Below are 60,948 nucleotides of genomic sequence, written 5' to 3'. Positions count from 1 at the left end.
GCCCCAGTGGCTGAGAGGCCCGGGGCTCAGGCAGCCGTGGGTCCTGGCAGCTGCAAGGCCCAGGGCTCAGGCAGCCGTGGGCCCCAGTGGTTAAGAGGCCCGGGCCCGGGGCTCAGGCTGCCGTGGGCCCCAGTGGCTGAGAGGCCCGCACCCGGGGCTCAGGCAGCCGTGGGCCCCAGTGGCTGAGAGGCCCGGGGCTCAGGCAGCCGTGGGCCCCAGTGGCTGAGAGGCGCAGGCCCGGGGCTCAGGCAGCCGTGGGCCCCAGTGGCTGAGAGGCCCGGGGCTCAGGCAGCCGTGGGCCCCAGTGGCGGAGAGGCCCCGGGTTCACACAGTCGTGGGCCTCAGTGGCTGCGAGGCCCGGGGCTCAGGCAGCCATGGGCCCCAGTGGCTGAGAGGCTTAGGCCCGGGGCTCAGGCAGTCGTGGGCCCCAGTGGCTACGAGGCCCGGGGCTCAGGCAGCCGTGGGCCCCAGTGGCTGAGAAGCCCGGGGCTCAGGCAGCCGTGGGCCCCAGTGGCTGAGAGGCCCGGGCCCGGGGCTCAGGCAGCCTTCGGCCCCAGTGGCTGAGAGGCCCCGGGTTCAGACAGTCGTGGGCCCCAGTGGCTGCGAGGCCCGGGGCTCAGACAGCCATGGGCCCCAGTGGCTGAGAGGCTTAGGCCCGGGGCTCAGGCAGTCGTGGGCCCCAGTGGCTGCGAGGCCCGGGGCATAGGCAGCCGTGGGCCCCAGTGGCTGAGAGGCCCGGCGCTCAGGCAGCCGTGGGCCCCAGTGGCTGAGAGGCCCGGGGCTCAGGCAGCCGTGGGCCCCAGTGGCTGAGAGGCCCGGGGCTCAGGCAGCCGTGGGCCCCAGTGGCTGAGAGGCCCGGGCCCGGGGCTCAGGCAGCCTTCGGCCCCAGTGGCTGAGAGGCCCCGGGTTCAGACAGTCGTGGGCCCCAGTGGCTGCGAGGCCCGGGGCTCAGGCAGCCATGGGCCCCAGTGGCTGAGAGGCTTAGGCCCGGGGCTCAGGCAGTCGTGGGCCCCAGTGGCTGCGAGGCCCGGGGCATAGGCAGCCGTGGGCCCCAGTGGCTGAGAGGCCCGGCGCTCAGGCAGCCGTGGGCCCCAGTGGCTGAGAGGCCCGGGGCTCAGGCAGCCGTGGGCCCCAGTGGCTGAGAGGCGCAGGCCCGGGGCTCAGGCAGCCGTGGGCCCCAGTGGCTGAGAGGCGCAGGCCCGGGGCTCAGGCAGCCGTGGGCCTCAGTGGCTGAGAGGCCCGGGGCTCAGGCAGCCGTGGGCCCCAGTGGCTGAGAGGCCCGGGTCCGGGGCTCAGGCGGCCGTGGGCCCCAGTGGCTGAGAGGCCCGGGGCTCAGGCAGCCGTGGGCCCCAGTGGCTGAGAGGCCCGGGGCTCAGGCAGCCGTGGGCCCCAGTGGCTGAGAGGCCCTTGCCCGGGGCTCAGGCAGCCTTCGGCCCCAGTGGCTGAGAGGCCCGGGGTTCAGGCAGCGGTGGGCCCCAGTGGCTGAGAGGCCCGGGGCTCAGGCAGCCGTGGGCCCCAGTGGCTGAGAGGCCCGGGGCTCAGGCAGCCGTGGGTCCTGGCAGCTGCAAGGCCCGGGGCTCAGGCAGCCGTGGGCCCCAGTGGTTAAGAGGCCCGGGCCCGGGGCTCAGGCAGCCGTGGGCCCCAGTGGCTGAGAGGCCCGCACCCGGGGCTCAGGCAGCCGTGGGCCCCAGTGGCAGAGAGGCCCGGGGTTCAGGCAGCCGTGGGCCCCAGTGGCTGAGAGTCCCGGGGCTCAGGCAGCCGTGGGCCCCAGTGGCTGGGAGGCCTGGGGCTCAGGCAGCCGTGGGCCCCAGTGGCTGAGAGGCCCAGGCACGAGGCTCAGGCAGCCGTGGGCCCCAGTGGCTGAGGGCCCGGGGCTCAGGCAGTCGTGGGCCCCAGTGGCTGAGAGGCCCGGGACTCAGGCAGCCGTGGGCCCCAGTGGCGGAGAGGCCCCGGGTTCACACAGTCGTGGGCCTCAGTGGCTGCGAGGCCCGGGGCTCAGGCAGCCATGGGCCCCAGTGGCTGAGAGGCTTAGGCCCGGGGCTCAGGCAGTCGTGGGCCCCAGTGGCTGCGAGGCCCGGGGCTCAGGCAGCCGTGGGCCCCAGTGGCTGAGAGGCCCGGGGCTCAGGCAGCCGTGGGCCCCAGTGGCTGAGAGGCCCGGGGCTCAGGCAGCCGTGGGCCCCAGTGGCTGAGAGGCCCGGGGCTCAGGCAGCCGTGGGCCCCAGTGGCTGAGAGGCCCGGGGCTCAGGCAGCCGTGGGCCCCAGTGGCTGAGAGGCCCGGGGCTCAGGCAGCCGTGGGCCCCAGTGGCTGAGAGGCCCGGGGCTCAGGCAGCCGTGGGCCCCAGTGGCTGAGAGGCCCAGGCCCGGGGCTCAGGCAGCCGTGGGCCCCAGTGGCTGAGAGGCCCAGGCCTGGGGCTCAGGCTGCCGCGGGCCCCAGTGGCTGAGAGGCCCGGTGCCCAGGCAGCCGTGGGCCCCAGTGCCTGAGAGGCCCGGGGCTCAGGCAGCCGTGGGCCCCAGTGGCTGAGAGGCCCGGGGCTCAGGCAGCCGTGGGCCCCAGTGGCTGAGAGGCCCGGGGCTCAGGCAGCCGTGGGCCCCAGTGGCTGAGAGGCCCGGGGCTCAGGCAGCCGTGGGCCCCAGTGGCTGAGAGGCCCAGGCCCGGGGCTCAGGCAGCCGTGGGCCCCAGTGGCTGAGAGGCCCAGGCCTGGGGCTCAGGCAGCCGCGGGCCCCAGTGGCTGAGAGGCCCGGTGCCCAGGCAGCCGTGGGCCCCAGTGGCTGAGAGGCCCGGGGCTCAGGCAGCCGTGGGACCCAGTGGCTGAGAGGCCCGGGGCTCAGGCAGCCGTGGGCCCCAGTGGCTGAGAGGCCCGGGGCTCAGGCAGCCGTGGGCCCCAGTGGCTGAGAGGCACGGGGCTCAGGCAGCCGTGGGCCCCAGTGGCTGAGAGGCACGGGGCTCAGGCAGCCGTGGGCCCCAGTGGCTGAGAGGCACGGGGCTCAGGCAGCCGTGGGCCCCAGTGGCTGGGAGGCCTCGGGCTCAGGCAGCCGTGGGCCCCAGTGGCTGAGAGGCCCAGGCCCGAGGCTCAGGCAGCCGTGGGCCCCAGTGGCTGAGAGGCTTAGGCCCGGGGCTCAGGCAGCCGTGGGCCCCAGTGGCTGAGAGGCCCCGGGTTCAGGCAGCCGTGGGCCCCAGTGGCGGAGAGGCCCCGGGTTCACACAGTCGTGGGCCTCAGTGGCTGCGAGGCCCGGGGCTCAGGCAGCCATGGGCCCCAGTGGCTGAGAGGCTTAGGCCCGGGGCTCAGGCAGTCGTGGGCCCCAGTGGCTGCGAGGCCCGGGGCTCAGGCAGCCGTGGGCCCCAGTGGCTGAGAGGCCCTTGCCCGGGGCTCAGGCAGCCTTCGGCCCCAGTGGCTGAGAGGCCCGGGGTTCAGGCAGCGGTGGGCCCCAGTGGCTGAGAGGCCCGGGGCTCAGGCAGCTGTGGGCCCCAGTGGCTGAGAGGCCCGGGGCTCAGGCAGCCGTGGGTCCTGGCAGCTGCAAGGCCCGGGGCTCAGGCAGCCGTGGGCCCCAGTGGTTAAGAGGCCCGGGCCCGGGGCTCAGGCAGCCGTGGGCCCCAGTGGCTGAGAGGCCCGCACCCGGGGCTCAGGCAGCCGTGGGCCCCAGTGGCTGAGAGGCCCGGGGCTCAGGCAGCCGTGGGCCCCAGTGGCTGAGAGGCGCAGGCCCGGGGCTCAGGCAGCCGTGGGCCCCAGTGGCTGAGAGGCCCGGGGCTCAGGCAGCCGTGGGCCCCAGTGGCGGAGAGGCCCCGGGTTCACACAGTCGTGGGCCTCAGTGGCTGCGAGGCCCGGGGCTCAGGCAGCCATGGGCCCCAGTGGCTGAGAGGCTTAGGCCCGGGGCTCAGGCAGTCGTGGGCCCCAGTGGCTACGAGGCCCGGGGCTCAGGCAGCCGTGGGCCCCAGTGGCTGAGAGGCCCAGGGCTCAGGCAGCCGTGGGCCCCAGTGGCTGAGAGGCCCGGGGCTCAGGCAGCCGTGGGCCCCAGTGGCTGAGAGGCCCGGGCCCGGGGCTCAGGCAGCCTTCGGCCCCAGTGGCTGAGAGGCCCCGGGTTCAGACAGTCGTGGGCCCCAGTGGCTGCGAGGCCCGGGGCTCAGACAGCCATGGGCCCCAGTGGCTGAGAGGCTTAGGCCCGGGGCTCAGGCAGTCGTGGGCCCCAGTGGCTGCGAGGCCCGGGGAATAGGCAGCCGTGGGCCCCAGTGGCTGAGAGGCCCGGCGCTCAGGCAGCCGTGGGCCCCAGTGGCTGAGAGGCCCGGGGCTCAGGCAGCCGTGGGCCCCAGTGGCTGAGAGGCCCGGGGCTCAGGCAGCCGTGGGCCCCAGTGGCTGAGAAGCCCGGGCCCGGGGCTCAGGCAGCCTTCGGCCCCAGTGGCTGAGAGGCCCCGGGTTCAGACAGTCGTGGGCCCCAGTGGCTGCGAGGCCCGGGGCTCAGGCAGCCATGGGCCCCAGTGGCTGAGAGGCTTAGGCCCGGGGCTCAGGCAGTCGTGGGCCCCAGTGGCTGCGAGGCCCGGGGCATAGGCAGCCGTGGGCCCCAGTGGCTGAGAGGCCCGGCGCTCAGGCAGCCGTGGGCCCCAGTGGCTGAGAGGCCCGGGGCTCAGGCAGCCGTGGGCCCCAGTGGCTGAGAGGCGCAGGCCCGGGGCTCAGGCAGCCGTGGGCCCCAGTGGCTGAGAGGCGGAGGCCCGGGGCTCAGGCAGCCGTGGGCCTCAGTGGCTGTGAGGCCCGGGGCTCAGGCAGCCGTGGGCCCCAGTGGCTGAGAGGCCCGGGTCCGGGGCTCAGGCGGCCGTGGGCCCCAGTGGCTGAGAGGCCCGGGGCTCAGGCAGCCGTGGGCCCCAGTGGCTGAGAGGCCCGGGGCTCAGGCAGCCGTGGGCCCCAGTGGCTGAGAGGCCCTTGCCCGGGGCTCAGGCAGCCTTCGGCCCCAGTGGCTGAGAGGCCCGGGGTTCAGGCAGCGGTGGGCCCCAGTGGCTGAGAGGCCCGGGGCTCAGGCAGCCGTGGGCCCCAGTGGCTGAGAGGCCCGGGGCTCAGGCAGCCGTGGGTCCTGGCAGCTGCAAGGCCCGGGGCTCAGGCAGCCGTGGGCCCCAGTGGTTAAGAGGCCCGGGCCCGGGGCTCAGGCAGCCGTGGGCCCCAGTGGCTGAGAGGCCCGCACCCGGGGCTCAGGCAGCCGTGGGCCCCAGTGGCAGAGAGGCCCGGGGTTCAGGCAGCCGTGGGCCCCAGTGGCTGAGAGTCCCGGGGCTCAGGCAGCCGTGGGCCCCAGTGGCTGGGAGGCCTGGGGCTCAGGCAGCCGTGGGCCCCAGTGGCTGAGAGGCCCAGGCACGAGGCTCAGGCAGCCGTGGGCCCCAGTGGCTGAGGGCCCGGGGCTCAGGCAGTCGTGGGCCCCAGTGGCTGAGAGGCCCGGGACTCAGGCAGCCGTGGGCCCCAGTGGCGGAGAGGCCCCGGGTTCACACAGTCGTGGGCCTCAGTGGCTGCGAGGCCCGGGGCTCAGGCAGCCATGGGCCCCAGTGGCTGAGAGGCTTAGGCCCGGGGCTCAGGCAGTCGTGGGCCCCAGTGGCTGCGAGGCCCGGGGCTCAGGCAGCCGTGGGCCCCAGTGGCTGAGAGGCCCGGGGCTCAGGCAAACGTGGGCCCCAGTGGCTGAGAGGCCCGGGGCTCAGGCAGCCGTGGGCCCCAGTGGCTGAGAGGCCCGGGGCTCAGGCAGCCGTGGGCCCCAGTGGCTGAGAGGCCCGGGGCTCAGGCAGCCGTGGGCCCCAGTGGCTGAGAGGCCCGGGGCTCAGGCAGCCGTGGGCCCCAGTGGCTGAGAGGCCCGGGGCTCAGGCAGCCGTGGGCCCCAGTGGCTGAGAGGCCCAGGCCCGGGGCTCAGGCAGCCGTGGGCCCCAGTGGCTGAGAGGCCCAGGCCTGGGGCTCAGGCTGCCGCGGGCCCCAGTGGCTGAGAGGCCCGGTGCCCAGGCAGCCGTGGGCCCCAGTGCCTGAGAGGCCCGGGGCTCAGGCAGCCGTGGGCCCCAGTGGCTGAGAGGCCCGGGGCTCAGGCAGCCGTGGGCCCCAGTGGCTGAGAGGCCCGGGGCTCAGGCAGCCGTGGGCCCCAGTGGCTGAGAGGCCCGGGGCTCAGGCAGCCGTGGGCCCCAGTGGCTGAGAGGCCCAGGCCCGGGGCTCAGGCAGCCGTGGGCCCCAGTGGCTGAGAGGCCCAGGCCTGGGGCTCAGGCAGCCGCGGGCCCCAGTGGCTGAGAGGCCCGGTGCCCAGGCAGCCGTGGGCCCCAGTGGCTGAGAGGCCCGGGGCTCAGGCAGCCGTGGGCCCCAGTGGCTGAGAGGCCCGGGGCTCAGGCAGCCGTGGGCCCCAGTGGCTGAGAGGCCCGGGGCTCAGGCAGCCGTGGGCCCCAGTGGCTGAGAGGCACGGGGCTCAGGCAGCCGTGGGCCCCAGTGGCTGAGAGGCACGGGGCTCAGGCAGCCGTGGGCCCCAGTGGCTGAGAGGCACGGGGCTCAGGCAGCCGTGGGCCCCAGTGGCTGGGAGGCCTGGGGCTCAGGCAGCCGTGGGCCCCAGTGGCTGAGAGGCCCAGGCCCGAGGCTCAGGCAGCCGTGGGCCCCAGTGGCTGAGAGGCTTAGGCCCGGGGCTCAGGCAGCCGTGGGCCCCAGTGGCTGAGAGGCCCCGGGTTCAGGCAGCCGTGGGCCCCAGTGGCGGAGAGGCCCCGGGTTCACACAGTCGTGGGCCTCAGTGGCTGCGAGGCCCGGGGCTCAGGCAGCCATGGGCCCCAGTGGCTGAGAGGCTTAGGCCCGGGGCTCAGGCAGTCGTGGGCCCCAGTGGCTGCGAGGCCCGGGGCATAGGCAGCCGTGGGCCCCAGTGGCTGAGAGGCCCGGCGCTCAGGCAGCCGTGGGCCCCAGTGGCTGAGAGGCCCGGGGCTCAGGCAGCCGTGGGCCCCAGTGGCTGAGAGGCCCGGGGCTCAGGCAGCCGTGGGCCCCAGTGGCTGAGAGGCCCGGGCCCGGGGCTCAGGCAGCCTTCGGCCCCAGTGGCTGAGAGGCCCCGGGTTCAGACAGTCGTGGGCCCCAGTGGCTGCGAGGCCCGGGGCTCAGGCAGCCATGGGCCCCAGTGGCTGAGAGGCTTAGGCCCGGGGCTCAGGCAGTCGTGGGCCCCAGTGGCTGCGAGGCCCGGGGCATAGGCAGCCGTGGGCCCCAGTGGCTGAGAGGCCCGGCGCTCAGGCAGCCGTGGGCCCCAGTGGCTGAGAGGCCCGGGGCTCAGGCAGCCGTGGGCCCCCGTGGCTGAGAGGCCCGGGGCTCAGGCAGCCGTGGGCCCCAGTGGCTGAGAGGCCCGGGCCCGGGGCTCAGGCAGCCTTCGGCCCCAGTGGCTGAGAGGCCCCGGGTTCAGACAGTCGTGGGCCCCAGTGGCTGCGAGGCCCGGGGCTCAGGCAGCCATGGGCCCCAGTGGCTGAGAGGCTTAGGCCCGGGGCTCAGGCAGTCGTGGGCCCCAGTGGCTGCGAGGCCCGGGGCATAGGCAGCCGTGGGCCCCAGTGGCTGAGAGGCCCGGCGCTCAGGCAGCCGTGGGCCCCAGTGGCTGAGAGGCCCGGGGCTCAGGCAGCCGTGGGCCCCAGTGGCTGAGAGGCGCAGGCCCGGGGCTCAGGCAGCCGTGGGCCCCAGTGGCTGAGAGGCGCAGGCCCGGGGCTCAGGCAGCCGTGGGCCTCAGTGGCTGAGAGGCCCGGGGCTCAGGCAGCCGTGGGCCCCAGTGGCTGAGAGGCCCGGGTCCGGGGCTCAGGCGGCCGTGGGCCCCAGTGGCTGAGAGGCCCGGGGCTCAGGCAGCCGTGGGCCCCAGTGGCTGAGAGGCCCGGGGCTCAGGCAGCCGTGGGCCCCAGTGGCTGAGAGGCCCTTGCCCGGGGCTCAGGCAGCCTTCGGCCCCAGTGGCTGAGAGGCCCGGGGTTCAGGCAGCGGTGGGCCCCAGTGGCTGAGAGGCCCGGGGCTCAGGCAGCCGTGGGCCCCAGTGGCTGAGAGGCCCGGGGCTCAGGCAGCCGTGGGTCCTGGCAGCTGCAAGGCCCGGGGCTCAGGCAGCCGTGGGCCCCAGTGGTTAAGAGGCCCGGGCCCGGGGCTCAGGCAGCCGTGGGCCCCAGTGGCTGAGAGGCCCGCACCCGGGGCTCAGGCAGCCGTGGGCCCCAGTGGCAGAGAGGCCCGGGGTTCAGGCAGCCGTGGGCCCCAGTGGCTGAGAGTCCCGGGGCTCAGGCAGCCGTGGGCCCCAGTGGCTGGGAGGCCTGGGGCTCAGGCAGCCGTGGGCCCCAGTGGCTGAGAGGCCCAGGCACGAGGCTCAGGCAGCCGTGGGCCCCAGTGGCTGAGGGCCCGGGGCTCAGGCAGTCGTGGGCCCCAGTGGCTGAGAGGCCCGGGACTCAGGCAGCCGTGGGCCCCAGTGGCGGAGAGGCCCCGGGTTCACACAGTCGTGGGCCTCAGTGGCTGCGAGGCCCGGGGCTCAGGCAGCCATGGGCCCCAGTGGCTGAGAGGCTTAGGCCCGGGGCTCAGGCAGTCGTGGGCCCCAGTGGCTGCGAGGCCCGGGGCTCAGGCAGCCGTGGGCCCCAGTGGCTGAGAGGCCCGGGGCTCAGGCAGCCGTGGGCCCCAGTGGCTGAGAGGCCCGGGGCTCAGGCAGCCGTGGGCCCCAGTGGCTGAGAGGCCCGGCGCTCAGGCAGCCGTGGGCCCCAGTGGCTGAGAGGCGAAGGCCCGGTTCTCAGGCAGCCGTGGGCCCCAGTGGCTGAGAGGCGCAGGCCCGGGGCTCAGGCAGCCGTGGGCCTCAGTGGCTGAGAGGCCCGGGGCTCAGGCAGCCGTGGGCCCCAGTGGCTGAGAGGCCCGGGTCCGGGGCTCAGGCGGCCGTGGGCCCCATGGCTGAGAGGCCCGGGGCTCAGGCAGCCGTGGGCCCCAGTGGCTGAGAGGCCCGGGGCTCAGGCAGCCGTGGGCCCCAGTGGCTGAGAGGCCCTTGCCCGGGGCTCAGGCAGCCTTCGGCCCCAGTGGCTGAGAGGCCCCGGGTTCAGGCAGCCGTGGGCCCCAGTGGCTGAGAGGCCCGGGACTCAGGTAGCCGTGGGCCCTGGCAGCTGCAAGGCTCGGGGCTCAGGTAGCCGTGGGCCCCAGTGGCTGAGAGGCCCGGGGCTCAGGCAGCCGTGGGCCCCAGTGGCTGAGAGGCCCGGGTCCGGGGCTCAGGCGGCCGTGGGCCCCAGTAGCTGAGAGTCCCGGGACTCAGGCAGCCGTGGGCCCCAGTGGCTGAGAGGCCCGGGGCTCAGGCAGCCGTGGGCCCCAGTGGCTGAGAGGCCCGGGGCTCAGGCAGCCGTGGGCCCCAGTGGCTGAGAGGCCCAGGGCTCAGGCAGCCGTGGGCCCCAGTGGCTGAGAGGCCCGGGGCTCAGGCAGCCTTCGGCCCCAGTGGCTGAGAGGCACGGGGCTCAGACAGTCGTGGGCCCCAGTGGCTGCGAGGCCCGGGCTCAGGCAGCCATGGGCCCCAGTGGCTGAGAGGCTTAGGCCCGGGGCTCAGGCAGCCTTCGGCCCCAGTGGCTGCGAGGCCCCGGGTTCAGGCAGCCGTGGGCCCCAGTGGCGGAGAGGCCCGGTGCTCAGGCAGCCGTGGGCCCCAGTGGCTGAGAGGCCCCGGGTTCAGACAGTCGTGGGCCCCAGTGGCTGCGAGGCCCGGGGCATAGGCAGCCGTGGGCCCCAATGGCTGAGAGGCTCGGCGCTCAGGCAGCCGTGGGCCCCAGTGGGTGAGAGGCCCGGGGCTCAGGCAGCCGTGGGCCCCAGTGGCTGAGAGGCGCAGCCCCGGGGCTCAGGCAGCCGTGGGCCCCAGTGGCTGAGAGGCGCAGGCCCGGGGCTCAGGCAGCCGTGGGCCTCAGTGGCTGAGAGGCCCGGGGCTCAGGCAGCCGTGGGCCCCAGTGGCTGAGAGGCCCGGGGCTCACGCAGCCGTGGGCCCCAGTGGCTGAGAGGCCCGGGGCTCAGGCAGCCGTGGGCCCCAGTGGCTGAGAGGCCCGGGGCTCAGGCAGCCGTGGGCCCCAGTGGCTGAGAGGCCCGGGGCTCAGGCAGCCGTGGGCCCCAGTGGCTGAGAGGCCCGGGGCTCAGGCAGCCGTGGGCCCCAGTGGCTGAGAGGCCCGGGGCTCAGGCAGCCGTGGGCCCCTGTGGCTGAGAGGCCCGAGGCTCAGGCAGCCGTGGGCCCCAGTGGCTGAGGGCCCGGGGCTCAGGCAGCCGTGGGCCCCAGTGGCTGAGAGGCCCGGGGCTCAGGCAGCCGTGGGCCCCAGTGGCTGAGAGGCCCGGGGCTCAGGCAGACGTGGGCCCCAGTGGCTGAGAGGCCCAGGCCCGGGGCTCAGGCAGCCGTGGGCCCCAGTGGCTGAGAGGCCCAGGCCTGGGGCTCAGGCAGCCGCGGGCCCCAGTGGCTGAGAGGCCCGGTGCCCAGGCAGCCGTGGGCCCCAGTGGCTGAGAGGCTCGGGGCTCAGGCAGCCGTGGGCCCCAGTGGCTGAGAGCCCCGGGGCTCAGGCAGCCGTGGGCCCCAGTGGCTGAGATGCCCGGGGCTCAGGCAGCCGTGGGCCCCAGTGGCTGAGAGGCACGGGGCTCAGGCAGCCGTGGGCCCCAGTGGCTGAGAGGCACGGGGCTCAGGCAGCCGTGGGCCCCAGTGGCTGAGAGGCACGGGGCTCAGGCAGCCGTGGGCCCCAGTGGCTGGGAGGCCTGGGGCTCAGGCAGCCGTGGGCCCCAGTGGCTGAGAGGCCCAGGCCCGAGGCTCAGGCAGCCGTGGGCCCCAGTGGCTGAGAGGCTTAGGCCCGGGGCTCAGGCAGCCGTGGGCCCCAGTGGCTGAGAGGCCCAGGGCTCAGGCAGCCGTGGGCCCCAGTGGCGGAGAGGCCCCGGGTTCACACAGTCGTGGGCCTCAGTGGCTGCGAGGCCCGGGGCTCAGGCAGCCATGGGCCCCAGTGGCTGAGAGGCTTAGGCCCGGGGCTCAGGCAGTCGTGGGCCCCAGTGGCTACGAGGCCCGGGGCTCAGGCAGCCGTGGGCCCCAGTGGCTGAGAGGCCCAGGGCTCAGGCAGCCGTGGGCCCCAGTGGCTGAGAGGCCCGGGGCTCAGGCAGCCGTGGGCCCCAGTGGCTGAGAGGCCCGGGCCCGGGGCTCAGGCAGCCTTCGGCCCCAGTGGCTGCGAGGCCCGGGGCTCAGGCAGCCATGGGCCCCAGTGGCTGAGAGGCTTAGGCCCGGGGCTCAGGCAGTCGTGGGCCCCAGTGGCTGCGAGGCCCGGGGCATAGGCAGCCGTGGGCCCCAGTGGCTGAGAGGCCCGGCGCTCAGGCAGCCGTGGGCCCCAGTGGCTGAGAGGCCCGGGGCTCAGGCAGCCGTGGGCCCCAGTGGCTGAGAGGCCCGGGGCTCAGGCAGCCGTGGGCCCCAGTGGCTGAGAGGCCCGGGCCCGGGGCTCAGGCAGCCTTCGGCCCCAGTGGCTGAGAGGCCCCGGGTTCAGACAGTCGTGGGCCCCAGTGGCTGCGAGGCCCGGGGCTCAGGCAGCCATGGGCCGCAGTGGCTGAGAGGCTTAGGCCCGGGGCTCAGGCAGTCGTGGGCCCCAGTGGCTGCGAGGCCCGGGGCATAGGCAGCCGTGGGCCCCAGTGGCTGAGAGGCCCGGCGCTCAGGCAGCCGTGGGCCCCAGTGGCTGAGAGGCGAAGGCCCGGGGCTCAGGCAGCCGTGGGCCCCAGTGGCTGAGAGGCGCAGGCCCGGGGCTCAGGCAGCCGTGGGCCTCAGTGGCTGAGAGGCCCGGGGCTCAGGCAGCCGTGGGCCCCAGTGGCTGAGAGGCCCGGGGCTCAGGCAGCCTTCGGCCCCAGTGGCTGAGAGGCCCCGGGTTCAGACAGTCGTGGGCCCCAGTGGCTGCGAGGCCCGGGGCTCAGGCAGCCATGGGCCCCAGTGGCTGAGAGGCTTAGGCCCGGGGCTCAGGCAGCCTTCGGCCCCAGTGGCTGCGAGGCCCCGGGTTCAGGCAGCCGTGGGCCCCAGTGGCGGAGAGGCCCGGTGCTCAGGCAGCCGTGGGCCTCAGTGGCTGAGAGGCCCCGGGTTCAGACAGTCGTGGGCCCCAGTGGCTGCGAGGCCCGGGGCATAGGCAGCCGTGGGCCCCAGTGGCTGAGAGGCTCGGCGCTCAGGCAGCCGTGGGCCCCAGTGGGTGAGAGGCCCGGGGCTCAGGCAGCCTTCGGCCCCAGTGGCTGAGAGGCCCCGGGTTCAGGCAGCCGTGGGCCCCAGTGGCTGAGAGGCCCGGGACTCAGGTAGCCGTGGGCCCTGGCAGCTGCAAGGCTCGGGGCTCAGGTAGCCGTGGGCCCCAGTGGCTGAGAGGCCCGGGGTTCAGGCAGCGGTGGGCCCCAGTGGCTGAGAGGCCCGGGGCTCAGGCAGCCGTGGGCCCCAGTGGCTGAGAGGCCCGGGGCTCAGGCAGCCGTGGGTCCTGGCAGCTGCAAGGCCCGGGGCTCAGGCAGCCGTGGGCCCCAGTGGTTAAGAGGCCCGGGCCCGGGGCTCAGGCAGCCGTGGGCCCCAGTGGCTGAGAGGCCCGCACCCGGGGCTCAGGCAGCCGTGGGCCCCAGTGGCTGGGAGGCCCGGTACTCAGGCAGCCGTGGGCCCCAGTGGCTGAGAGGCCCGGTACTCAGGCAGCCGTGGGCCCCATTGGCTGAGAGGCCCGGGGCTCAGGCAGCCGTGGGCCCCAGTGGCTGAGAGGCCCGGGGCTCAGGCAGCCGTGGGCCCCAGTGGCTTAGAGGCCCAGGGCTCAGGCAGCCGTGGGCCCCAGTGGCTGAGAGGCCCAGGGCTCAGGCAGCCGTGGGCCCCAGTGGCTGAGAGGCCCGGGGCTCAGGCAGCCGTGGGCCCCTGAGGCTGAGAGGCCCGGGGCTCAGGCAGCCGTGGGCCCCAGTGGCTGAGGGCCCGGGGCTCAGGCAGCCGTGGGCCCCAGTGGCTGAGAGGCCCGGGGCTCAGGCAGCCGTGGGCCCCAGTGGCTGAGAGGCCCGGGCCCGGGGCTCAGGTAACCGTGGGCCGCAGTGGCTGAGAGGCCCGGGGCTCAGGCAGCCGTGGGCCCCAGTGGCTGAGAGGCCCGGGGCTCAGGCAGCCGTGGGCCCCAGTGGCTGAGGGCCCGGGGCTCAGGCAGCCGTGGGCCCCAGTGGCTGAGAGGCCCGGGGCTCAGGCAGCCGTGGGCCCCAGTGGCTGAGAGGCCCGGGCCCGGGGCTCAGGTAACCGTGGGCCGCAGTGGCTGAGAGGCCCGGGGCTCAGGCAGCCGTGGACCTCAGTGGCTGAGAGGCCCGGGGCTCAGGCAGCCGTGGGCCCCAGTGGCTGAGAGGCCCGGGGCTCAGGCAGCCGTGGGCCCCAGTGGCTGAGAGGCCCGGGGCTCAGGCAGCCGTGGGCCCCAGGGGCTGAGAGGCCCGGGGCTCAGGCAGCCGTGGGCCCCAGTGGCTGAGAGGCCCGGGGCTCAGGCAGCCGTGGGCCCCAGTGGCTGAGAGGCCCGGGTCTCAGGCAGCCGTGGGCCCCAGTGGCTGAGAGGCCCGGGCCCGGGGCTCAGGTAACCGTGGGCCCCAGTGGCTGAGAGGCCCGGGACTCAGGCATCCGTGGGCCTCAGTGGCTGAGAGGCCCGGGACTCAGGCAGCCGTGGGCCCTGGCAGCTGCAAGGCCCGGGGCTCAGGCAGCCTTGAGCTCCAGTGGCTGCGAGGCCCGGGGCTCAAGCATTGCAGCTGCTAGTGCTGGCAGTGGCCAGCAGTAGTGTGATGGGGGAGGCACCTTCTCCTGATCAGCCCCGTCGCCTCCCACAGAGGGAGGCCAGACTGCGGTTTAGGTCTGCTCCCCAGGGACATCCCCTGAGGGCTCCAGGACTGAGAGGGGGCAGGCTGGGCTGAGGGACCCCCCCCCCACCCCAGTGCATGAATTTTTATGCACCATGCCTCTAGTTGTTTTATGTTTGTCTTGAAATAATAAATGATTTTTATGATTTTGTTCTTCAATTTGATACTTTTAATTCATTTTCATATTCTATGGTGATAAGAAGTCAGAATAGTGGTTACCTCTATGGGGGAAATTGATTGGAAAGGGGCCCAAGAGTACTTTCTGGAATGATGAAAATATTTTGTGCCTTAATCTCGGTTCTGGTTATATGGGCATATACATATGTAAAAATTTATTAATCCATAAATTTAATATTTGTACACTTCACTGCATGCAAATTATACCTCAACAAACCAGTTAGCATTAAGGGGAAAAGGGCTCTAAGGGAATTAAAGTTAATGTAAGAAAACACAACCATAAATCATATTTAGAGCCCTGGCTGGGTGGCTCAGTTGGTTGGAGTATTATCTCCATACACCAAACACTTCCAGGTCAGGGCACATACCTAGGTTTTGGGTTTGATCCCCCATCAGGGCGCACAGGGGAGGTAACTAGCTGATCAATGTTTCTCTCTCCCTTCCTCTCTAAAAAAAAAAAAAAAAAAAAAAAAAAAAAAAAAAAAAAAAAATCAGAAAAAAACTGCAGGAAAACTTTTCATTGTCTTGGGTGTGAAAGACCTTTAGTGGCAAGGGACAAAGAACAAAACAAGCAATAAAGGAAATACTTCTTTCCTTTGATAATTCCATTTAATTCAACAAATACTCAGGGACCACCTGCTATGTCACTTGTACTCTTATAGGCGCTGTGGACCCGAGTGAGTGAAAAAGATCCCTTTCCCTAAGAAGCTTGTGTTCTGGCAGCATGTGAGGGCACTGTTGGTGCTCTGTCCAAATCCTCTAGGACCTATCACCTTTTTAAATATATATTTTTATTGATTTCAGAGAGGAAGGGAGAGGGAGAGAGAGAGAGAAACATCAATGATGAGAATCATTGATCGGCTGCCTCCTGCACGCCCCCTAGTGGGGATCGAGCCCACAACCCAGGCATGTGCCCTAACCTAGTATTGAACTGTGACCTGGTTCACAAGTTGTTGCTCAACCACTGAGCCACACCAGCTGGGCTAGGACCTCTCATTTTTTGATGTGCCCCTTTCTGGCTTCAAGGTGCTTTTGCTTCCAACAGCCCACGCCTGGGACTCTACCTCTCAGACGAAAGCCCCTTGGGCAGCTACTGGAGCTGCTTTCCCTGCAAAAGCAGAGGGCTGGCAGTGCCTCGGCATGGCCTATCCCTGCCCTTCCCTCTGAGGGGGACAATATTCCACGAGCCCAGCTCCTTTGCCTCAGGTTGTGACAAAGTCTAAGTAGGAATGACCCTCCGGAGCTCCCGGGTGGGATCTGGCAGGGTCTCTCCTCCCTCGGAGATTGCCCCCTCCCTTGGACTTTTCCCCCTTCCCGGTCCCGCTTCCCCCACTCTCCTGGTGTCAAGCAGCAAAGGCTCACACCCCGACACGCATAGAAGCCAATATGGCACGAGCTTCTGAGAAAGGGAAAAGGGTTTTGCTGTGAGGTCAACCAGTGAGGAGGCAAAAAGCAAGGCTCAAGTCTTGTCTCCCCGATCCAGGGCCCTTCACTTCTGGAAGGTTCTGGTTCTGGTCACATCCAAGTCCTTTGGTTCTGTGTGGGGGAGCAGTTAAGGATTCACAAATGTTGCTCTTTTTAAAAAATATGTTTTTATTGATTTCAGAGAAGGAGGGAGAGGGAGAGAGAGAGATAGAGAGAGAAATAGAGAGGGGGGCATCAATGATGAGAGAGAATCATTGATCGGCTGCCTCCTGCGCGCCCCACACTGGGGATCGAGCCCACAACCCGGGCCAATGCCCTGATCAGGAATGGAACCGTGACCTCCTGGTTCATGGAACGATGTTCAACCACTGAGCCATGCCGGCCAGGTGAAAGTGTTACTCTTCAGTGGTGTATCCAAAGTTTAAACTTCGGTTCTTGTTAGACACAGGACAGGACCAATTTGAGCTGGTTCTGTGGTTACACTGGTCTCAGCCTATAGTGAACCCAACTGGAGTACATTGCATGCTGGAACAATGGTCACAAAGATACCTGCTGCCCCACTTGCTCTTCCAAAATCGGGTCATTCCCCACTAGGAGGTGGAGTCTATGTCAACTCCCCTAGAAGCTGGGGAGGACTGCACAGTGACTGCCTTGCAATCGTACACCATGATGTCTGAGCCTGGGCCAGACGGGAGATACAGCTTCTCCCGGCTCTCTCTCTGGGGATATGCACCCTGGGAACCCAGCCATCACGCTGTGAGGAAGCATCTATCCAAACCTGGACACGGGCCAGGGCAGAACAGGTGTGAGGGGCCCTGTTGGGCTGGCCCCCTGGTCTCCCTCCCACTGCCTCCACCTCACCTGAGGGGACCCCAGCTTCGACCAGTCAGGCTTGAGATAGTAGATGATGCCATCCAAGGCGCCAGGCAGCAGCACTCCACGTACCAGCAGCACCACAAGGACCACGTAGGGGAACGTAGCGGTGAAGTACACGATCTGGGGGGCCATGCTGCTCAGAGGGGCCCAGCAGCACCCACCTCCCCCTCAGAGGCCCCTGGCCTGAGCAGCCTGAGCTGGGCAGGCCACGGTCCCCCACCACTGGACAGTGTGTTCAGAGGTGAGGAATGAGGCCAGCCAGCAGCCCCCCCTTAAACTCCCCAGAGCCCTGGCTCCTTCCAAAGGAAGCCAGGTGCTTGGCTGGGCATTAGCAGCCCCATGGCAAGCGCAGGTCGGCCGCAGAGGGAGGGGAGAGGCAGGGCCCTCCCCGGGCAGAGAGTGGGACAGCAGCCTGGAGGCAGGTCCAGGTCATCCTCTGCAGAGAGGCAGGGTCCTCGGTAGCTGGGATTAGAAGTGGGCCAGCCAGAGGCGGGCAAGAGTGAGACAGACGGCAAAGGCCTCTGCCTTCCATCCAAGTGGGACTGCCAGCTTGGGAAGCGGCTGCTCTTCAGACCCTGCTGGGGAACGAGCCAGCCCTCCAGGGACCTGGCCATGTCCCACAGCCCTCGGCACACTGTCTTATTATGCGCCTGTTCACACATTCGTCTCCCGAACTGACAGCGAGCTTCTGGGGAAGGCATGTGTCTAGACTCGACCCTGGGCCAGACAGGCAGGCAAGAGAGCCATACAGCAGGTCCACCCAGACTGTCCAAAGAGACTCAGGTGGTGAGTGAGGAACAGAGAGGAACGAGGAAGGAGGGAGGGGGCGGGGATGCCCAACACAGGGGAAGGACAGCTGCTGCCTGAGCTTCTCCCCCTCAAGGGGGAAGGCTGCTAGACCTGGATTTGGAGGGTGGGGTGGGGATCACGTGGCCTGGACTGACGTACCTGCCCCCTCCTCAGGCCTAGGCCCTGGCCCAGTCACCTCCTGTTGCAACAGTGGTTCCTGGCGGAGGACCCCCCCCCAAGGCAGTGCTGCCCCCCAGCCCTGCCATCACCCCCAGCCCTGCCCGCCTCCAGCTGTACCTTTCCTGTTGACTTGACCCCCTTCCAGACACAGAAGTAGACCAGCACCCAGCAGGCCATCAGACACAGGGTCACCTCCCAGTTGAGGGCACCTGGCACCTCCAGTCCCCTGGAGAGCCGCAAGACTTTGTTCCTGGGGAGGCAGAGCCCACGAGGGCTGCGTGAGCAGAGGGCAGAGCCGCCGGGAGCTGTCCCAGGGCTGGTGCTCCCGCTCCTGCGGCCCTCGTGTCCAGCTGGTCCCTCCCGAGCACCTGGGTGGGGCCCGGGCCCAAGCCCGTCACGTGGAGACAACGCAGCGTGTGTGTGCCTGGAGCCCGGGAGCCCCTGGACAGAGGTGGTGGGGCTAGTGGCTACCCTAGCACACACGGCGGCGCTCCCCCCTCCCCTTGCCAGGCACCACGGAGTGACAGCGCCCCAAGTGAGAAATGGTGCTGAAGAAACAAGGTCCATCCAGCCCGGCTCCCGCAGGGACTGGCCTGGGGGCCCCCCAAGGGCAGGCGGGGTCCAGGAGTGAGTCCTGCTGGGAATCCCCCCAGGGCGTGGCCCCACCCAACCCACGCAGATTCGGCGTGTGGAGCCCAGAGAGAGGCGCAGGCTGGGCCTGGTCCAGAGGCGCCTGACTTACTCCCAGAACTCGATGACGGGGGACCGGCGGTCAGCAAGCTGGTCACATGTGAGGTTGGCCAGGCTGCACGGGCTCAGGCTTTGAGGCTCACCCCCAAGCTTTGGGGGGCAGGGCAGGCTTGGCGGGAAACAGGCACAGCCACGTGGCCAGAGGCCTCCCAAGTCTCGGGGGAAATGGCGCAGGACGGGTTTGCGCATGCGCAGGCGCTCAGGGCCCCCCCCCCCGCTAGGGGGCGGGGCTTCTGAGGGAACCGCGTCGCCTCAGGGGGTCACCTCAGCGGGCGGAGCGGGCTCTCAGCCTTCACCGGGAGGGGCCATGGAGGCTGAGCGGGGAGGCCAGGCCATTTCGGGAGACCCTGGCAGCCATGATGGCCCTGGAAGCCACGAGGGCCCCGGGAGAGGCGACAGCGGGGAGCCCAGCGCTTCAGACAGTCTAGCCACAGAGATTGCGCTGGCACTTGTCACTGCCGAGCTGGGCGCCGATGCCTGGCCGGGGCAGGATGGCCACGACGAGTCCACCGCCAGCAGGCCAGCAGGACGTCGGCTCCAGTTGTATCCTATCTGAGGAGTGGCCGGGCGAGGCCATGGGACGGGGAGGAGGGGGTCAGCCCCGGGGGGGGACTGTGTGAGGACGGGGAGCGGGGACGCGGAGGTGGCTGAGGGGATGGGCCGGATTCGATGGCGGAGGGGGCCACCTCAGAGACCCGGAAGGGGTTAAGACGGGCCCGACGAGAAACCGCAAAGTGGGTATTGGATGGGACCTTAACCGAGTCTCCACTAGCTACCTCATGGTGCCTTTCCCGTCGCCCATGGAGGCAGAGATGGCCAGCCGGCTGCTGATGCCACACGTCCAGTCTCAGGAAGGGGCGGGTGTGAAGGAGCTCACGGTGTCTGACAACCATCTAACTGTGTTAGTTCTAAAGAGGGCCATGTTGGGTGCTGGTGGTGGTGGTGGGGGGGGTTGGCAGGTGGCCAGGGTTGGTCCCCAGAGGTACCCCTGCTGTCCTGGGCCTGTCACCCCCGGAGGGCGCCGAGAGAGCTCGGTGCGGAGCTACCACATGTAACCCGGCTTTTCTCTTTTTCCGCATTCAGCCGACTGACTGGCGAAGACCCTTTTGAAATCCGAAGTCATATCACCGCCTGTCTTGACCAGCTGTCGCTGATGGCCTTGCCCGCAAGTTTTTTCATTGAGCCCACCCTGGAAAAGGGGGCCTAAGGCTAACCTGGGGGGGCCCTCCCCAGGCAGTGCTTCCTTCCCTGGGGCGTGGCTTCCTACAGAAGCTGCCACTTCATTCTAGGGCCTAATTGTTTGTATTGCCCCTTCCTATCGCTCAACACGACTGTTTCCCCCATGGCGGGAGAATGGGGTTCTTGTTTGTTACAGCAGAAAATAAAATTGAACTGCCACTCTTGTCTGAGAGGATGGTCAGTTATTTGGCCTCCACATTTTCTTACATGTGTCCCTGGTTTGGAGGGGAGGTGTGGGATTCAGGTCTTCCAGTCCAAGCATGTCAAACCCTTGGCCCACAGGCCACACGCAGCCTATAATGAATATTTTTGCGGCCCAGCCAATATAACGGTATGTAAGAAACGTTTTAATAAAATTTTTGTAACTTAATTTTTACCATATCCTGTTATACATAATTATTTATAATGAACTACAACGTTCGCTAATGACTGATGACTATAATCGTGTTGCATTCATTTCCCTTATGCGCCTTACGCGCAGGCGCACCATTTCTCTCCACTAATACTAGCAGCGAATATTTTAGCAGCCCATGGCCACGTCATTAGTCTTCTACTGACTTGTTTGGCGTGCGCAACAGGAAATATTTCGCTTTCAGAGAACAAGAAAAATAGGTTTATTTGCGTGACGCTTATTAATTTGTGCAGTTATTCGGTGTCTGGTAAGTTAATGTTCAAAAAATGATTTTTATTAAAATGTTCTATTATTTTATGTGAACAATGACTCATTTATTTCAGCCCTTTGTATTCAGCGTGTCTCTATCGAAATAAACCTACGTTTCTATGAAAATGGAAGCTTTTATATTTTTTGTGGCCCACATAAACTTCAACCTTGTTTATTTGGCCCGTGTTAGCCTTTGAGTTTGACATGCTTGCTCTAGTCAATTGACGACAATTTAGGAAATGGAAGAAAATGAAAGTAAATTGTGTCATGTCATTCAGCATTAATAGCTGATGGTATTTTGAAATATTGTCTTAGTTTTATAGTTGCATTTATATATTAAATTGACAAAAATGACATATAGTGTATACTTTTTTCAAGTTCAGGATTAAATATTTTCTGAACTATTTTCATTTAGCATATGAGCTTTTTCTTTTTCTAAGGAAAACTTCATTTATTTATAATATATTTTATTGATTTCAGAAAAGAAGAGAGGAGAGATTGATAGAAATATCAATGATGAGAGAGAATCATTGATCAGCTGCCTCTTGCACGCCCCACACTGGGGATCGAGCCTGCAACCCAGACATGGGCCTTGACCGAGAATCAAACCCTGATCTCTGGTTTATAGGTCGATGCTCAACCACTGAGCCATGCCGGCTGGGCAGCAATAAAGTATTTTTTTTCTTTATTGATTAAGGTATTACATATGTGTCCTTATCCCCCCAGTGCCCTCCTCCCACTCATGCCCTCACCCCCTGGTGTCTGTGTCCATTGGTTATGCTTATATGCATGCATACAAGTCCTTTGGTTGATTTCTCCCCCTTACCCCTACCCTCCCCTACCTTCCCTCTGAGGTTTGACAGTCTGATCGATGTTTCTCTGTCTCTGGGTCTGTTTTTGTTGATCAGTTTATATTGTTCATTATATTCCACAAATGAGTGAGATCATGTGACATTTATCTTTCTCTGACTGGCTTATTTTGCTTAGCATAATGCTCTCCAGTTCCATCCATGCGAATTGGCAATGAAGTATTTTTAAATTAAGGTATGGACATTGTTTTTTTTTTTAGGCATAATGTTTTTGTACACTTAACAAACTACAGCATAGTTTTATATGCACGGGGGTTCGGGGGGGGGGAATTGTGTGATTCATTTTATTGCAATATTGGCTTTATTTGTGGCAGTCTGGAACCAAACCTGCAATCTCTCTGAGGTGTGCTCAGGCAATATAACAAAATGCCAGACACTAGGTGGCTTAAACAACAGAAATTTATTTTCTCACAGTCTGGAAACTCCAAGTCCCAGATCAAGGTACCAGCAGGGTTGGTTTGTGGTGAGGCCTCCTCCTTGAGCCACCTTCTTACTGTGTCCTTACATGGACTTTCCTCTATGTGTATTGAGGGGAACAGGGGGGCCACCCTGGTAGAGGCTAACGATTATGACTTGATTTAACCTTAATTACCTCCTTAAGTCCCTATCTCCAAATATGGTCACATTAGGATTTCAAAATATAACTGGGGGAGGAGGGCAATTTAGTCCATAATACACCCCAAAGAAAACATTTTCGACCTTTCAAATCTTTGCCCATATAGTAACCTAAATCACATCTCAATATTGTTTCATTTTTTTTATTTCTAATGTGGCTTACCAATTCATATGACATTTGACTAGTGGTGTCTCTTCTTCTGAGAACTGTCCATTCATATCCTTTGTTTACTTTTAATTGGAATAATCATAGTTTACTTATTGATTGCTGAGCGCTCTTTATATATTAAAGAAACAAAGTCTTTGTCATAATTTGAACATACTTTCCTTCATCATTGCTTCCTTTTATTTATGCTCTTAAATCCTTTCTATATAGATATTATTAAACATTTTAAATGTTACTTAAGTGATCAATTTTTTATGATGATTTCTGCAGTTTCTGTCTAATGGAAAGACTCAGCCACTATAACGTTATCAAACTTGACACTCATAACTTTAATATTTTAATCCACTAAGAATTTATTTTGGTGTGAAAAAATGACATTGATCTATTTTAGTTCCTCCATCAGAGTTTAGTCAGGTGTCTCAACATCATTTACCAAATAATTCAGATTCCTCCAGTGAGTTGAAATGCTGTCTTCACTAAATTCTAAACTCCCATCTTCATTTATTCCTTGCAGCTTGGGTTGCATTCCCAAGGGTGCAGGGAGAAACATGAGGATAAGAAGCAAATGACACAGAGAAGGTTAGGGCATGAACGGACTAGAGGACTGTTGCTTTGGGGATACTTGAGCATTTGGGTTTTTAAATATTTTTTACTATTATAATTGACTAGAAGCCTGGTGCACAAAATTCATGCACGGGGGGGGGGTGTCCCCTCAGACCAGCCTGCACCCTCTCCAATCTGGGACCCCTTGGGGGATGTCCGACTGCTGGTTTAGGCCTGATCCAGTTGGACATCCCTCTCATAATCCTGGACCGCTGGCTCCTAATCACTCACCTGCCTGCCTGCCTGATCACCCTTAACTGCCCCCCTGCTGGCCTGGTCGCCCCTAACTGCCACCTCCCCACTGCCAGCCAGGTCACCCCCACCTGCCCCTTCCCTGCTGGCCTAGTCACTCCTAACTGCCCCCGTGCCAGCCTGGTCACCCTTTACTGCCCCCCCTGCCACCTTGGTTGACCCCAACTCCCCCCTCCTGCCAGCCTGGTTGCCCCACGCAGCTTGCTCTTCAGTCATTTGGTCATCCCTCACTAACCCCCCTGCCGGCCTGATCGCCCCACGCAGCCTGCTTGTTCAGTTGTTTGGTCATCCCTCACTAACCCCCCCTGCTGGCCTGGTTGTAGCCAGCCATCTTGTGATGGTCAATTTGCATATAACCTCTTTATTATATAGGATGCTCTACCAAATATGTTTAGATATGCATATTTATGTAAATATACACAGTCCAAGTTTTAGTGGTGAGAAAGTTTTCAGATTATTGAGTTCATAATTTTGCAGGAAGTATAAATTCCCTCACGGCACATTTCACCAGATCTCTGTACACTCAGTACATTACCTGGTTAGAGAACGAGGGAACATTACTCTAGCATGTAGTAGAGTGAAGGATGGATGGGGAGAAAGGCCAAGATATGTGGATGCAAAGTTGATGTCCAAAATCAAACACAAGTGTCACTTCCTCATGGGAAGATAGGGTTTCTCAGCCACAACACCAGCAGATGGAAAATAACATTTTAGAATAAAAATTATGCCACAGAGCTATTTTGAGCTTTGCTGGGATGGGGGAAAACCTGCCACACAAAACGGGATTCTCCAAATGTATCATCTACGTTAAATTCCAAGCTCCTCGGTTGTTGGACTCACCCCCAAAGCATCAGGCATGTGCCAGCCTCACCGTGGAGAAGGAGTGTGGCCTTGATTTGATGTGCTTAGCGCCTAGGAGGCACTGTCCTTCCCAAGGACCTTAAACAAAGCCCTCTTCACCTCCTTGTTTCGCATGCTGTAGATGATGGGGTTGAGCATGGGAGTGAGGACCACATACAGCACCGAGAGCACCCGGTCTCGCAGGCCAGAGTACGCAGAGCTGGGAAGGATGTAGCAGAGGACCGAAGTGATGTAGAAAATACACACCACAGTGATGTGAGCGCCACAGGTGGAAAAGGCTTTCCTTCGGCCCTCGGCAGAGTTCATCCTGAGAACAGCAGCTACAACGTGTATATAGGAGATCACGACCAGGGCACAGGGTGCAAGAGCCACCAGGAAACTAAAGAAGAACAGGGCGAGTTCATTCGCCTGCGTGCTGGAGCAAGAGAGTTTGAGCAGCGGAGGCAGGTCACAGAAGAAGTGGGTGATGAGGCGAGGCCCGCAGAACTTGAGTAGAGCTGCAAGGATGGTGTGGGTGAGTGCATTGGTCAAGGCAAGAAGGCAGGAGATTGAAGCCAGTCCTATCCGGGTTCTTTGGCCCATGAGGACCAGGTAGTGCAGTGGCTGGCAGATGGCTGCATAGCGGTCATAGGACATGGCTGTGAGCAGGAAGCACTCCCAGGGTGCCAGGAAGTGGAGAAAGAATATCTGGGTAAGGCAGGCACGATAGGGCATGGCCCGCACCGGTGCCAGCAGATGCACCAGCACCTGAGGCACCGTGTTGGTGATATAGGCAGTGTCTAGCAGTGACAGGTTGGCCAAGAAGAAGTACATGGGAGTGTGGAGCCGGGAGTCCATTACGATAAGGCTGACAATACCCAGGTTCCCAACTATAGCCACTATGTAGACCAGCAGAAAGATGGCAAATAGCAAGGGCCTCAGCTCCGCTGTGTCAGTCAATCCTTCCAGAAGAAACTGGGACACTAGGGTCCCATTTTCCAGCGGCATGGAACCACGTACAGAAACCTACAACTGTAGAGTCCAAACTCAGAGTCAGATGAGGGTCCAAGTTTGGTGTCCCAGTCTACAAAAGGGAATAGGGGAGGGAAGGTCCAGAGACAAAGAAACAGGTTTCAAGCTTATAGGAATAAGACTCAGAATTATGGGGAGTGTTGGGGAGGGAGTGAAATAGATCAACCAAAGGACTTGTATGCATGCATATAAGCACACCAATGGACACAAGACACTGGGGGGTGGGATGAGAGCATGCGACAGGGGGTAGGGGAAGCTGGGGGAAGGTCAATGGGGAAAAAAAAGGAGATATATGTACTAATATATGTAATATTTAAACAATAAAAATATTTAAAAAAAGACTCAGAATTAGAGGAATGAGGTTAGGCTCAAGAGGCCAGTGGTAAGGTGGGTGATGGACAGGAGGGTGGAAATGGTAACCCCATTAGCCTCACAGCAAGAGGAGGGGCACAGACCTTGAAGTTGCAGTGCATGCAGCTCCTGTAAGGTTATCAACGTCAATCCCTCAGCAACTTCTCCCTGAATAAATGACCCTGGACCTTGTAATGATCTGAAATGGCCCCCTTATTTCACCAGCACCAACCCAGCGGAACCCCAGTCCAGGATCAGTGATAAGACATCAGTCAGGTCCATCCTTCTCCTTTTCTGAACCTTTCAGTGCCTCTCATATCACTGAAAGTCCAAGTCAAAGCCAAAGCCCCCCCGCAGCCTGCCAGGCCCTCTGTGATACACCTTTTCCTCTCTCCTCTGATCCTCAAGAGGACTGTCAGCTCCTTGCCTCATAATGCATCTTCAGACTTATTCACAGCAGCCAACATCCTTGCCTATTCCTGCCCTGGTGGAAGAGGGCTCTGCCCTCCTATCCAAGGCTCATTTCTCTAGCTGCTCTCTTGGTCTCAATCCTTAGAAATTCTTTTACATGGGAAAGTACTAAATGCCACTGAATTTTTGCTTTAAAATGGTTACTTTCATGTTAGTCAATTTTACCTCAATAAAAGAAGCAAAGTAAAAGTCTTTTTTCCCCAGACATATAAAAGCAGAGATAATTTGTTATCAGCAGGAAACCTGTACTATAGGAAATGTTAAAGACAGTTTTCTAGGAGAAAGGATGATACCAATGGAAACTTGGATCTACAAGAAGGAATGAAGAGTCCTGGTAATAGAATATATGTAGGTAAATATAAAGTAATTTTTCTCATTTTTATATTTCTTTAAGTCATAGAAAATTGTTTAAAGCAAAAATATTAATAACATAGTGTGGGATTTATAACCTCTGTGGAAATAAGATGTATGACAACAATAGTACAAAGGACATGAGTGGGTAATGGGAACTATATTGTTGCAATGTTCTTGCAACATATGCGAAATGATTTTCAATTATTTGAAGGTAGTCTACTATAAAATACATAGTAGAAACACTAGATCTAAATATGTATTAGAGATAAAGTAGAATTCTAAAAATTATACAATCTAAAAGAATTCATGAAAAGATGGAAAGAGGAACACAGAACACATGGGAGAAATATAAAAAACACACACAGGGTGATATGTTTAAACTCAACCATATAACTAATTACATTAATTGTAAATGGTCCAAATGCTGCAATTAAAAAGCAGAGATTGTCAGACTGTATACAAAAGCAAAACAAAACAATATGCTTAGCATATAAAGACAGATATGATAAAAATAAGATGGATAAAGATATGCCATGCAAACTATAACATAAGAAAGTTTGAATGGCTCTATTAATAACAGGCCAAGTAGCCTTCAGGACAAGGAATATGATGGAATGGAGGACATTTGCCAATGATGAAGGGGTCAGTTTTTGAAGAAGACATAACAACTCTAAATATATACGCACTACATATATATTTTGCAGCGCTTTTATTACTTAATGGTAAAAGACAGAATTCTGTTCAACATTGGTCTTGGAAATCCTAGGCAGTGAACTATGAATGAAAGAGAAATAAAAGTCACACAAATTGGAAAAAAATGAAAGAGAAGTATCTTTATTCAGAAATGACATGTTTGTGTATGTAGAAAATCCTATCTACAAAAAAAAATCACTCTCCTTCATAATAGTATTACAAAACATGAAATTAGTGATGTACTTAAAAAATGTTCAAAATAGCCCAGCTGGTGTAACTTAGCAGTTGAGCATCAGCCCAGGAACCAAGAGGCCACCAATTCGATTCCCGGTCAGGGCACATGCCTGGTTGTGGGCTCGATCCCCAGTAGGGGCGTGTAGGTGGCAGCAGACCGATGATGTTTCCCCTCTCAGCAATGTTTCTATCTCTCTATCCCTCTCCCTTCCTCTGTCTTTAAAAAAATCAATAAAACGTATTTTTTTTTAAAATGTGCAAAATATTTACAATGAAAACTGAAAACAGTGGATAAGAGAAATTAAAGAAAACCTACATAAGTGGAGAAATAGATAATGTTCATGGATTGGTAGACCCAGCATTCTTAAATTGTATGTTCACACCACACCATTCTATAAATTTGATGCAAACCTAATAAAAATCCTGACTTTGCAGAAATTGACAAACTGATTCCACAATGTATGTGGAAATGCAAAGAATCCAGGATAGAAACTTCCACCTTGAAAAAGAAGAATAAAGTTGGAAGATATAAGTGTGACTAAAAGAGAATACAGACAAAACAAAAAGCTCCTAGTTTGCTGGTGGGAATGTAAGCTGGCATCATCATATTGAAAAACAACAACAGTTCTTCAGTTTCTTATAAAGTTAAATTTCCACTTAACCGTATGACCCAGCAAGGCCACGTCTGCTATTTACCTGACAATTAAAACCATATGTTTTCACAAAGACTGGTGCACAAATTTTTGTATCAACTCTATTAATAATAAGCCCGATTTGGAAACAACCCGACTGTCCATCAACAGGTGAATGGTTACACACATCTGTGCATGGAATAGCACTCAGCAATAAAGAAGGATAGATTATTGAAACACCCAACAACTTAGATGAATCTAAAATAATTGTTCTAAGTTAAAGGTGGTAGACTCAAAAGAGTACATACTGTAAAATACTGTTCAAATGAAATCCCAGAAAAGGCGAATCTAATCTATATTTGTCTGGGGGCAGAATGTAAAGGAGGGGATCTACTGTGAAGAAGCTCAAGGGGAATTGTGAGAGTAATGGCAATGTTTTCTATCTTGACTTTTGTTGTATATGCCACTGTCATAACTCATAACATTGTATACTTAAGATGTATGCACTTGCCCAGGCCAGTTTGACTCATTGGATAGATGTCAGCCTGCAGAATGAAGGGTCTCGGGTTAGATTCTGGTCAAGGGCACATACCTCGGTTGCAGGCTTGGCCCAGGTTGGGGTGTGTTTGGGAGGTAACCAATTGATATGTCCCTCTCACATCGATGTTTCTCTCTCTATGTCTCTATGTCTCTCCCCCTCCCTTCCACTCGCTAAAAATCAATAGGAAAATACCCACCGGTGAGTATTAACAAATATGTGTGCGCTTTTCCATATGTATATTTTGCCGCAACTAAGTTGAGCAAAAAGAAAGGAAGAACAAAAAAATGAATAGAAAAATGGTAGATTTAAATCCAACCATATCAGTAATACAGAGTGGCCAGATTATTATGATCTCTGAGCGCATAATAATCTGGCCACTCTGTGTGTGTGTGTGTGTGTGTGTGTGTGTGTGTGTGTGTGTGTATTTGAGGCCCGGTGCATGAATTCGTGCATGGGTGGGGTCCGGCCAGCCTGGCCAGGGGGAGGGGACATGGGCGGTTGGCCGGCCTGCCTGCTGGTCGAACTCCTGGTCAAGGGGTCAATCTGCATATTAGCCTTTTATTACATAGGATATACACTGAGTGGCCAGATTATTATGCGTTCAGAGATCATAATAATCTGGCCACTCAGTGTATATGAAATGTAAATTTGCCCAATAATCCAATTTAAAAGCAGACATTATTAGAAAGGTTTTTAAAAGGCTGCACTACAGGCTGCCTATATGAGTCAGTTAAAATATACAGACACTAATTGGAAGTAAGAGGATGGAAAATGACATACAAAAGTAAATAGTAATCAAAGAAGGCTGATGTTGTTATATCAATATTAAATAAATCAGTCTTCAAGGAAAACTGTACTACCAAAGATAAAGGAATACATTCCAAAATAGTTAAAGTAGCAAGTAATCCATCTGGAAGATAAAACAATCATAAATATATATATGCCCAATAACATAACTTCAACATACATGAAGCAAGAATTGATAGGATTGCCTGGCCAATGTGGCTCAGTGTTGAGCGCCGACCTATGAAACAGGTCACGGTTCGATTCCCGCTCAGGGCACAAGTCCAGGTTGCGGGCTCAGTCCCCAGTGTGGGGTGTGCAGGAGGCAGCTGATCATGGTTCCATCTCTCTCTCCCTCTCCCTTCCTCTCTGAAATCAGTAAAAAAAAAAAAAAAGTATTTTAAAAAAAGAATTGATAGGATTCATAGGTGAAAGGGACAGGTTGAAAATCACAGTAAGTGAGAGAAGGAGACAACACAATCTGTTAAGACAGAGAACAGGGATTGGCAAACGATAGCCCCCTGGCCAAATGCAGCTCAGGGCCTGTTTTTGAATAGCCCAGGAGCTAAGAATGTTTTTTCACTTTTAATGGATAGTGAAGAAAAAGATGGGGGAGGAGTGGAAGGATGGGAGAGGGGAAGGAACAGGAGGGGGGAGGCAGAAAATGGGGGAGGAAGGAGCAAGAAAGAGCAATATTAGTAGCAACAGCGACCTTATGTGGCTTAAAAACCTAAGAATTTTACTCTGGCCTTTTACTTGAAAAGTTTGTTGGCCCCTGACACAGACGATCTGAACAATACTATCAACTACCTCCATTGACTTGCTGTGTTTAGAACGATAAACCTGACATCTGAATTTTAGATCTGTGTAAATCACACACTCTTTTTCAAGCACAGAGGATATGTTCACCAGGATAAAGCATTTGCTGGGCCAAAACCCAATTCTCAATGAATTTAATATTTTAGGGATTGAATATGCATTCTGACCAGCCTCGTCTTGTTCCTGAGTTTAGAGGAAAAGCTTTCAACCTCTCTCTGTTGAGTATGATGTTAGCTGTGTGGTTTGTCTTTATTATATTGAGGCATGTTCTCTCTATCCCCACTTTGTTGAGGGTTTTTTTTTTTTTAATCATGAAAGGATGTATTTTGTCAAATGCTCTGACTGCATCTCTGGAGATGATCGTATGATTTGTTTAAATCCTTCGTTCTATTAATGTGGTGTAGCACAGAGATTTGCATGTCAAAACATCCCCATTCTCTGGCTGCAGGTCCCTCCCGAACAAATGGAAGAGATTACAGCTGCCTGCGCAGTAGGAAGTGTCAGAAAACAGGACGGGCAGTCAGTCAGTTTGAGCCCCAGTGACTTTGCTCCAGGAAATGCTTCCTCGAGCCACCAGCTATTCTAGACACTGGTCACCCTGTGGCTGCCATACCTTTCTCACAGACATGACAGGTTTGCCTTTATTTTTCCATCTCTTCAGGGCGACCTATTTACAGACAGCTACACAGGTACAAAGTCAAAAACATACAGTCCCGGACTTTCACATAGTTCAGTCTCTCTCTGCCAACAGCGCAGGCTCTCCCACAGGGCAATGCTTTGTTCCTCCTCTCCCTCCATCTCAGGGACTCACCTCTCCAGGTGCTGGGGTTGGGGCCTCACGTGTTTCCTCCTTTTGGCCACTCTGGTGTTTTGTAAGCAGCCCATTTCGGGTGTTAAATAGGGGCTTTCAAGGGAAGGCAGAAGAATGAGAATCTGCCTCATCTCCCCCACCCCCTACCCAGGGAGACAACCTTCCCTTTGTCTTTTCCTCAAGGACCCTTGTCATGACTTCAGGGAAAAAGCAGCAGCATCATACTAGTAAATTGGAGAAACACTTTGGGGAAGGATGATGCAAGAGGGAGCCAAACAAAGGAGGAAGCTCTGGGACCCTCAGGGAATGAGGCCTTAGAGTACAGCAGGTGAAGTGGGGCTCACATCCTAGGTGAATTCAATATTTCAGACAAGCAGTGATTTATTTTGATTGATTTTTATTTCAGAGAGGAAAGGAGAGGGAGATAGAAACATCAATGATGAGAGAGAATTATTGATTGGCTGCTTCCTGCATGCCCCCTACTGGGGATCAAGCCCATAACCTAGGCATGTGCCTTGACCGGGAATCGAACCCTGACCTCCTGGGTCCATAGGTAAATGTTCAAGCACGGAGCCATGCCCGGCCGGGCATCAGACGAGTGGTGATTTAGATTCTAGGTTAGGAGGTGAACAGAAAGGTCAAAGAAGGGCCACCCTCTGGAAACAGGCCACTGAGTCATTCCAAAAGCCCCCCCAAAGCCCTTGTAACATTTCTACCACAGTCGGTTGACCAGCAGGTCTTTCTGACAGTTACTGTTGTCCTGGCTGTTAAGATTTGCTATCACTGCCCACGAACTTGTTGCTTGAGTCAGTTGCTCAGTCTGATGAAAGTTGTTTGGGCTGTTACAGCTGTGATGCAGCTGGACTTCTGAACTGGCCCAGCTGAGAACCAGACCCCAGGCATAATGCCCACACTGGGTCTCTTGGTGGACACATGTTAGACTTTTGCTCAGCCCTCCCCATTTCACCACTAGCCAAATTCCTTTAACCGTGGATGACAATCATTCTACTTATTTGAGAAGACAGAAGTTAAATTGACTCTTAAGAACTAGACTTAGAATTATAGACCACTAGGGCTAGAAGGAGCTATTAAGAATACCTCATTTGAGCCCTAGCTGGTTTGGCTCGGTGGATAGAGTGTCAGTCTGCAGATTGAAGGGTCCCGGGTTTGATTCCAGTCAAGGGCACATGCCTGGGTTGTGGGCTCAATCCCCAGTGGGGGGCATGCCGGAGGCGGCCAATCAATGATTCTCTCTCATCATTGATGTTTCTATCTCTCTCTCCCTCTCCCTTCCTCTCTGAAATCAATAAAAATATATTTAAGAAAAAAAGAATACCTCATCTAAGGCTTGAGTTTCTTCTACCACAAGTCTGCGATATGTTCCCACCATCTGTGACTGAAGGTCTTCATGACATTGATCTTACTCTTGGTTTTCCTTTCTGCACCTTGGGCTGAAACAGTAAGTTCATTTAGTCTCATCCCTTTCCATAATCAACAAGCTCCTCCATATCTCAGCATCTTTGCTCAGCCCTCATCCATCTCTGGCTTTGACGGAAACCTAGCTGTCTCCTGAAGGACACTGGGGAAAGAAGCTGCTCATGTCCTTCAGGGTGAGGAGGTGAGGTTGGCATTTTGCCTTTCTTCCCATTGGTACTTCCGGGCACGACTTCCACCTCTTCTGCTGCGTTGAGATAGGACTGCCTTTTTATTTTATTTTATTTATTTATTTTTAAATATATTTTATTGATTTTTTACAGAGAGGAAGGGAGAGGGATAGAGAGTTAGAAACATCGATGAGAGAGAAACATCGATCAGCTGCCTTCTGCACACCCCCTACTGGGGATGTGCCCGCAACCAAGGTACATGCCCTTGACCGGAATCGAACCTGGGACCCTTCAGTCCACAGGCCGACGCTCTATCCACTGAGCCAAACCCGTTTCGGCAGGACTGCCTTTTTAAAATAATATGTTTTTATTGATTTTGGAGAGGAAGGGAGAAAGAGAGAGAGAGAGAGAGAGAGAGAGAGAGAGAGAGAGAGAGAGAGAGAAACATCAATGATATCAATGATGAGAGAGAATCATTGATAGGCTGTCTCCTGTATTTCCCAGACTGGAGATTGAGCCTGCAACCCAGGATGTGCCCTGATGGGGAATTGAACCGTGACCTCCATGACTCTCAACCACTGAGCCATGCCAGCTGGGAAAGATAGGACTATCTTGAGAGTCACCTAGCGATGCTTCTCTCTCTCTCTCTCTGTCTCTCTCGCTCTCTCCTTCTCCTCAAGTTCTTTCAAGTATAAAAATAGAAACCTATATAAACAGCTCTGCTAAAAGGCTATTTATAATAATGCAAAAGCACAGGACAGCCAGATTTCACGGTATCTGGGCCAGAAAGCTGAAAATCAAGAACTAAATTCACTGTAGCAGACCCCAGAGCCTAATACAGCATCTATCTCCCTTTCTCTTGCCCACCTCCACATGTAAAAGTTAATATTCACATTCCTAGCCTCCCCTGCAGCTGGCATTGATCATGTGACACGGATCTGCCCAATTTCTGATCTTTCTCACAGCTATGACACTATTTCTTTCCCTCCCTTTATAGCAGGAAAGAGTTTATGTGTGTGATGTTTCTGCTTCCTCTTGGAACAATCTCCCTCGAACCTGCTCCATTCATTAACATTTGAGCTGCTTTCTTCCCACCTGTGTTTGGACATTGCCTCTTCCTGCTTTATTTCCCTTCTGTCTGAAGAACTCCCTTCAGCATCTCCTATAGGGCTGGATGCAAAGGGTTTGGTGTCTTTCTCCCTCCAAGTCTACCAGCACCACTGGAAAGCAACAACCTGGGTATGTACGTGTTGCATAACAAAGCATTTGATTGGCCTTTATCCCTGGTCCTAGTAGGTAGTCTCTCAATTCTTTTTTTTAAAAAATATATTTTATTGATATTTTACAGAGAGGAATGGAGAGGGATAGAGAGCTAGAAATATCGATGGGAGAGAAACATCGACCAGCTGCCTCCTGCACACCCCCTACCGGGGATGTGCCCGCAACCAAGGTACATGCCCTTGACCGGAATCGAACCTGGGACCTTTCAGTCCGCAGACAGACGCTCTATCCACTGAGCCAAACCAATTTCGGCAAGTCTCTCAATTCTTGGGTGTCCCCAAATAATAGCAGCGCCTTGTTGTTCATGGTTGGCCTCTTGGATCACATCTAAGTGTATGCTAAATGAGGTGACTCATGGTGGGCCCCCAAGATAGATTTAGGATGGCAGCTGACCATGCCAGAAAGACCAATTATGTGGTTAGAGCGGCGGTCGGCAAACTGCGGCTCGCGAGCCACATGCGGCTCTTTGGCCCCCTGAGTGTGGCTCTTCCACAAAATACCACGGCCTGGGTGAGTCTATTTTGAAGAAGTGGCGTTAGAAGAAGTTTAAGTTTAAAAAATTTGGCTCTCAAAAGAAATTTCAATCGTTGTACTGTTGATATTTGGCTCTGTTGACTAATGAGTTTGCCGACCACTGGTATATTCTATTGCTCGTAGGACACAAACCTGTACAGCATTTACTGTGCTGAATACTGTAGGCAATTGTAACACCATGGTAAGTATTTGTGTATGTGAACACAGAAAAGGTGCAATAAAAATATAATATCTATAATAATCTATAATAATAAAAGCATAATATGCTAATTAGACCTGATGACCTTCCAGATGAAGCCGGGGCTGTGAGGGAAGCCTGGGTCCCAGATGCCAGAGGGAAGCTGGTGCCGCCAGCTGGAGGAAGGAAGGCTTACTCTTGCACGAATTTTGTGCATTGGGCCTCTAGTAAAGGATAAAAGTGGTTTTCCGGGCCGGGTGTGTCTCAACAGTTGAATGGTGACCTAGAAACCAGGAGGTCACAGTTTGATTCCTGATCAGGGCCCCATTGCTGGCTCATCCCCAGTCGGGGGCATGCAGGAGGCAGCTGATCCATGATTCTCTCTCATCATTGATGTTTCTATCTCTCTCTCTCTCCCTCTCCCTTCCTCTCTGAAATCAGTTTTTTACAAAAGATAAAAAGTGGTACACCTGTATAGGGCATTTACATGAATAGAGCTTGCAGGACAGGAAGTTGCTCTTTGAGTGAGTGGTGAGTGAATGGGAAAGCCTCAGACGTTACTGTATACAACTGTAGACTTTATAAACACTGCACATTTAGGCTACAATAAATTTATAAGACAACATGAGATTAAATCAAGCACAAGAGAAATGATACGGTCCTGAAACAATAAACATGAGATGTATGAGGCTGCTGCTGGTATACCAGGGCATGCTGTTTTACAGCAATTTTTTAATAAGTAGAAAGATTGCCCAGCCGGCATGGCTCAGTGGTTGAGCATTGACCTATGAACCAAGAGGTCACAGTTCGATTGCCGATCAGGGCACATGCCTGGGTTGGGGGCTTGATCCCCAGTGGGGGGCGTGCAGGAGGCAGCTGATCAATCAATGATTCTCTCTCATCATTGATGTTCCTATCTCTCTCTCTTCCTCTCTGAAATCAATAAAATATTTTAAAAAAAGTATAAAGACTACACTGTAAAAGAATGATGAAAAATTTAGTAACTACATAAACCAGTAACATTGCTGTTTATTATCAAGTACTTTTATACAACTGGCAGCACAGTACATTTGTTTACACCAGCATCACCACAAACGCATGAGTAATTCATTGAGCTATGATGTCAGGACAGCTATGATGTCACTGGGAGATAGTTATTTTTCTTTTTAAAAAAAATATATTTTATTGATTTTTTAAGAGAGGAAGGGAGAGGGATAGAGAGTTAGAAACATCAGTGAGAGAGAAGCATCCATCAGCTGCCTCCTGCACACCTCCCACTGGAGATGTGCCCGCAACCAAGGTACATGCCCTTGACTGGAATCAAACCTGGGACCCTTACAGTCCACAGGCCGACACCCTATCCACTGAGCCAAACCGGTTAGGGCAAGATAGTAATTTTTCAGCTCCATTATAATCATACTAGTGGCCCAGTACATGAAATCATGCACGGGGCGGGTTGTCCCTCAGCCCAGCCTGCACCCTCTCCAATCTGGGACCCCTTGGGGGATGTCCAACTGCCGGTTTAGGCCCGAGTCAGACATCCCTCTCATAATCCGGGACCGCTGGCTCCTAACCTCTCACCTGCCTGCCTGATCGCCCCTATCCACTCTGCCTGCCGGCGTGCTTACCCCCAACTGCCCCTCCCCACCGGCCTGATCGCCCCCAACTTCCCCCCACTGCCGGCCTACTCACCCCCAACTGCCTCCCCTGCCCCCGCCCCCCCCCAACTGCCTCTGCCTCGGCCCCGCCACCATGGCTTTGTCTGGAAGGATATCCTGAAGGTCTCCTGGTCTAATTGGCATATTACCCTTTTATTAGTATAGATGGGATCACTGTCATACATGTGTCATTACTGAAACATCGTTATTCAGTGCATGATGGTACTTTGTTATGGCACTCTAGGAAACTCACACAATTATGAACCGAGTAGTGATATAAGCTGATTGCATGCTTATTGCTACGGATTTCACATATGAAATATTTACCTACCAAAAGGTCACAAAGACTTTTCTCCTATGATTCCTTAAATTTTTATGGTTTTAGCTTTTACATGGAGAGCTCTGGCCATTTTAACTTAATCTTTGTGCATGACAGGAGGTCAGTCCTCAAGGAGTTTGAGTTCTGTTTTTCCCATATGGATATTCCAGAGCCATTTGTTCAAAAGGTCACCCTTCTCCCACTGAATTATCTTTGAGATCTTTGTGGAAAATCAATTGGCCATGTATGTGTGGGTCTGCTTCTGGACATGCAACTCTGTCATCTGGATCTACGTGTCCACCCTGGCACCAGTTCCACACCATCTTGCTTACATTTAGAGTCAGTCTTGAAATTAGGCTATGTTACTTCAGCTTGCATTCCTATGATAAACCACACTTGATCGTGGTACATTAGTCTTTTAATATACTGTTGGATTTGATTTATAACTTTTTGTTAATTTTCTTGCATTAATGCTCATAGGGGATATTGGTCTGTAGTTGTCTTCTTTTTTTAAAAGATATTTTTATTGATTTCAGAGAGGAAGGGAGAGGGAGAAAGAGATAGAAACATCAATGATGAGAGAGAATTACTCACTGGCTGCCTCCTGCACACACCACACTGGGGATCGAGCCCGCAACCCAGGCAAGTGGCCTTTGCTGGAATCGAACCTGGGACCCTTCAGTCCACAGACCAATGCTCTAACCACTGAGCCAAACCAGCTGGGGCTGTAGTTGTCTTCTTGCTTATGTTTTTGTCTGGTTTTGTTTCACGGTAATATTGTTCCCATTCTTCTATTTTTTGAAAAATATGTGTGAGAATAAATGTAGCTCAGCAGTTGAGCATTGATCCAGGTACCAGGAGGTTTCTGGTTTGCTTCCTGGTGGTCAGGACAAATGCCTGAGTTGCAGGGATGGGTTAGGGTGGGCTGGGGAGCATGCAGCAGGTAGCCAATCAATGAGGTTCCTCTCTCTCATCTATGTTTCTGCCTCTCCATCTCTCTCCCTTCCTCTCTTTAAAAATCAATAAAAAAATCAATAAAAACATATTTTTTTAAAAAAAATTCTGAGTCCATTATCCTTATTTGTTATACAGTTGCTCAGATAGTCTTCTTTCTTCTGGTTTTAGTTTTAGAAGCTTGTGTCTTTTTAAAAATATATATTTTTATTGATTTCAGAGAGGAAGGGAGAGTGAGAGAGAGAGAAACATCAATGATGAGAGAGAATCACCAATCGGCTGCCTCCTGCATGCCCCACACTGGGGATCGAGCCCACAGCCCACTGAGCCAAACCGGCTAGGACTAGTTTGTGTCTATCAAAGAATTTGTCTGCTTTCACCTAAGCTGTGCCAGAAGCTGGAGCAGATCATCAGCTTCATGTCCAACAACAGCTAAGGGTGGCGGAATAGGTGAGGAGGGGGCTTTCTGGTCCTTGGCCATCTTTCATTGAGGGGGGCGGGCCTCAAGCCTGGGGCTCAGGGTTGAGCCCAAGATTGGGTTGCACGGGTGAGGTCACCCAGGCAATGTGTTCCCGGCACACCTGGGCCCCCTTCATTAGTGCCTTGTTTTGAACCCTGCAGGTGGGCAAGGGGGTGACAGGACCAAGATCCACACCCCAGCAGCAATGATACCCCCAAACTCTTGACCTTGTGCCTAGGTGTTCTGACAGCACATGGCCTCATGGCTATGTATAACCCCGACCACCTACACTGAGTGGCCGGATTATTATGATCTCTGAATGCATAATAATCTGGCCACTCAGTGTATATAGTGTATATGTATATTAGAGGCCCGGTGCATGAATTCGTGCATGGGTGGGGTCCGGCCAGCCTGGCCAGGGGGAGGGGACATGGGCAGCTGGCCGGCCTGCCTGCTGGTTGAACTCCTGATTGAGGGGACAATTTGCATATTAGCCTTTTATTATATAGGATATACACTGAGTGGCCAGATTATTATTTGTTCAGAGATCATAATAACCTGGCCACTCAGTGTAAGTGTCCACCTCTCTGTCTCTATCTGCAAGTGCCTTCCCGGATGTGGTCAGCCTATCAGTGGCCTCTGCCCTGGCCTCCCTCAGGTTACGTTCCAACAGAGGAGAAACCTGGTCAGACAGAGGCAGATGAGGTCATCACGGTGCTCACCCCCTCACCCCCAGGGGCTTCAATGCCCCCAAACTCCTTAAAATCTGGCAACTTCTTCCTGTCCCTGTTGTATGTCCATCATGGGGAACTCGCCAACCTCTCCTCCCCTCCCCCACTCATTAACACAAAAGAGGGGCCCAGCCAGTTTGGCTCAGTGGCTAGAGTGTTAGGCTGCCCACTGGACGGTCCCGGGTTCGATTCCAGCCAAGGGCATATGCCTCAGGTGCAGGCTCCTGGCCCTGGTCGGGGTATACGCGGGAGGCAACCAATGGGTGTCTCTCACACATCACTGTTTCTCTTTCTTTCCTGTCTCTCCCTCTCCCTTCCACTCTATAAAAATCAATGGAAAAATATCCTCAGGTGAGAATTAAAAAAAATAAATAAATAAAAAGAGGGCAGCAGGGGAGGCCGGGAATGTTCTAGGCCAAGAAAATCGCTTTTGATGAGACTTGGCTGAGAGAGACCGAGGTCTGATTAAAGAGCCAGTGTGTCTTGGGCTGCTCTCTGCCAGGCATTGTTATTGGAGCTGGGGACACTGCAGGGGTAGTAAGTAACACAGAGGGTGGGAGAAGCGGAATGCACCTTTAAGGAGGGGCCAGAAAAGCCTCTCTGAGTGGGTGACATCCGAGAATTACCTGAAGGAGGTCAAGCAGTAAGCCAGGTGGATCCCTGGGGGAAGAGAGTTCCAGAAGGGAAAGGGCCAGTGCAAAGGCCCTGAGGCAGCAGCGGGCCTCGTGTGTCTCAGAAGGGGGAAGAGGCCAATGTGGCTGGGTCAGAGGGAGCAAGGTGGAGAGGGGAGGGGAGAGGCCAGAGAGGGCACAAGCAGGATCACATAGGGCTTTATAGGTCACTGGGAAGCAAGTATGTCAAACTCGCGGCCCCACAGGCTGCATGCAGCCCACAAGGAATATTTGTGCGGCCCCGCCAATATAAAGGTATGTAAGAAACGTTTTAATAAAAATTTGGTAACTTAACTTTTACAATATCCTGTTATACATAATCCTGTGTAATAAAAGGCTAATATGTAAACTGTCCCCTCGACAGGTAGTGAGACCCAGAGTTTGACCAGGGGGTGGGGCTGGCCTGCCAACTGCCCTCGGCCCCTCCCCCCGGCAGGCCCAGTGTGATGGGCCCCGATGGGGGCAGGCCAGCCAGACCCCACCCATGCACGAATTCGGGCACCGGGCCTCTATTTATTAATAACAAACTACAACGTTCGCTAATGACTGATGACTATAATCATGTTGCATTCATTTCCCTTATGGGCCTTACTCGCAGGCGCACCATTTCTCTCCACTCATACTAGCAGCAAATATTTTAGCAGCCGATAGCCACATCATTATTCTTGGACTGACTTGTTTGGTGTGAGCAACAGGAAATATTTCACTTTCAGAGAAGAAGAAAAATAGGTTTATTTGCATTATGCTCATTAATTTGTGTGGTTATTCAGTGTCTGGTAAGTTAATGTTCAAGAAAAAAAATATATTTAAAATACATTTTATTGATATTTTACAAAGAGGAAGGGAGAGGGATAGAAAGTCAGAAACATGGATTAGAGAGAAACATTGATCGGCTGCCTCTTGCACACCCCGTACTGGGGATATACCCACAACCAAGGTACATGCCCTTGACCGGAATCGAACCTGGGACCCTTGAGTCTGAAGGCCGATGCTCTATCCACTGAGCCAAACCGGTTAGGGCAAGAAAAATATTTTTATTAAAAAGTTCTATTATTTTATGTGAACGAAGACTCATTTCAGCCCTTTGTATTCAGCACGTCTCTATTGAAATGAACCTACGTTTCTATGAAAATTGGAGCTTTTGTTTTTTTGTGGCCACGTACACTTCCACCTTGTTTGTTGGGCACAGTGAGCCAAAGGAAGGACTGAGGGGAGAAGAAGCACCCGGGGAGGGCTTGGGCAGTGCAGTGCTCTGGCTGCCTAGAAGCGTTACAGTAAAGACGTGAGAAAGGTTGTGTGGCTGCTTTGAACTCACCGGGAGTCAGAGAAAAGGGGGCTTTGGAGACAGGATCAGGGGTGAGCCCTGGTCCAGCTGCCCCTGCCCCCTGCTCCCCTGGTTACAAGTCTCCTGGGGACCCTTAGAGTTTAGGAGAGAGGAAAAGGTTCATGCCGGCCCTAGCTGGTTAGGCTTAGTGCTGTGGTTGGCAAACTGCGGCTCTTTGGTCCCTTGAGTGTGGCTCTTCCACAAAATACCACGGCCTGGGCGAGTCTATTTTGAAGAAGTGGCGTTAGAAGAAGTTTAAAAATTTGGCTCTTAAAAGTAATTTCAATCGTTGTACTGTTGATATTTGGATCTGTTGACTAATGAGTTTGCCGGCTTGCCTTTTGGTCGAACTCCTGGTGGAGGGGACAATTTGCATATTAGCCTTTTATTATATAGGATATTCACTGAGTGGCCAGATTATTATGCGTTCAGAGATCACAATAACCTGGCCACTCAGTGTATGTGTCCACCTCTCTGTCTATCTGCAAGTGCCTTCCCGGGTGTGGCCAACCTATCAGTGGCCTCTGCCCTGGCCTCCCTCAGGTTACGTTCCAACAGAGGAGAACCTGGTCAGACAGAGGCAGATGAGGTCCTCACGGTGCTCACCCCCTCACCCCCAGGGGCTTAAAGGCACCCAAACTCCTTAAAATCTGGCAACTTCTTCCTGTCCCTGTTGTATGTCCATCATGGGGAACTCGCCAACCTCTCCTCCCCTCCCCCACTCATTAACACAAAAGACGGGCCCCAGCCAGTTTGGCTCAGTGGCTAGAGTGTCAGGCTGCCCAGTGAACGGTCCCGGGTTCGATTCCAGCCAAGGGCATGTGCCTCAGGTGCAGGCTCCTGGCCCTGGTCGGGGTACACGCGGGAGGCAACCAATGGGTGTCTCTCTCACATCAATGTTTCTCTTTTTTTCCTGTCTCTCCCTCTCCCTTCCACTCTATAAAAATCAATGGAAAATTATCCTCAGGTGAGAATTAAAAAAAAAAAAGCGGGGAGCAGGGGAGGCCGGGAATGTTCTAGGCCAAGAAAACAGCTTTTGATGAGACTTGGCTGAGAGAGACCGAGGTCTGATTAAAGAGCCAGTGTGTCTTGGGCTGCTCTCTGCCAGGCACTGTTATTGGAGCTGGGTACACTGCAGGGGTAGTAAGTAACGCCGAGGGTGGGAGAAGTGGAATGCACCTTTAAGGAGGGGCCAGAAAAGCCTCTCTGAGTGGGTGACATCCAGGCATTATCTGAAGGAGGTCAAGCAGTAAGCCAGGTGGATCCCTGGGGGAAGAGAGTTCCAGAAGGGAAAGGGCCAGTGCAAAGGCCCTGAGGCAGCAGCGGGCCTCGTGTGTCTCAGAAGGGGGAAGAGGCCAATGTGGCTGGGTTAGAGGGAGCAAGGTGGAGAGGGGAGGGGAGGAGGCCAGAGAGCGCCCAAGCAGGAACACATAGGGCTTTATAGGTCACTGGAAAGCAAGCATGTCAAACTCGCGGCCTCGCAGGCTGCTTGCAGCCCACAGGAATACATGTGCGGCCCCGCCAATATAAAGGTATGTAAGAAATGTTTTAATAAAAATTTGGTAACTTAATTTTTACAATATCCTGTTATACATAATCCTATGTAATAAAAGGCTAATATGTAAACTGTCCCCTCGACTGGGAGTTAGACCAGGAGTTTGACCAGGGGGTGGGGCTGGCCTGCCAACTGCCCTCGGCCCCTCCCCCCGGCCGGCCCAGTGTGATCCGCCCCGATGGGGGCAGGCCAGCCAGACACCGCCCATGCACGAATTCGGGCACCTGGCCTCTAGTTATTAATAACGAACTACAACGTTCGCTAACGACTAATGACTATAATCATATTGCATTCATGTCCCTTACGCGCCTTACATGCAGGCGCACCATTTCTCTCCACTCATACTACCATCGAATATTTTAGCAGCCAATGGCCACATCATTACTCTTGGACTGACTTGTTTGGTGTGAGCAACAGGAAATATTTCGCTTTCAGAGAACAAGAAAAATAGGTTTATTTGTAATATGCTTATTAATTTGTGCGGTTATTCAGTTAATGTTCAAGAAAAAAAATTATATATATATTTAATATATATTTCATTTATTTTTTACAGAGAGGAAGGGGGTGGGATAGAGAGTCAGAAACATGGATGAGAGAGAAACATGGATCAACTGCCTCCTGCACACCCCCTACTGGGGATGTGCGCACAACCAAGGTACATGCCCTTGACTGGAATCGAACCTGGGATCCTTGAGTCTGCAGGCCAAAGCTCTATCCACTGAGCCAAACCAGTTAGGGCAAGAAAAAAATTTTTTTTATTTTCATTTAAAAAAAATTTTTTTTATTTTTTAAAATATATATTTTATTGATTTTTTACAGAGAGGAAGAGAGAGGGATAGAGAGTAAGAAACATCGATGAGAGAGAAACATCAATCAGCTGCCTCTTGCACACCCCCTACTGGGGATGTACCCACAACCAAGGTACATGCCCTTGACCGGAATCGAACCCGGGACCTTTTGGTCCGCAGGCTGATGCTCTATCCACTGAGCCAAACCGGTTTGGGCAAGGAAAAATATTTTTATTAAAGAGTTCTATTATTTTATGTGAACAATGACTCATTTCAGCCCTTTGTATTCAGCATGTCTCTATCGAAACGAACCTACGTTTCTATGAAAATTGAAGCTTTTGTTTTTTTGTGGCCAAGTACACTTCCACCTTGTTTGTTGGGCACAGTGAGCCAAAGGAAGGACTGAGGGGAGAAGAAGCACCCGGGGAGGGTTTGGGCAGTGCAGTGCTCTGGCTGCCTACAAACGTTACAGTAAAGACGTGAGAAAGGTTGTGTGGCTGCTTTGAACTCACCGGGAGTCAGAGAAAAGGGGGCTTTGGAGACAGGATCAGGGGTGAGCCCTGGTCCAGCTGCCCCTGCCCCCTGCTCCCCTGGTTACAAGTCTCCTGGGGACCCTGAGAGTTTAGGAGAGAGGAAAAGGTTCATGCCGGCCCTAGCTGGTTAGGCTTAGTGCTGTGGTCGGCAAACTGCGGCTCGCGAGCCACATGCGGCTCTTTGGCCCCTTGAGTGTGGCTCTTCCACAAAATACCATGGCCTGGGCGAGTCTATTTTGAAGAAGTGGCGTTAGAAGAAGTTTAAGCTTAAAAAAATTGGCTCTCAAAAAGGAAATTCAATCGTTGTACTGTTGATATTTGGCTCTGTTGACTAATGAGTTTGCCGACCACTGGCTTAGTGGCTAGAGCATTGGCCTGTGGACTGAAGGGTCCTGGGTTGGATTCCAGTTGGGGGCACATGCCTGGGTTGCGGGCTCAGGAGGCAGCTGATTGGTGGTTCTCTCTCATCACTGATGTTTCTATCTCTCTCTCTCCCTTCCTCTCTGAAATCAATAAAAATATTTTTTTAAAAAAGTTCTTGCCCGAGAAGGCCCACTGCTGCCTCAGGGCCTTTGCACTGGCTCCTCCCCGTCCGGAACTGGGTCTTTGTCTCGAGAGTTTGTATGTGTTATCCTGCAGGTGAGAATCTTAGGGAAGGGTTTTAGTAGAATATTCATCAACTTTCCAGGTGCATTGTTAATATGCTGATGCATCCACATTAGTGTATAGGGGAGTTTGGGATTCTTCTTTGGTCTGTTTTACTGTTTCACTTTTGTCTTGGATCTATCTGGCTCCAATTAGATTTTTGATCTTTTTCCCCCTGACTTCATCTATCCTTGTGTTTGGCTGGCACATGGCATTAATGGGGTCTCTGTCCTTCATCTCCCCCCACCACATCCGCCGCCCCCCCCCCCCCCCCCCCCCCGCCTCCGCAAAGGTGAATTAAGCTCTGTATTCTCTGGTTAGGAAGGAGAGGTGTAAACCATTTGCTCTCAAGTGTCCTTAATTAGGAAAGACAAAGTCTTGTGACTCACTAGCTGGCTGTAAGTGGTTCAAATGGTTTGGCCTTGTTTATCTTCTCTCGGTTTCCCCATTTCACTTGCCCAGGAAATTTCCTAGCTTCTTCCTGTCCTGCCTCACAGAGATGGGAACATTTCCCGCATGGTGGCTCGGGTACCGAAGGCTCCCAGGATTCAGGGATGACCAAAGCTCAGCGCACAGCCTGGGGGTGGGGAGCACCGGAGTGCCCGGCAGGTGCAGGGGGGGCCTGAGGGAGATGGGGAGGGGCTTGGGGGACCCAGACTATGGACTCAGAAGAGGAAGCCGAGAACAAAGTCCCCTTACCCATTCCGAGGTCTCACACTCAGTTCCTTACCGCGATGTTCTGCCCGGTTTCTGACTTGTCATATTTCACTTCGTTCAGTAAAGAGTTCAGAGAGGGGTCCTGGGTTTATCCAAGAACCGACTAAGAGTAAGAGCCCGAGGTGGCCGTTGGGTTAGGCGGAGAGAGAGGGGAGTGAATACAGGCCACCGTTCGCCGGGGTGGGTGGGGGGGGGGAGGCGGGGGGCGGGTTTAAATCTCCCGCCTCGGGGAGGGCGGGCAACAGGCTGCGGGGAGCGACCGAAAAAAGAAGACAGAGATAGGCCAGCAGAGCCTACCCTTCCAGATCTCCTCCCCTGAGATCGCCGAGGGCATCATGCTACCCTGCCGCTTCCTGTCTGCCCACCAGCAGTGGCTCGATCCTCCAGACACACGCTGGCAGTACCTGCTGATGGCCCAGGGGCCATCCCCTTCAAGGTGCTGCGTAGGGAGATTGACAAGGCCAAGGGCCACTTTTGCACTCGCTGGAACCAGGAAATCAAGCAGCTCTTCCTGTATTTCCACTTGAAGATGGAGAAGCCACCCACTGCATTGCCTCCTGGGGTGAAGCAGCTGCCACCCCCACTGTTGAATGATTGGCCCCCCAAGGTGGCACAAATACCCGAGTCTTTGTCTCCACCCCTGGCAGGAAGCCTGCCTCTGCCCCTGATTCCACCCAGTGGGCCTGCACCCTCAGAGCCCATGAGCCCTCTCCAGCTGCCCCCCTCCAGCTCTTGGGGTCCACCGGCTAGCACCTGTGGGCCACCCACCATCTGGGGTCCATCTGCCTGCTCCCGGGGTCCATGCTCCTCTCTTTGCTGGAGTCCACCCCCAGGTCCCCGGGGTCCGCCCTCTAGCCCCTGGGACCCACCCCCAGCCGCCTTAGGTGCACCCCTCCAATGCTGGGGTCCATCCCCACTCCTATGCCCTGATGGAGAGACCCCCCCCCCGCACTCTGCGGGCTGGGGGAACATTCCACCCCCTTTCCTGGCCAAGTGAAAAGTCAACCCCTCTGTATTTCTGCTTCCCTGTTTTCCCGTCTTCCCTGTTACCCCTCACCCCCGCCCCAATAGAAGTTTGCTGATTTTTACAGGGCTGTGCCCTGTCCCCAGACCTCACTTAAAGAGTCTCCTGGGGAAACAAATTTTTAAAAAAGGTAAGCCCTAGCTGGTTTGACTCTGTGCTTAGAGTCGGCCCATGGACCTAAGGGTCTTGGGTTTGATTCCTGGTCAAGGGCAAGTACCTTGGTTGCAGGTTCCCCAGTCCCAGTAGGGGTGTGTGTGGGAGGCAACCAGTCAACGTGTGTCTCTCCCATCAATGTTTCTCTCTCTTGCAACCTCCTCCCTCCCTTCCACTCTCTCTAGAAATCAATGGGAAAAATATCCTCAGGTGAGGATTAAGAAAGGAAAAAAAAAAAAGGTAATGTTCAATGTTCAATGAAGTATTTTCAAGAAACTAATCATCTTACACATTTATAGGATCACTATTCATCTAATGTATAACTACGAGTATAAAACTACAAAACATATTCCAAAACGTTGACACTACTTAGTGCTGAATGTCAGGACACAATTGATTTTTTATTTCCTTCCACTGCTTCAATTGCTCTGTACTACTATCTGAATCCCAGAACCTCCCCACCTCTACTACATGAGGACAGAGGCAGCACCATGGTAGCTGAAAAGAAAGTCAGACACAGAACACTAGCTCAGTTTTGTTTTCTGCAGTAACAAACATTTAATCACCCATTTTTCTCAAGCAACAGGGAAACAGAACAAGCGGGCATAGAGAGCCAGATGGCAATATGAGCAAACAACGGCGCCCGGTCAGAGAGGAGCACCACGCCAGGGATCAATCCCCTGGGCAGTGCCTAGTTAGGGTCGCCGGGTTCGGCCCCAGGCCTCCTCGCCCTGTTGACTCTCCTGGGAATAAAAGGCCAAATGCACTGGATGTTCTGCATCACCACCGAAAGCTTTTCGAGGAAGGAGCCCACGGAAACACGGAGCAGATCAAAGTCGTCGGCGATCCATTTGCTAAAAGCGAGGGATAAAAATCAAGTTAAAGGCGATGACTCTCTTACACCCAGCACACCACCCCCTCCTTCTTCCTCCCCCACCCCCTCCCCCGCCAGACCTGACACTCCGTGTACGCATGACACAGCCCCTCTCTGGCTAAGATGGGCTCTTAGGCCCTGAGCACTTGCCCCCACCCCCATATTGGCTGCTTCTACAACTGACACAGAGAGCACGGTGCCCTTGATCTTGATCTCCCTTTGAACCGTCGTCTGCTGGGGGTTTTGCTCCTCTCCGTCGTCCATGGTTATGCGGGCCATCTCCGCCTCCAGCGAGCACCGGAAAGGCACAGTGAGCTTGCTGAGGGAGACGGGGTTAAGGCACCATCTGCAGCTGAATTTGCCAGTGCCTCGGGCTTCCTTGTACCTCAGAGGCTGGCCTGCACCCCAGGCATCCCTCAAGTCGTCCGCCCCCACTCCCACCCCCACCCCCACCCGCAGCTCAGGCCACCCTCAGTTCATCCTGTCCCACCTCCGATACTCCCTGAGGCCTGCTTCGCTTCCCTCCAGCCCCTGCCCCTGTCCACTCCCCTCCCACCCGGCTACCCCAGGTCCCCACCCTGCTCCCATTTTTTTCTTCAGGCTGCCCTGTCCCCAAAAGCCAGCCCTAGCCTGCGGGATGTCCCTGAGTCGTCCCTTGGCCACTAGGCCTCAGGGCATCCTCGGAAAGGATACAAGATCTTCTTTTGGTTTTCCGGTCCGGCAGCCATGGATATTGCATAGCCACCTGGCCCAGGAACATGGAGTGCCCGTGCCACAGTGGGAGCATCAATGGCTGCTGTTCCCATGGTTTCCTCGTCTCCAGGGCCACCCGGGGAAGCCAGGCCACCCTGATTGTCGGGGGCACCAAGACCACCCTGGCCAGGAGGGCTGCAAGGGTCACCCTGGGTGTCGGGACCACCAGGGCTAGTAGGGCCACGAGGACCACACTGGCCTTCCAGATCACTAAGGAGGCCATGGCTGGTAGGGTCTCCGGTTCCACCCTGGTCTCCAGGACGACCGGCCGGCCCCCCTGCACTAGCCGTACAACCTGCATCTTCTTCGCCTGCGGCCTGCACGGCTGCTTCTTCGCAATCCATGTTCCCCTCCTAGTCTAACTTCAAGATGGCGGCCCCCTCAGTCCAATTTAAGGAGAGACAGAGGGGCTCTCAGGAAGTCCCACCCTTTCACAGGCCAGGCCACTCAGCGTGTCCAGGGCGCCTGCGCAAACAACGGCTTCGCGCGCACAATCGAACCCGAGTGCGCATGCGCAAACAGACCCCCTCCCGCGGCCCCCCCCCCCCCACTCGTTGGTTTCCTGGCAAGAGAGGCCTGCTATGGGCTGCCGTGCTGAGGCTGCTGGGAACGTGACTGTTTCCCGCTATCTGGCCGAACGCCAGGCTTCCGGGTGAGCGTCAAAGCCGCTGGCAGCACCAGCCTGGCCCTGTCCCCTGTCATCGAGTTCTGGGAGTGACTCGGTGGTGGCGGCGGCGCCTCTGGACTAGTCCTGGCCTGTTCATCTCTATGGACTCCACCTGCTGCTGCATCCGAATCTGCAGAGACGGTGGGGCCCAGCCCTGGGGGGATTCCCAGCAGCAGTCACTCCTCCGTGCCTCTTTATTGCTGAGTGCTATTCCTCGCTCAAGTGTATCATTATCTGGGTAACCATTCACCTGTTGATGGACATTTTTTTAAAAAATTTTTTTGACATTTTTTTTATTGAGGTATTATATGTATACATATCTTACCATTGCCCCCCCCCCCCACCCCACACCCATACATGCCCTCACCCCCCAGAGTTTTGCGTCCTGTTGATGGACATTTGGGTTGTTTTCAAATCGGGCTTATTATTAAGAGTTGATACAAAAATAAATGCACAAGTCTTTGTGAAGACATATGGTTTTAATTATCAGGTAAATAGCAGACGTGGCCTTGCTGCGTCATACGGTTAAGTGGAAATTTAACTTTATAAGAAACTGAAGAACTGTTGTTTTTCAATATGATGATGCCAGCTTACATTCCCAGCAGCAAACTAGGAGCTTTTTGTTTTGTCTGTATTCTCTTTTAGTCACACTTATATCTTCCAACTTTATTCTTCTTTTTCAAGGTGGATGTTTCTATTCTGGATTCTTTGTATTTCCATATACGTTGTGGAATCAGTTTGTCAATTTCTGCAAAGTCAGCATTTTTATTAGGTTTGCATCAAATTTATAGAATGGTGTGGTGTGAACGTACAATTTAAGAATGCTGGGTCTACCAATCCATGAACATGACCTATTTCTCCACTTAGTAGGTTTTCTTTAATTTCTCTTAGCAACAGTTTTCACAGTAAATATTTTGTAATTTTATAAAGTGCATCACTAAGTATTTCATGTTTTGGAATGCCATTATAAATGATAGTGATTTTTAAATTTTCATTTTTCTTTTTTGTAGATAGGATTTTCTACATACACAAACATGCCATCTCTGAATAAAGCTACTTCTCTCTTTTTTTCTAATTTGCATGACTTCTATTTCTCTTTCTTTCATAGTGCACTACCTAGAATTTCCAGGACAATGTTGAACAGAATTCTGTCTTTTACCATTCAGTATCATGTTAGCTGTAGGATTTTTGTAGATTCCCTTGTTCAGATTAAGAAAGTTTCCTTCTGGTTGTATTTTTCTGAGTGTTTTATTAAAAAAGGATAAGTGGCTGTTGAATATTGTTAAATGCTTTTTCTGCATCTATCGAAATGGCTGTATTTTGCCCTTTATTTGCTGAATATGATCAAAGACACTGGTTCATTTTTTAATTTGAGACCAATATTTTATTGTTGAGCTAAATCTCACTTGGTCGTGATGTATCATCCTCTTTATGGTTTGCTAGGTTAAGTTTGCTGATATTTAATTAAGTTTTGTATGTGTAACTTCATGAAGGATATTGGTCTGTGGCTTTCTTTCCTTGTAACGTCTTTGTCAGGTTTGGGTATGATGTAATACTGGCCTCATAAAATGATTTGAAAAGTGTTTACCCTCCTCTACTTTCTGAAAAATTTTGTATAGAATTGATAATATTTCTTTAAGTATTTCATAGTATTCAGTAATAAAGCCATGTGAGCCTGGAGTTTTCTGTTCTATTTCTTTGATAGAATTAGGGGATATTCAGCTTTTCTCATTTTTCTTGAGTCAGTTTTGGTAAGGTGGGTCATTTAAAGGAGTTTGTCCATTTCATCTAAATTGGCAAATTTGCTCACAAGTATTTTTCTTCGTATTGTCTGGGTACTTTTGATCAGTTTTATTGGTATTAAAAAAGCTTTCAGTTTCAAGTATTTTCTCTATCATTTGTTCATTTTACATTGTATTCATATCTGCTTTACATTATTTCTTTCCTACTACATATTTAGATTTTAATTTGCAAGTGATAACAAAAGAGATAAAAATAAAAAATACCCTGGCTAGAGCCAAAGGGAGAATTTCTGGGTCTATGTAATTGAAAGGTTAGGGCGTATTTCCTGGCTGGATCCAAGATTTGATTCTCTGAGATTTGCCTTTCTTGCCCCAACTTCCCTTCTGTTCGGTGCCTGCCTGCACCCCTACAGCCCCCCAAAGTGTCGCTAGTTAGATGGGATCAGCGAGGCTGCAGGAAAGCAGGGCTCTGGTTTGCCAGGGCAGGGGGATGGGCACATCTGTGTGGAAATAAGGACACTGGTAGCAGGGGAGGGGGGATGGATGTTGGGTGGCAAAACCAACAGATGTCTTCCACAGTGGTGCACACGTCATCAAATTTAAAACCCATTTCCAATGTTTTAAAAGAACCACACTAGGAAAGATGACTTCTTAGTCTAATAGAGCCAAACTGTGTCCAGGTAACTTAACAGAATCCCAGAACAAAACTCAAGAGTATATTTGGGAACGTAGATACCATCCTGGGTAAAATGTCATAATATCTGGCATCCAATCTACAATTACCACGTATGCAAAGAAGCAGGGAAATTCAACCCCATTGTTTGAAGCCAGTCACAAAGAGGCATCCAGGTTGGAAAGGAGACATCCAACTGCCTTATCCGCAGATAACCTAATCACCTATGATGACAATCTGATGTAATCCACAGAAGAGCTAGTAAAACTATACCGAGTGGCCAGATTATTATGATCTCTGAACGCATAATAATCTGGCCACTCAGTGTGTGTGTGTGTGTGTGTGTGTGTGTGTGTGTGTGTGTGTGTGTGTGTACATGGTCAAGGGCATGAATTTGTGCATGGGTGGGGTCCGGCCAGCCTGGCCAGGGGGAGGGGACATGGGCGGTTGGCCGGCCTGCCTGCTGGTCAAACTCCTGGTCGAGGGGACAATTTACATATTAGCTTTTTATTATATAGGATATACACTGAGTGGCCAGATTATTACGTATTCAGAGATCATAATAACCTGGCCACTCAGTGTATAAGCAAGTTTGGCAGGGTTGCAGGAAAAAAAAGGTACATCAGAGGGTGCTAAGTCCTCCCGGCAAAAGCTAAACAAATCCTCTCAACACTTTGCTTCACTGATCTGAAATGTTAGTAAGCCACAAAATTCTCATTCTAGTACTTCTGGGTTGTTTTATCTCCTTATGCAAATTAAGGTGCCTGTTTTTCTTTTTAATTTTGGCAGGAATCAGAACTACTGGTAAACAAACAAAAAAAAGTGAGCAAACTAGAATTCTGGTGGGAGGGCACACTTTCTGGAGAGCAGTTGTGTACTGTAGACTAAGAGTCTTAAAAAGTAAATATAAATGTACATTTTTTTCTTTCTTGATGAAGGTATTACATATGTGTCCTTATCCCCCCATTGCCCCCCCCACCCTCCCACCCCCACTCACCCCCCTGGTGTCTGTGTCCATTGGTTGGGCTTATATGCTCACATACAAGTCCTTTGGTTGATCTCTCCTAAATATACATTTTTCACTCAGTAATTCTACCATTTGGACTCTATCTTGAGGAAATAACCATTCACACAAAATCATCTAGCAGATTTCCACCAAATCATTATTTCTTTTTTTTAAATATATTTCGTTATTGATTTCAGAGAGGAAGGGAGAGGGAGAGAGAGACAGAAACATCAATGATGAGAGAGAATCACTGATTGGCTGCCTCCTGCACGCCCCACACTGGGGATCGAGCCTGCAACCCGGGCATGTGCCCCTGGCCGGAATCGAACCTGGGACCCCTCAGTCCACAGGCCGACGCTCTATCCACTGAGCCAAACCGGCTAGGGCGCCAAATCATTATTTCTAAGAGGAGGAAGATGGAAACATGAAATGTTCAACAATTACATTAGTGTACATCTGTTATGCCTCCAATGGCACGTATTTAAAGTTTGCCCTTCCTCTCGAGCCTCCTCCTCCGCTGGTCTTGTGGGTCCTCCACCGCCGCCGCCCAGCCGTCCTGATTGTCTCTCCTTCCCTCGCTCAGAGGATGCCCTCCTTCCAGCTCAACCTCAACCCGCTCACAGAGCCCCTCGGCTTCCTCGGGGTCCTTGAATGGATTGCTTCTATCTTTGCTTTTGCCACCCATGGAGGTTTTAAGGGCAAAACGGAAATTCTAGTGAGTTGTCCCCCTAAAGTTCCTGACAATAGAACCATTACAGCTACTTTCGGTGAGCCGTTAAGGTCGAATGAGGCATCATTTCAGTCTTCTCCAGTAAATGCATGTGGTGTAGGTTGCAAGGAGTTTGTCCTTGTTGGAGATCACGCTGCTTCTGCGCAATCCTGTGTCCGTTTGCATGTTTGTCTTCCCATATGCATGGCTGCTCTTCTGCTCCATGTTGGTTACACAACCCGAAATGGGGATAGTGGAAAACTTCCCATGACGGACCTTGTTGTTGTTCTTGTTGTCACATTCTTGTAGCTGGTGAGCACTTCAGCCTGGGCTAAAGCTCTTACAGAGATTAAAATAGCTACAGGCCACAGTATTGTCCAGGAACTCGCGCCCTGTCCTTCTCAAGGATTGATGTGTTATTTTGGCTCTCTGGCTAGTTTGGGATCCCTAAACGTATCTGTGATCTCTGGCTTTCTGAATATGATACTTTGGGGGAGGAAATGCGTGGTTTGTGTCCAAGGAGACCAATTTACACAGTCCATCCAGTACTTCTGCTTCTTTTTAAAATTTATTTTTATTTTTTTAAAATATATTTTATTGATTTCCTACAGAGAGGAAGGGAGAGGGACAGAGAGCCAGAAACATCAATGAGAGAGAAACATCGATCAGCTGCCTCCTGCACACTCCCCACTGGGGATGTGCCTGCAACCTAGGTACATGCCCTTGACCGGAATCGAACCTGGGACCCTTGAGTCCACAGGCCCAAGCTCTGTCCACTGAGCCAAACCAGTCAGGGCAGTACTTTTGCTTCTTATACCCAAGGAGGTATTCCACCTCCAACTGGAATATAATTAAAGGGAGAAGTACACTGTATAAAATATACGTCTATACGGCGATCTGTTGCCAACATCTTGGGAAGCATTATGTGTTTCTAATGAAAGTAATGGCTCGTTCAGTAAATTGGTGGGTTTAAAATTTCGCTGCTTTTTGACACAAAACCTGTACCTTTCCTAGAAATTTCAGATGTAAACATATTCTTACATGTAAATTTGAAAATTCAGGGCCTGTTATGAGATGATACACATTTTAAAATGAACATTAATTTCTTCACTAAGCCTTTTTCCTTCCAGAGTGTTTACACCTTAAGCCTTAACACATTGCACACCAGTAGTTTTTTTTAAAAATTTCTTTATTGATTAAGGTGTCACATATTTGTCCTCATCCCCCCATTCCCATCTCACACCCCTCCCCACGGATGCCCCAACCCCCTGTTGAACTTAACCATTGGTTAGGCTCATATGCATGCACACAAGTCCTTTGGTTGATCTCTTCCCCCTCCCCCCACCCTCCCCTATCCTCCCTCTGAGGCTCGATAGTCTGATTGATGCCTCCTTGTTTCTGGTTCTGTTCTTGTTCATCAGTCTCTGTTGTTCATCATTTCCCCTAGATGAGCGAGATCATGTGTCACTAGAGATATACTTATAAGAACTGAATGTGAGACGAGCAATAATAGTTATGCTGACAGGCAAATGAATCAGTCTGTAGTGAGTTTCTTTCTGGACCAACAGTTCTTTTGAGACCCAATATCAATGTCCACCAGTTCCTTATGAGTACATGTCGGCACTGACCCCTCAGCTCTGGATGGTGGACAAATGGTGGTAATGCAGGTCCGATTCCCTCTGGTTTGGTCTCGGCCGGACCCAGGGGCACGGCTTCACCCGGACTCAGGGGCACGTGGCCTCACCCAGACCCAGGGGGCGCGTGGCCTCACCTGGACCCAGGTGCGCGCGGCCTCACCCGGACCCGGGACCCAGCCTCACCCGGATCCAGGGGCACACGGCCTCACCCAGACCCGGGATCCAGCTTCACCCGGACCCAGGGGCGCGTGGCCTCACCCGGACACAGGGGCGCATGGCCTCACCCGGGCCCGGGACCCAGCCTCACCCGGATCCAGGGGCACATGGCCTCACCCGGACCCGGGATCTAGCTTCACCCGGACCCAGGGGCGCGTGGCCTCTCCCGGACCCAGGGGCGCGTGGCCTCTCCCAGACCCAGGGTCGCGTGGCCTCACCCAGATCCAGGGGCACGCAGCCTCACCCGGATCCAGGGGCACACGGCCTCACTCGGACCCGGGATGCAGCTTCACCCGGATCCAGGAGTGTGTGGTCTCACCCAGACCCAGGGGGGCGTGGCCTCTCCCAGACCCAGGGGCGCATGGCCTCACCCGGACCAGGTGCGCGCAGCCTCACCCGGACCCGGGACCCAGCCTCACCCGGATCCAGGGGCACACGGCCTCACCTGGACCCGGGATCCAGCTTCACCCGGACCCAGGGGCGCGTGGCCTCTCCCGGGCCCGGGACCCAGCCTCACCCGGATCCAGGGGCATACGGCCTCACCCGGACCCGGGATCTAGCTTCTCCCGGACCCAGGGGCGCGTGGCCTCACCCGGACCCAGGGGTGCGTGGCCTCTCCCAGACCCAGGGTCGCGTGGCCTCACCCGGATCCAGGGGCGCACGGCCTCACCCGTACCCGGGACCCAGCCTCACCCGGATCCAGGATTCAGCTTCACCCCACACCAGTAGTTTTATTGCTAGCTTTACCCAGTGGCCAGATAAGTTTCTATTGAACAAGTACAAAAAAACAAAAACAAATATTCTATGAAGTATCATACTTTAAAAAGATATTAGCTTGTAAGAACATGTCATAAATAACTTCAAAATGCAATGGGTATTTAATTTTAAAGTGCGCCTTTAACATTTATGTAAAACACTGTGTAATATGAAAACACAAGAATGCTCGTGATCCGCCCACAATGTGTTAACATATATCTTCACTCAGAAAAATATTGTCATATCATAATAGGAAGAAAAAGCTATTTGGACACTATCTTGAGGAAATAACCATTCACACAAAATCATATAGAAGAATTCTATATGTAATTGTAAATGTTCAACAATTTGTATAGATCATATACTGTCATTTTGTACAGTTCATATATGTAAAACATATCTTTGTTTAAGAAAGCCTTGATTACATAAATCATACTTAGAAAAAATACATTTAGTTCAGAATTTATATCTGGACATTGTTTATATGTTAGGGGAAATTTTTAATTGAAAAGACTGGGTGTATGTTTTATTTCTGCTTTTCTAAATGACCTGTAGTACTCAATAGGTGTGCTAAAATGTCTCGGATGTTGCCGAAGCTGGTTTGGCTCGGTGGATGGAGCGTCGGCCTGCGGACTTGAGGGGTCCCGGGTTCGATTCTGGTCAAGGGCATGTACCTTGGTTGCGGGCACATCCCCAGTGGGGGGTGTGCAGGAGGTGGCTGATGGATGTTTCTCTCTCATTGATGTTTCTGACTCTCTATCCCTCTCCCTTTCTCTCTGTAAAAAATCAATAAAATACATATTTAAAAAAATGTTTCGGGTGTGGGGGTTGAAAATTTCCCATAGATGTATGTTTAGTAATTGTGGCTCATGAGATGGAAGCTTCCATTATACTGGTTGTTTAATAGACTTGCTATATAAGCAGAAAGAACATGGTTCAACTAGAGATTTTGGTATGTGTGGGCATTACTTTTCCTTGTATTTGTTGTCCTTTGTTGCTCATGCCACTTAACTGCAGGCTGAGACCTATTCTCCTTGCAAGTAGAATAAAATAATCTACTTTATTATTATTATACTAGTAGCCCGTTTGCACGAAGATTCGTGCAATAGACCTTCATTCACCTGGCTGCCTGCACCAGTTTTCTGCCGGCACCAGGGACCCAGGCCTTGGCTGTGGCCACCGCCTTCTGCCTTTTTCAGGGTCCGGGCTTGGCCCCGGGCGGTGGCCTTGGGCTCGGCGGCACCCGACATCCTTGCTAAGGATCGCAGGAGCCGACCCCCAGTGGTTTCCTGCGATCCATGCAGGCTGCCCACTGGTGCCCAAGGCCGGAAAGCCTCCGCCCCAGGCTTTCCTGGCCTTGGGCTCGCCGCACCCAGCGTTCCTGCTACCGATCACAGGAGCCGACCCCCAGTGGTTTCCTGCTATCAGTGCAGGCTCCACGCTGGTGCCCAAGGCCCAGAAAGCCTTGGCCCCTGAGACCCCCGGGAGCTGCGGGAGGGGCGGGATGGGCACGGCCAAGCCCCCCCAGGTGGCCGATCGACCCCCGGGACCCCTGGGAGGGGCGGGAGGGGCCGGCCACGCCCCCCCAGGTGTCCGATGGACCCCCGGAACCCCCGGGAGGGGCGGGAGGGGCTCGGCCACGCCCCCCCAAGTGGCCGATCGACCCCCGGACCACCGGGAGGGGCAGGAGGAGCCTAGCCATGCCCCCCCAGGTGGCCGATCGACCCCCGGACCCCCGGGAGGGGCGGGAGGGGCCGGGCCACGCCCCCCAGGTGGCCGATCGACCCCCGGACCCCCGGATGGGGCGGGAGGGGCCGGCCACGCCCCCCAGGTGGCCGATCGATCCCCGGACCCCCGGGAGGGGCGGGAGGGGCCGGCCACGCCCCCCCCGGGGTGCCGATCTCCCCAGGCACACCGGGGAGCGGCGGCATGGGCCCGGCCACGCCCCCCGGGGTGCCCATGGCCACAGGCACCCCCGGGAGCGGCGGCATGGACCCGGCCATGCCCCCCCCGGGGTGCCGATCGCCCCAGGCACCCCCGGGAGCGGCGGTATGGGCCCGGCCACTGGGCACCTCCATCTTGATCTTCTCAATGGCGGATATGCCACCCGGAGTCCCGCCCCCAGCCTCCTGCCGGCCCAATCGTGGGCATAGCGGAGGTGCGGTCAATTTGCATGTTTCTCTATTATAAGGTAAGATATATATTTAAATATATTTTTATTGATTTCAGAGAGGAAGGGAGAGGGAGAAATAGAAACATCAATGATGAGAGAGAATTATTGATCGGCTGCCTCCTGCACGTCTCCTACTGGAGATCGAGCCCGCAACCCAGGCATGTGCCCTTGACTGGAATCCAACCCGGGACCCCTCAGTCCGCAGACCGACGTTCTAACCACTGAGCCAAACCAGCTAGGGCTAATCTACTTTTTTTTGGTCAGACCCTATTCATATGGTTAAAAAAATTAGTTGCCTTTTACTTTTGAAACATTTAATACTTAGACTCAATGAAGTTGTTCTATTGAATTTAGCATTGATACTGTGAAAACATGCTATTCGGATCTCGTGTTTCTTAAGGGTCATTCTTATTTCACAAACGGGTGATAAAGAAATTATGCATCATAAACAAGGAACCTTTGATTTTTTTAAACTTGCATTTATCTGATTTCTATTGAGGCTGGTGATCTTTCTTTGTGTTTAATGGCCACTTAGGTTTCCCCTATTCTGTATCGCCTATTTATCTTCATGGTTTGTGCTTTTGGTGTCTTTAGGTATTTTCTGAATCCAGGGCTTATTCACATTTTGCTTCCTAATCTTTTTGTTGTACAGGCCAGATTTTGTATCCTTACCACTTGATTATTTGCAAAGCATGCCTTGCTGTTGGCTTATTTAAAATATTTTTAAAAAATGCATTTTATTGCCGAAACCGGTTTGGCTCAGTGGATAGAGCGTCGGCCTGCGGACTCAAGGGTCCCAGGTTCGATTCCGGTCAAGGGCATGTACCTTGGTTGCGGGCACATCCCCAGTGGGGGTGTGCAAGAGGCAGCTGATCGATGTTTCTCTCTCATCGATGTTTCTAACTCTCTATCCCTCTCTCTTCCTCTCTGTAGAAAATCAATAAAATATATTTAAAAAATGCATTTTATTGATTTTTACAGAGAGGAAGGGAGAGGGACAGAGAGCTAGAAACACCCATGAGAGAGAAACATCATTCAGCTGCCTCCTGCACACCCCCACTGGGGATGTGCCCGCAACCAAGATACATGCCCTTGACCGGAATCGAACCTGGGACCCTTCAGTCCGCAGGCCGACGCTCCATCCATTGAGCCAAACCGGCCAGGGCTTATTTAAAATATTTTTATTGATTTCAGAAAGGAAGGGAGAGAGAGAGATGGAGACATCAATTATGAGAATCATTGATTGGCTGCCTCCTGCATGCCCCACACTGGGGATCGAGCCCGCAACCCAGGTATGTGCCCTTGGCCGGAATCAAACCTGGGACCCTTCAGTCTGCAGGCTGACGCTCTGTCCACTGAACCAAACTGGCTAGGGCGCTATTGCCTTTTGTTGATTTTATTCATGATAAGAATTGTGTGTGAGAATATTTTTTTATGCAACCAACTTAATAAAGAAAGAGTGCACTGATTGTTATATTACAAAGAAACTTTCATCTTAAAGGCATGAGCAATGCAAAATGAAATTAATTTTTCAAAGCAAGGAATAGAATATCACAATAGTTTTTTTTAAAAATGTTTGGCAAGGAATAAAAGATAAAAAAATGCTTTGGGAAAAAAAGCTCATGTTTGAAAAGAGTTCAGAAAAAAATATAATCCTGAACTTGCAAAAATTATACATTGTATGTTATTTTTGTGTATTTAATATATAAATAATACTATAAAATTTAAAAATTCCCAAAGAACAGCAGCTGCTAATGCTGAAGGGCATGGCACAATTAATTTCCATTTTCTTCCATTTCCTAAATTGTGTTCAACTGACTAGCGTTCCTGAATTCCACACCTCCCCTCCAAACCAGGGCCAAAGGGCAAGAAAAAGATGGAGGCCCCAGTAACGGCCAAACTCAGACAAGACTGGCAGTTCAACTTTTATTTTGTGATGTAATAAACACTTTAGAATCCCCCCCCCCCTCTCTCTCACAGCAACAGGGACAAAAATGGCGGTTAGAGTATCAAAGGGCCAAAACAAGCAAAAAACTAGGCCCCACCATTAACTGGCAACCCGTGTAGGAAGCATGAAGGGTACACTGGATAGGGAAGGGCGGGCCTCTAGGTTAGTTTAGGCCCCTTTTCCCCAGCTTGGGGTTCTTGGGAAGAAATGGGAGTGCGATGCGCTGCAGGGTCCGCATCATCATGCAAAACTCATGAAGACAGGTGGAGAGACAAATGAGGAGTTGGACAGGGTCTTCACCAGTCAGCCGGCTAAAGGAGAGAAACAGAAAAACGTTATTTGTCATCACTCTGCCCCGAGCGCGCTCTGCCCCCTCCGGTGGTGACAAGGCCCAGTTCACTGCGAGGACCTCACTGTTTTGGGGTGTCCCATTCACTATGAGAATGACCCTCCGGAGAACCACCCTACCCACATGTTCCCCCGCCCCCCCATTATACATCCGCCCCCCCCCCCCCCCCCACTTGGCCCTTTTGAGAACTTACAAAGTTAGAAGATGGTTAGTCACGGTCAGCTCCAGCTCAACTGCTGATGTATGTGGCCGGGCCACCGGGGCCAGTAACTGGCGGGCCATCTGCGCCAACAGAGGTGACCGGAAAGACACTATCAAGCAGCTAGAGGACATTCGGTTAAGGTGCCATCACATTCAGACTTTGCTGCTGCCCTTCAGGCCACTCTCACTCGTCTTAGCCGCTCACGGCCATTCCCTCCTTCCTGGTCCCTCAGGCCACCTCCCCGCACTGTCCACTGGCCGCCATTCCCCTTCCCCTCAGCCCCCCGGGTCCCCCCCCTACCCCGCCCCCGCGCCATCTCCCCTCTTCACTCCCTAACCCCAGGCCGACCAGGTCTCCTCCCCGTCCCATGGCCTCGCCCGGCCGCTCCTCGAAAAGGATACAACTGGAGTCTTCGAGGTCGCAGAGGGCCGGCGGAGGGCCCTGGCTGGGCATCGCCTCTCAGCCCCGCCTGCGGGGCTTCCCTGGCACCCGCACCGGCCACCCCGCCGCTGTTCCTCGCGGGGTGCTCCTGGCCCCCAGGGCCATCTGACCTACCGGGATCAGCCGGAGCGGCCTGACCTTCAGCCCCTTCGGTCACCCGGCCTCCATCTGGGCCTTTAGCCTCCATCGCTCAGCTTCTCCTCGCTGAATGGTGACTTCTGAATGGCGCTTAACCGCCCAGGCGCCAAGATTCCGCCAGGAGGCCCCGCCCCTTAGTGAGTAGTGACATCACTCAATGCCCCCCCCCAGAGCGCTCACGCGCATGCGCAAACAGGCCCTGCCGCCATTAGCCAACAACCCAGCTAGTGCGAGCCCCGAGCCCGGGCCTGTTTCCCGCCAAAACTGCCCAGCGCCGCCATGCCGGCAGGTGAGGCCCAAAGCCCGCGCCGTTTATTCTGCTCATTAGATTTCTTACTCATTGTACGGACAATAGGGTGGCAAAGGCCTGCGGTGGGGTGGGAACCAGGTGGAGGGGGGCAATAGGGGGGGGGGGGGGAAAGAGGGACATCTGTAAAACTCGCAACGATGAAGATAAAAAAAAAAAAAGCCTGGGCAGGTCCCCCGGGAGCCGCACCTGGTCCCTGCCGGCCCTTCCCACGGGTACCCCCAGCTCAGACCCTGGAGGACCCGGATGGATGGGCCTTGCTCCGGCAGCCACATTGCTCACCCCCCCCCCACTGTCACTTGGTGCTGCCCGCCAGCCTGGGGGAGGGGCAGCTGCCCGCCCCACTGCCTCTGCCCGGCACACACACTGCCCAGACCTCAGACACTGAAGTGACTGTCAGTTTGCATATTTCATCTTTATTAGGATACCAGAAAGGAACAGAAACACTAAATGTGAAGCAATTATATTATTGCACTTCTTTTACGCACCCAGTGACATGTATTTAAAGTTTTTCTTAGAAAGTGGGAGAGAATATATGTTCAATGTGACTAGTTCAGAAAAATTTAATTCTGATCTTGTAAAGCTTGTACATTGCCTGTTATTTTTTTGTGCATCCAATACATACATGCAACTATAAATCCAAGAAATTGTTCCAAAATACTAACAGCTGTTCCTGCTGAATGGCATGACACAATTCATTTTCATTTTCTTCCCTTTCCTACCTTGTTCTCAATTGACTAGAGTCACCGAATTACACACCGCAGTTTCATACCACGGACAAACTTAAATAAATCTGGAGCTCCAGTAACAAAACTCACTCAGAGAAGAGTAGCAGTTCACGTTTATTTTCTGCTGTGACAAACAATGAGAACCCCCTCCTGTAGCTACGGGGAAACAACAGAAATGAGAGTACCGAAGGGGAGTACAATAAACACTTGGGCCCCCATGATGCTGTGGCAGCTCCTGGGGGTCCCATGCCTCAGGGAAGCATGCACCGCCAGGGACTCTAAGCCTTAGCCCCTATTTACTCTATTGGGGCTGACAAGAACAAATGGGGGCAAAATGTGCCGCATTGTTCGAATCACCAGCAAAAGCTCCTGGAGACAGGAGGAGAGGGAACGTCGCAGTTGGTCAGTGTCTTCAGCAGTCAGGCGGCTAAAGGAGGGAAAAAGAAAATCAAATAAAATAGGATAACTTTGCACCTAGCTCTGTGTGTCCCCTCAGGTGGTGACAGGCCCAGTTCACCATGAGTACCTCCCTAGAACTAACATTTTATTTTATTTTATTGGAGTGGAAGGAAGG

The 60,948-nt window shown here is 54.6% G+C and overlaps 2 protein-coding genes, 1 long non-coding RNA gene and 1 pseudogene across 4 annotated transcripts; 1 reads left to right on the top strand and 3 right to left on the bottom strand.

Annotated features, from left to right (window-relative positions):
* Window positions 1-16,224: 16,224 nt before the first annotated feature.
* Window positions 16,225-18,017, bottom strand: LOC307096176. Its single transcript, XR_013813246.1, has 3 exons — window positions 17,953-18,017; window positions 17,328-17,460; window positions 16,225-16,361 (listed from the first exon to the last, which is right to left on the bottom strand). It is a non-coding gene; the product is annotated as an uncharacterized lncRNA (long non-coding RNA).
* A 5,260-nt stretch (window positions 18,018-23,277) lies between these two features.
* LOC307095442 (olfactory receptor 3A1-like) lies at window positions 23,278-24,213 on the bottom strand (the record flags this gene model as incomplete). The annotated part of the gene is made up of 1 exon (XM_079764637.1): window positions 23,278-24,213. The coding sequence occupies one exon, from the start codon at window positions 24,211-24,213 to the stop codon at window positions 23,278-23,280; it is 936 nt and encodes a 311-aa protein (XP_079620763.1).
* Window positions 24,214-45,746: 21,533 nt separating this feature from the next.
* LOC307095440 (EKC/KEOPS complex subunit LAGE3-like) lies at window positions 45,747-46,735 on the bottom strand (the record flags this gene model as incomplete). Its single annotated transcript, XM_079764623.1, has 3 exons — window positions 45,747-45,909; window positions 46,114-46,248; window positions 46,623-46,735. The coding sequence occupies 3 exons, from the start codon at window positions 46,733-46,735 to the stop codon at window positions 45,747-45,749; spliced, it is 411 nt and encodes a 136-aa protein (XP_079620749.1).
* Window positions 46,736-51,356: 4,621 nt separating this feature from the next.
* LOC307095213 (synaptophysin-like protein 1) lies at window positions 51,357-52,330 on the top strand (annotated as a pseudogene). Its single transcript has 2 exons — window positions 51,357-52,024; window positions 52,279-52,330. The product of its transcript is annotated as a synaptophysin-like protein 1 (transcript).
* Window positions 52,331-60,948: the final 8,618 nt, after the last annotated feature.

This window comes from Cnephaeus nilssonii (assembly GCF_951640355.1).
Source record: "Cnephaeus nilssonii genome assembly, chromosome: X".
Taxonomy (NCBI): Eukaryota; Metazoa; Chordata; class Mammalia; order Chiroptera; family Vespertilionidae; genus Cnephaeus; species Cnephaeus nilssonii.
The sequence above is the reverse complement of the archived record's forward strand: the minus strand, read 5'-3'. Positions and strand labels throughout refer to the sequence as shown.